At 40.3% G+C, this 61,592-nt stretch overlaps 4 protein-coding genes across 4 annotated transcripts; 2 read left to right on the plus strand and 2 right to left on the minus strand.

The window, feature by feature from the left end:
• The first annotated feature begins 2,142 nt into the window (after positions 1-2,142).
• LOC148907494 (SRSF protein kinase 3-like) lies at positions 2,143-9,270 on the plus strand. Its single transcript, XM_089035352.1, has 7 exons — positions 2,143-2,216; positions 2,296-2,405; positions 3,189-3,296; positions 4,664-4,733; positions 5,641-5,733; positions 6,739-6,772; positions 7,032-9,270. The coding sequence occupies exons 1-7, from the start codon at positions 2,186-2,188 to the stop codon at positions 7,186-7,188; spliced, it is 603 nt and encodes a 200-aa protein (XP_088891478.1). The 5' UTR covers positions 2,143-2,185; the 3' UTR covers positions 7,189-9,270.
• A 3,770-nt stretch (positions 9,271-13,040) lies between these two features.
• Positions 13,041-14,699, plus strand: LOC148907495 (uncharacterized). The gene is made up of 3 exons (XM_089035351.1): positions 13,041-13,221; positions 13,315-13,407; positions 13,564-14,699. The coding sequence occupies exons 1-3, from the start codon at positions 13,045-13,047 to the stop codon at positions 14,443-14,445; spliced, it is 1,152 nt and encodes a 383-aa protein (XP_088891477.1). The 5' UTR covers positions 13,041-13,044; the 3' UTR covers positions 14,446-14,699.
• An 18,791-nt stretch (positions 14,700-33,490) lies between these two features.
• Positions 33,491-34,445, minus strand: LOC148907496 (uncharacterized). The gene has a single exon (XM_089034771.1). It carries the CDS (start codon positions 34,193-34,195, stop codon positions 33,506-33,508), a length of 690 nt encoding a protein of 229 aa, XP_088890897.1. The 5' UTR covers positions 34,196-34,445; the 3' UTR covers positions 33,491-33,505.
• Positions 34,446-38,825: 4,380 nt separating this feature from the next.
• On the minus strand, positions 38,826-40,478 carry LOC148907497 (uncharacterized protein KIAA1958-like). The gene has a single exon (XM_089034814.1). The coding sequence runs from the start codon at positions 40,293-40,295 to the stop codon at positions 39,075-39,077; it is 1,221 nt and encodes a 406-aa protein (XP_088890940.1). The 5' UTR covers positions 40,296-40,478; the 3' UTR covers positions 38,826-39,074.
• Between the last annotated feature and the right edge of the window lie 21,114 nt (positions 40,479-61,592).

The raw sequence follows: 61,592 nt of genomic DNA on the forward strand, positions 1-61,592 counted from the left end.
TTTCCAGCATCATGTGAAACAAAAATATCTCTAAAAAGAAAAAGAAGAAAATGAAGAAAAAAATTAAAAATTTTAAAAAAGCAAATAGAAAAAAAAAAACAAAAAGTTTTACCGCAAGATTGAGATTGAACAGTGCTGCTACAGGAATGTGAAGAGGATTGTGAAGCAGACGGCCGAAGAAAGAAAAAAGGACCACAGAAAAAATGTCAGGATGACTGTTTGTCGAGGAATCGTCTAAGAACTTGTCAGCTAGAATGATGAAATCAGAGATGAATTCTGATAATGAAGCGCCAAGTGAACTAAATAAGAACTTGAGAAGAGTTCATTGAAGAGAACTGAGTAGTTAAAATGCTACAAGAACAGTGTGTGTGGTGTCTCCTGATGAAGATGGAAAAAACAACAACAACAACAACAAACAAACTTTTAACACAGGTGAGCAGATTTTTTTTATTGGTTTGATAGGACCCTTCTCAAAAAGAAGTATTAGCTATTAACTAGCTAACTAAAATAAACTAGCGTCGGTGTTTTAATGCAAACAAGTGCAATGATTAAAAGTAAATATACACGCGAAAGATGAAAAAACTTACTGATATTCGGACGCTAGCCTTCGTCGGAGAGTTGTGGTGTGTAAGAGAAAGTAAAAGTAAGTAGTAAAAGCGAAAGAGGTGGTAGAGAAGGCGTATTTATATGATTAGAATAGGCAATAAGAAACAATGGAGCAAGGTAGGAAAGGAAACAAAAAACAAACAATCAAAAGGAAAAAAGAAAGGGTTGTTGAAAGCAAAGCGTTCATTAACACGTTGGGACTAAGAGTTGCCTAATAGGTGAAATACGCCGCATTTCGTTGTCTTGAATGTGGAACGAGGCTGCCTAACTAAAAATACTTAACAATTTTATTGGTAATGAAATTTGTTGGCATTTCTTTGTAGTTCCATGATTAGTATTCAAGACACAACTGTTAAGAAGGGTGCATCAGGGCTGATATTGTGCAAGGAGTGCCACATCCATATATCGTGAACAAAGTCAAATACGTATTATTTATTACGATATTTTTGTACAAAAAAGTGGATATTACTGGAAGTTTGCAAATTACCTGTGTCGTGTTTGGTTCTTGCCAGTAAATCTTCGCTTTTTTTTAACAAACTAAATGTTGTAACATGATACTTTTAAGGCTTGCATGGACGAGTTAATTAGGGCGTGCACTCACCTCGGCATACTGTATTCTAGGATTCAGATTCCATTCTTAAGCTTGGCATAACGTGGGTGTAGTAGAGTAAATATGGTTGTCCCCGTGATTCAAGTGTTTATGGTATATATACTTTTATACTTTTATCTTATAAAATATTTCTATATTAAAGCACTAAGCGTTTTACCAATCATTTTAGGATAAAAGAAAATATGGTTAATATTAGGATACGCTAATGTGAAATATCTTTGCCTTATGTATTACTATGCAGAGAGACGAATAGTTTTTCTAATCATTGCATTTATGAACGGTTCGGCAGGTGTGGCTACAGAGCTATCTACAGCACTATTTTGTCCTAATACCCTGGCGCTGCAGGTTCGATTCTCTACTGTCTGCTTGCATATGTCAAGTTCAAGTGTTTATTCTCATCCCTTGCCACGAGGTTTTTCTTCTGGTTACTCTGTCTTTCCTCCCTCTGTAAAAATTCAACATGAGTGATGAGTCTTATGTAGTCAAATGTGTGGCGCAAACATCATGGAAGGCAGAGTGATGGTTGTAAAATATTGATTTTTTTATTGCACTGAATAATGTTGAGGTCCTCATTAACCGTTGTTTGAACCATATTAAGCCCCGTTTACGCTGGCGATTTTTGCTGCGATTTTTGTGGCTATTTTGCGGAAATATGAAATCTTTTGTCTCATCCTTCAAAAGAGACATTCGTCTAGGAAAATCTTGGTATCCTGAAAAAAACTTTACAAGTAAATTCTTTACCATTATTTATTATGGACAAAATCGCAGCAAAAATCGCCGCAAAAATCGCTAGTGTAAACGGGGCTTTAAGCTCTTTTTGTAAATAATAGATATGATACCACAGATCTTGGGCTCTTTCTCTTTTGCTTCCTTAAATAATGCGTTATTGTTATTCTTTTTCTCTTTTCTTCATATCTGCTAGAAATAGAAAAACCCTCAATTAATGGTGATGACAATAGTTCTGATCTGATGGAAGAAGAGCCTCCGTTAGACCAAAAAGGTAAGACACCATATTTACACAGTCCTCTAGTAAAGTGTACCATTTCCTATGAATAACAAAATGTCTGTCTTTCCTTCAGCATCCATTTCTCCGTATCACGAAAGTACCGAAGGGGACCAAGAGGAAGTTGATTTTGATGAAGATGATATTAGAGTTAAGATTGCTGATCTTGGGAATGCATGCTGGACGGTATGTATTAGATATTAACTATGATATTACCAAGAGAAAAAGAAACTAAGACAAGGAATCTCTGGTATTCATGCTTGTAACCTTCATAGGCACCGTTTGAGGCTATTTTCAGAATCACATTTGCCATTATTTGTTTTTCTGCACCCACATACTGCACGCTCTCTTTGTTGTTTGCTCATCACGTTTTCTTGAAAAACACAAGGAAACAGAAGCAAACAGGGAGCATGCAGTATGTGCAGCACGTGCGTGCAAAAAAAAAAAAAAAAAAAACTCGAGTGCTCATGATGGGGCGCGGGGATTCCTTCTCTTACTTCATTTTCTCTTGGTATAACATTGCGTTTATATACTATTTATACAATGTTTTTGAGTAGCATACTATGAAGCTGCATGAGCCTTCAGGCACGTGAGTATAAAAGAAAATATACGATAATTATGGCTGATTGGCTGGCTGGAGGATATGCCATTCTTTGCAGCCGAGTGCTGATTGGCTGGCTAGAGGGTATGCTATTCCTGTTGCTGAGTGTTCATTGGCTGGCAGAAAGTAAGCCATTGTGGCAGAGTGCTGATTGGTTGTCGGAGGGTATGCCATTCTTGTTGCAAAGTGCTGATTGGCTGGTAGGACGGCATACCATTTTCTTGCTGGGTGCTGATTGCTCCAATGTAGCTGGACATTGGATTTTTGTCAGCAGCTAGAATGAACTAATATCCAGATAACGTATTTCTTGCAGCAACATCTTTTCCCCACTTCCTGATCACATTACATCATTTTTCTTTCTTTTCTAGCATCATCATTTTACTGAGGAAATACAAACTCGCCAGTATCGCTGCCTGGAAGTATTAATTGGTGCTAAATATGGACCGCCATCTGATATATGGAGTACTGCATGTATGGTATGTATTACCTCGTCCAGGGAAGTCAGGTGGTTGTGGGCTACCTGTGGTTATGGGCTTGCTAATTCTATTTACTGTACGTTGGGAATCATGTTTTCCAATTTCAGACCACGTGTCATTCTCTTGAGAATAATATTCTTTGTTTGAGTTGTATCCATATATACCCCTTGCAGCACTTTGGAATGTGGCTCAATCTGGGGGACAAAGCAAAAGGTCCCAATTCTCAGGAGATTAGAATTCTTTTGTTTTTCCCCCAGTCGAACTGCTTTGATGTCACATTTAAGGGGTCTAAAGCCTGGTTCACACGAGCAACGCAAACGCAAACGCAAGCGCAAACGCAAACGCAAGAAAACTACGTGTGAACTACAGTAACACAAACGCGAACGCAAACGCAAGGAATGGAAAATTTTTCATTTTCTTGTGCTTGCGTTTGCGTTTGCGTTTTTAACGTGTGAACCGGAGAAAACGCCAACGCAAGCACAAACGCAAGACGTGGTTCACACGAGCAACGCAAACGCAAACGCAAACGCAAGGAAAATACGTGTGAACTATAAACAATCACTACTACGCATGCGTATCTTAATTTACTTGCATTTGCATTGTACGTGTGAACATTGCTTGCGTTTGCGCTTGCGTTTGCGTTGCTCGTGTGAACCAGGCTTAAACGTGTAGAGTTTTTTTGATGCGCAACTGTTAAACAAAAAAATAATATTCTAGGAAATGACACATGGTTTGAAAACATAATTACTAAGGTAAAGAGATCTATTCATGGACTTGCCGGCATATTTGAGCAGAGTTTGTAGTTGGTATTTACTTCTTTGCTTTGAAGATTTAGTTATTGTTACACTGTGCAATTTTCTCAGTAACGTGTCTCGCAATGCTTGAAAATGTAGCGTTGCAAATGGCCGAAGTAAGTAGTTACACTGCAACGCGATCTCAGCAACTTACTTTTTTGGCTCCTTGGAAGGAAATGAGAAATGTGCCCTTGTGTTCTTGTGTTCTTGTGTTCTTGAAAAATATGCCTTAAAATTGCGAGAAACGTTGTTGGAGGGGTGATGGGTGATCTTAACACTGTGCAGTGGCGTTAGCAGTTGCTGCAATCCAGTTCTACCTCGTGAAACGCTACGCGCAACAACAAAAAATGCGAGACAACCCCTGTTACACTGTCAAATTCTCCAGCAACTTGTCACACAACGGCATTGCAAAACAAATTGCTGAGAAAATTGCACAGTGTAACAGGGCCTTTTTCTCAAGGGTTTTCCTGAGTGTCGTCAGTCGTGAGCCTTTAGACAGAACATGCAATTATTTTCTAGCTACATTAACATGACGTAAAACATAGCCTTTGTTTTTGCATTTCCTTTACGCAGGCATTTGAATTGGCAACAGGAGACTTTTTATTTGAACCTCATTCAGGAGAGGACTATTCAAGAGATGAAGGTATGTATTTGTTTGCTTGTATTTTGTTTTACTTTAGCCAATGTTACACGGGACGATTCGCAACGACGATTTTTCACGATGCGCCGTTGCGCGAAAACCTGATGTCGTATAACATGCCATCTACAACGATTTTCAGATTCGGCAACGCGTTGCAAGTTTTTGATTCAGCTTCAAAAACTCGCAACACTGAATGGCGAATTTTATGTCAGTTGATTCGCGTAACAGCTTCAGCTTCATCAACGATTTTTCGCGCAACGCATACCCAAAATGCAGTTCAATACTCTCATTAAAGCGAGGCGATGTCGGCAAACAAGATGGCGGTTTTGAAATCGCCAATAATCGTCCCGTGTAACATGATGATTTTCGTTCGAACGTTGCGCAAAAAGTTGACTCGTGTAACATGTATTAAAAATCGACGAGTCGTATCGCGAAAAATCGTCGTTGCGAATCGTCCCGTGTAACATCAGCTTTTAAGGTTTTGGATTTTATATTGGCACATTAATAAGTCACATGTGCCAGTCACTAGCATGCTAGTATTTGCTCAAGAACATTGGTTTATACCGTAGTTCATCCATTCCGGTCATAAATGTCCTCGGGCTTTCTCTTTTGAATAGCCGTACGCTATAATTATTAGAGATGTCTTCATATGACTGTGAAAAGCTCACGACACGGCAAGGGAAACGCCAGATATATCATACTGCTCGAGGATTTACTCCCGATCCAATCAAATACCCAGAATATGGTTTAAACAAGACACGGTCACGCCAAGGTCACGGTACTGTCAGACCAATCACATTACGAGAGAACGATTAGCCAATTAAAATTATAGAAAACATTACGGTCACGGTAAGGCACGCTTACAGCACTGAGCTTTTTCAGATTATTTATTTCATTTCATTTATTTCAGATCATCTGGCACATATCATCGAACTTATTGGAAGAATGCCAAAACATATCGCTTTGTCTGGAAAATACTCCAAAGATTTCTTTAATAAGAAAGGTATGTACCGATCTGCCCCACATGGATAAAGAATCCTCATTAAATAACTTATATATTTACTACCACCACTCCCCGTACAGGGCTCTTCTGTGAAGTATACTCCACACACACTACCACTACATTCTATATTTACAACATACAACGCTCAACTCACATGTTGATTTTTACGGAGTTAGGAAACTGGAGAATCTGAAGAAAACCCTCGTAGCCTAGGAGAGAACAACACCCGATTAGCTCAGTTAATAAGAGCGTCGGTCGGTTGTGCGAGAGGTCGTGGTTCCTCGGCCGGACCAATACTCAGGGTCTTATAATAACTGAGGAGAAGGTGCTACCTTTGTAATAATAGTAATCTGCAAATGGTTAGACCTTCAAGTTTTCTCGGATAAGGACTTTAAACCGTAGGCCCTGTCTCCCAACCCTTCCTAACCTGCAGTAAAATGGGGGACATAAAAGAACCTGTTGAATTATTCGTGTAAGAGTAGGGGATTGTCTTCCGGTTCAACAGCCTATCCCTGTCTGGAGGCATAACACTAACGTACTATCAAATCACTCATGGTTGTAAGCTTCACGGATGCTACTAGTGCCTTAATCTGCAGTCCGTAAAGTCATCCACTGGTCACGATTGTGAAGCGCATTGAGACGTTGTATAAATGCGCTATACAAGAACCTCCGATATTACCTTCCATTAAATCAAACAAACTCAACTCACATATGATCCAGTCTGAGCCGGGGCTTGAACCCGGACCACAGTGGGGATAGACGAGCAGTAAACCACTACGCCACCCATGCCACCATCCTTGATTTAGTGATAGAATGTTTGAGACATGGATTACGTGGTCTACGCCAAATTCGTGTCTTGAGCACAGAAAATTGAAGTCTGTTTAGTGTATCGGTAAATCATTATATTTTTTTGAAAACTAGATTTTCGGATAGAGTAATGCATATTGCCTTAAACCTGCCCTAGTCATGGGTAATTAGTTCTTAATATTTTCTGTTTTCTTTCAGGTGAACTCAAACATATAACTAAGCTAAGACCTTGGTGAGTATTGGAGTGTTTGACACTCTTTCTGGAGAGCTGCTCTGCTCTGCTCTGCTCTGCTCTGCTCTGCTCTGCTCTGCTCTGCTCTGCTCTGCTCTGCTCTGCTCTGCTCTGCTCTGCTCTGCTCTGCTCTGCTCTGCTCTGCTCTGCTCTGCTCTGCTCTTCTTTCACATTCTCTGATGTTCCCCACCTTAATAAAAGGAATCCTCACTACATCCTTCTCTTCCCTCTATCAACCAACACAATGCTTACCTTTCAGGGGCTTGTATGAAGTCCTCACCGAGAAATATGAATGGCCACATAAAGAAGCCGAAGAATTAAAGTCTTTTCTTCAGCCCATGTTAGACTACAACACAGAAAGAAGAGCTACAGCTAAGCAATGTTTAGAACATCCATGGCTACGAGATGTTCAGTAAACATCGTGATAGAATCGCATAGTATTCAAGACTGCAAGCTTACAGCATGCTGTTGAATGACTTATCGCATCGGCCACTATTGCAGCTTGACGTTAAAGAGTCCAAAGTTTGAAAGACAACGTAGACGGGTAACAATAAATGATAGCGTTTGCAACATCATTTCATCAGCTACTTCAAAAAACTTTGAAGGGGTGAACGGCGATCGGTAACAAGCGATAGTGGATTGGCGATAGGAGATTCCAAGATCATTCCGAGATCCAAGAATAGCTGGAACTACTGATGTTCCTTTTTATTTTTCTTATAGATATAACACAGGTTATTGTAGAGATATTTAGTGTTGTTTGTAGTCGACGAAAACATTTTAAACACCTCAAATATTAGTGTCGAGATGTATGCCCTCCTTTCGGTCGTGCAATCGCCAAACACCGATCGCCATTCGCTGTTCGCGCCCTCAACCTTTTTGGAAATAGGTTTATGTAAAATGAGAGTGGCGATTCGTCAATGTGAGCAAAAAGACAGCATAGAGCTATATGCTTATATCTTGATGACGTTCACAGAGCTTGCAACAGAGCCTTCTCAAAATTAACTTGAGGCTAGCATGAAAATACGAATAAAGAAATCACACTTTTCTCGATGCTTTTTCCATGTTAGCCTCACATCTCACATTCAAGGTGATTTTGAAAAAGGTTCATAACCATGGTGACGGTAGTGCCACGTGTTATCCATTGATTGAATGCAAGATTACTTACGTCAATAGCTTTTCACGTGATAACTGTAACAGTAGAGCTTAGGCCCCGTCCACACGTATCCGGATATTTTTGAATCCGCTACTTTTTTGTTGCGGATTGGCCTTCCGTTCACACGTATCCGGCGAATACGGTATACGAATCGGTAACTTTTTGAATACGGTCTCCAGAGTGGAAATTTTTGAATACGGTGTGAATCCGGTGTCTTGTGGACGGTCGAATCCGTATATTTTTGAGTACGCTGACGCAAACAAACGAAAATGGCGACAATCTTTAGTGCGGGCTCTTGGTCATGTTTAAGTGCGCATGCTCTGTTAACCTAAGATTTTGAAATCCGGATACGTATTGGATACGTGTGGACGGTCTAAAACGATTCGAAAACGCTGTGTAGACGCAAAGTTTTTTAAATCCGCAACAAAAAAGGTGCGGATTCAAAAATATCCGGATACGTGGGACGAGGCCTTAGTCATATTGACTTAAATTGAAGGTGTTTTTTCTCATATTCATTTCCCAATCTTTGTGGATTGCTGTTGTTGCAAGGTTCGTATCGCTGAACTTCTAAATATCTTTTATGGAGCACTAAAAATCTCCTTGAAAACTCTTACAATGTTGCCATTTCCCGTTAGTCAAACCATAAAGTAAGCCACTGGCTACAAAAGCAAACTTTTCCAACATTTGCGCTGAAATTTCCGAGTTCTGGGGCGTAGCGAGCAAAATTGACTGCAAATCGTATTTTTTCCATTGTTTTCCAATCTTATATGGCTATGTACCTTTGAATTTGGCGGAAATTTTCGCGCCAAAACGCGTGTGCTCGCACCTCCAACTCTGGTACTCTCGCTACGCCAGAAAATGTTATGTTCAATTGGATCAATTTGGCATTGCATTGCATTTTGGGGCTGTTTTAGGTGACATATTCCCAAGATATGGCATGTATTCGTACCCTAAAAAAGCCCCAAAATGTAATGCCAACTCAAACCAGTTTTTTTCAACCTTGGAATAGCCCGGCAATGCCCTAGCATTCCATAATATTTTGTGGTGTGAGCTCTGTTCTTATCATTCCATTCCTTGTTCGGATGGACCCATTTCATTCCAAATTTTCTAGTGAAAACAGAACTGTAAATTTAAACATAAAGTAATCTCAATAACCCGATATTAATGCGAGACTTGATTGAAGCTCTGCAACAGGAAGTTACTCTGAAAACAGAGATAGGATTGTATAGAAGAATTAAGCTATTTATTATTAATCTAAAAGCGGAAATATTGTCATTATAGTCCAGCTGCTAACGTCAAAAAAAAGGTCGAATTGTTCACTTTGATGATAAAAGCATGAAACTTGGCATGATTGTTAACCTCCCTGGGACAAACATTTTTTGATATGGGGCCAAGCGAAATTCGCTTGGGACAGCAGGAATGGGCATGCCCGGAATTTCCGACATGGAAACGAGGCTACAACATAAAAACACTCTAAAATACGACAGTTTTGAGATACTTCCACCACTAAACATCGAATTTGTGTCAAGTGAGCAATTTCACTTGCTTTGAGTTGAATAATGACGATCACGTGATCGTTTAAAAAAAAATCGACTTTAGCTTGAGATCCCTGTGTCGAAAAATCAAAAAGTTCCTATTTTTGTGGCTTCTTGAGTAAGATATATAACTATAATATTTTCTGCTAATCATATAAATCGGTTTGATAAAGTATCAATTTGAAAAAGGCCTTTGTATCTTCATATTACGTATGATATGCAAATTGTATTCTTACTGCAGGTAAGAATATTATTTTGTTTCTCTTGGTTATATCCAATCAATTTTTTCTTTTTTTTTTTTTCTATATTTACCTTAGGAATTCATAACCTCTTCAACTCGTTCGTCATTTCTAAATAAAGTATGACATCGCGCTTAATTATTTGACTGAATCTATTTGAACTCGACTGAAATCTATTCGAGATAAAAGCCTGAACTTAGTCGAATGAATTACAATCAAATTAATCAAGATTAACTGCATGTCACCATAACTCTCAACTTGTATTAAGTAAAAGTTAAATAATGGAGTCAAATTAATCATTTTAGTTGAAATCTCCATGGATTGGAACAAGTGTGTCATTTGCCAGCGGAAAACAAAAGAAGGATTGCAATGTCCGGCAAATACAAAGCGCAAAGATGGGAGTGTTGGCTATACCTCATTTGCGAGTAACATTCTAGAGTTTAAAAGCATTAGTGGTGTTCCTAAATGGTCGAATCTAAGTTTACTTGACGAAGGACTAGGGATAGAAGAAACTCTTAGACAGAGAAATGCATCATGGCATAAGACGTGCCGAGACATTTTTAATAATACGAAACTTGAGCGAGCAAAGAAAAGAAAACTTTCTGGTCAGCCTGATGCTAATGAGGACGATACCCAGATTGAAAGTGACGGGAGCGTTTGCAGTCCACTCAAAACAAGAAGATCCAGAGCCACATTGTCTTCCAAAGCCCTCTACTACTACTGTTTTTACTGTGACAAGGGAGACAATCCCATAAATCTACATTCATTTTCAACATTTGATGTGAACAAAAAAGGTTGAGAGTTGTATAGATGCGGTGAATGACAACGAGTTAAAAGCAAAGTTAAATACGTGTGGAGATTTAATGGCAGCTGAGGCCAAATACCACACTAAGTGCTTGGTGAGATTATATAATCGAGCCCGGCAGACAGCAAAAGTACAACTGCAGAATGACGCAGAAAGGCCACCAATAGAATTAGAAGAGCTTGCATTTGCAGAACTTTTCGCCTATATCGACGAAAGTCTTGAATCACAAGACTTGCCTGTATTTAAATTATCTAATTTGGTGAAATACTTCTCGTTAAAGCTGTATGAGCTTGGAGTAAAGTGTGATAATAAAATTAACTCAACTCGACTTAAGGACAGGATCTTGGAAACATATTCTGACTTGACAGCTCACTACGAGGGAAGAGAAGTACTACTGGTACTGAGGCAACACATTGGAGGAGCTTTGAAGGAGGCAAAAAAAGGAAGTTCAGATGCATGGTACTTGGCCAAAGCAGCACAAATAGTACGAAGAGAAGTTCTTAAAACAGAAAACTCTTTCAATGACTCATTTTCATTAGGGTGCCAGAATGAAGCTATACTCCTGCATCTCTAAAAACCCTAGTCGGTATGATTATGAAAGGCTCTACAGCAAATGTAGATATGGCCGACAGTCAGGCCTGCTGGACAGTGTCTCAGCTCGTCGTATTTAATACCAAATCACGTCCTGTAATCGAGAAACTACTCATCATGTTCGATGGAGAGAGTGTCCACTGTCTATCTATACAGCTCTGAAAATTCACGGAATGACAAGGGATAAGAGTCTTATAGACACGTTTTATAATCTAGGAATTTGCATTTCATACGACAGGCTGCTATCTATATCTACTGACATTTCTAACAGTGTGCTAGAATTGTATGAAAGTGAAGGCATTGTTTGCCCACCCAAACTAAGAGAAGGTCTGTTCACAACGGCTGCGACAGATAATATTAACCACAATCCTAGTGCAACGACATCCCGCGATTCCTTTCATGGCACTGCCATTTCATTGACTCAGCATCCTTCTTCAGATAATCTTGGCAATGAAAGACCTACCCCTACCTTTGATCCAACAAAGAGAAATGATTCTAAAAGACTTGCTGAGTTACCGAAACTCTACAAAGATGTTTTGCCTGTGTGCCTAAACACCACTGAATATAATGTACCGGAAGTTCATCAGCTATCTCAACTTTCTCAATCTGTCGACGCAAATCCTGGCGAAAGAAACATTGAAGAAGAAGATTGGCTTGCCAACGCGAAGGAAATCCTATCGAAGGGCGAGTTGGGGGAAGAGGATTTCATATCCTGGGCAGCATACCGTGCCTCAAAGTCTTCACTTTCAAATCACGAGCCAGCAATCATCTCACTATTACCAATGTTTATGGAAAATGCACATTCCTTTGCGATGATTGTCCATTCTATGAGAGTCATCAAAGATGCTACACAATTTCTCAACCCTAACCAGATTCCAGTGCTTACTCTTGACCACCTCTGTTTGCTTTGGCCAAGCAAATCCAGTGGACCCTTGGTGGTACATATAGCGAGGACAATTTTGTCATCATGTTTGGCGCACTACACATCGAAATGGGAGTATTCAAGATGATTGGAAAATGGCTTGGTGGAAGTGGCTGGACTGAAGCTCTATGCAATGCAAATGTAGCAACCCAGGGAGTGGCGGAGTCCTTCGTAAAGGCTAGCCATTTAACGCGGACCCGGAGGGCGCACCAAGTAACAGCAGTAAGCCTTTATGTGCTCATGTATAATGCATACATCGACCACGCCAAAGATGTTGAAGAACCCAAGCCGTTTTTAGAATGGAAAGAGAGCATGCTAGAGTGCCCGCAGTTTTTATACTGGTCCACAGTTCTAGATCTAGAACTCCTCTCTTTGAAATTGGTCAGGTCAATAAGAGAAGGCAACTTTTCAATGTTCATCAAGCCTATGAAGGAGATAATACCATGGATGTTTGCTCTTGATCACCCGAACTATGCCAGATGGCTATCTGTGCATTATCGTGACATGTGCATTGCGTCCCTTGAAGAAATGGGAAATCCCTTTCTTGATGAAGGGAAAGACCTCTTTGCATTACACACAAGGGATATCATGGATTCAGCTGTTGTTGACGCAGTCAAGAGTGTTAAAAAGGTTGGAAAAGACAAATTCAATTTGTTCTTCCAAGAGCGGCTCGTCGAGAGAAAGAAGCCTATTACTGACCCTATACCAAGAAACAACTTACATATTTTCTCACCCATTGGCAAGAAAACCACATCAAAAGAAGGCGCTAAATTACAAGTGCTAAAAGAAGACTGCGCACTTTTTTCCAGGTTATACATCTCTTGTCAAAGCCGAGATGGAAATCTTGAAGAGTTCTTCAAGTTCGAAAATCAGCCTTGGCCGCCATCTCTCTCGCAAGTAGGGCAGCTAAGAACAGGACAAAAAGCAGAATTGATAAAGTGTTTGCCGAAACCGTCGCCTGAGGTTGCAGGACACCCAAGTGTAGATTCAATATGCAATTATTCTTGATGGTGCAGTTATTGTCCAAATGTTGCCACCCAAAACCGCAAGCACATTTGACGATTACTTCAATGCGGTATTTGCACCCTATATTCTCAGACAGCTAGAGTCAGTGAAGCGACTTGACATAGTATGGGATGTGTACCGAGATGACTCTCTGAAAAGATCTACTCGAGAGAAGAGAGGTTATGGTCAACGTAGAAAGGTATGTGCAGCAAAACTATAATCAGTGTACATTGCATATATTTAAGATAGAACATTCGATTAATTTGAGAACATTTTCCCCCCTGTAAAACAGGTGCTTCCATCGACAAGAATTCCTCGAGACTGGAAAGGGTTTCTTAGAGTCAATGAAAATAAAGACGAGTTTTTCAAACTCCTTGCTAACAAGGTACAGTGATAATTAATACAAATGCGATAGCAGTGTGCATGGTTGCAAACATTAAATTTTATTTGAAATTATTGATTTTTTGGTCACAACACAACTTAATTTCGAATGTCAACCTACGTTTAACACTAACATCCATTCCATTCATTTCGTTATCAGGTTGTTTCTCTTGACATTCCAGATGGCAAAGAGATCTATTCAACACACGCTGACAGGGTCTTATCTTCAGTAAACAGAATGGATATGAGTCTTCTTCAACCTTGTACCCACGAAGAAGCGGACACCCGTTTGATGATTCATACACTTGATGCTAATTGTTGTGGCCATCGAAAGATAAAGATTAGAAGTAACGACACAGATGTAGTTGTGCTCGCAATATCAGTTGTAAATTCTCTTCAGGAAGATGGATTATGGATCACCTTTGGTTCAGGAAAACATCTTTGCAACATTCCTGTGCATTCCATCGCATCTATATTAGGCCCAGGAAAAGCATCAGTATTGCCTATGTTTCACGCCATTACCGGGTGTGATACTGTCTCTTTTTTTGGTGGCCGCGGAAAGAAGACAGCATGGGACGTGTGGAACGTGTTTACAGACCTGACACCAGCTCTGCAAACTCTCAAAGAATCTCCTGAAGATAAAGGATCTATTGCCAAAGTTGAACGTTTTGTCGTTCTTTTGTACGACCGCACCAGTAACATCAAGACAGTTAATCAAGCAAGGCAAGAGTTATTTTCAAAGAAGGCAAGGAACCTCGACAATATCTCTCCCACACAAGCTGCACTGTTACAGCATATCAATAGAGCTATATTTCAAGGAATTCATATTTGGGGCCAGACACTTCTGAAGCAACCAGTTTTACCCAGTCCTTCAGAATGGGGATGGCAGAAAGATGGCAGTTCATGGGCTCCATATTGGACGACTCTTCCTCAAGCAAAGGAAAGTTGCTACGATCTTATTCGATGCGGATGCAAGACTGCTTGCAAAGGACGGTGTAAGTGTAAAAATGCTAATTTGGTTTGTACAGGCTTATGTGGTTGAGGAGGAAGCTGTACACAGAGAGATGAGTAACCAAGTGGACAGAAATTTCATGAGCAAACAATGAATGATATTTAATCCTGAAACATTTTAATTATTCATGCAGTATAAATTGTTTTATATATGACTTAACGTTTTTAGTATTTCCGTTTAATCAAAACAAAGATGATCTCAATTGGTCTAAAAAAGCCACAAAAATAGGAACTTTTTGATTTTTCGACACAGGGATCCCAAGCTAAAGTCGATTTTTTTTAAACGATCACGTGATCGTCATTATTCAACTCAAAGCAAGTGAAATTGCTCACTTGACACAAATTCGATGTTTAGTGGTGGAAGTATCTCAAAACTGTCGTATTTTAGAGTGTTTTTATGTTGTAGCCTCGTTTCCATGTCGGAAATTCCGGGCATGCCCATTCCTGCTGTCCCCAAGCGAATTTCGCTTGGCCCCATATCAAAAAATGTTTGTCCCAGGGAGGTTAACAATCATGCCAAGTTTCATGCTTTTATCATTAAAGTGAACAATTTTTGACGTTAACAGCCGGACTATTAAGAGGTGTTCGTCGCAGAAAATTCGTCGGAAAACGGAAAAAACAGTTTTATATTAAAATTTTGTCAAACTAGCTTTGGAATATCGGAAACAAATTAGTACACAGTTCAACCTAAAGTACATGCATCCATATTTTTTCTTTCTTTTTTTCTTTCTTTTTACTTTTTTGGTTAGATTTTGTAAACTATTTATCCGATATTTATGCCTGGCATTTTTCGTTTTTGTGCCCAACGAACTTCGATCCCCCCCCCTTTTTTTTTGTTTTCTTCGTGTCTTTTATCTTTACATTTCAATTGTCATTTCCAACCAATGAAGTCTTCGTGTCTGCACAATGAAATCCTGCTCTTCTAATGGTCTGCGGTATCAACAAATTGCCACAGGCTCAGTTCTGTTCATTCGAGCCTTTGAAGCAAAATAGATGTGTTCGTTACCGAATGTTATTTACTTACTTCAATCAAGTTAGTCACCAAAAACCTAGAACTTCATATTAAACAAGTTAAGCTTTCTAGATACAAACTACAGCTTGAAGAATCTCGGAATAGAATGTCACTGGTAAAAGATGTGCAAGTACATTGACAATTATCAAGCGGTTGAAACATGTAAAATGTATCTACCCATAATCCTTGCCGGCCTCAGCTTTGTAGCTTCATTTCAGGTGACTAACTTTGTTGAAATAAGTATATCCACTTTATATTCTTATATGACGTACACATTCACTGATCCAATTTGAATTGTGCATTCAAACTACTCTGCTTTCTCGATTGAATGTTCATCATGTGAATCCTTGCTTGGGAAATGGACCAATGGCATTACACTGGCTTTTAGTTCATTGACAATACACAAGTTTCGCATTCAATACATACCGCTGTTTTTGAAGAGCACAGACTCATTTAAACAGACTTTAGCCTCATTTATGAGTCAGCTGTTCATAGATTCCACTAAAAGTGTGGGATTTTAAAAACATTGATATTATTCAACTTGCACATATTCTTTACATTACAGTTTACTTTTGCAAATGGTTTTACTCTTAAACGAGCTAATTTTAACCTGTACACAGTGAGTCTCTAGCGATAAAACAGCGGTATTTACTGAATGAGAAAAGGGACGATACTGTCCATAATTTGCATGTACATTATCATGCTGTAGGTATAGAGTTTTTTATATAACCTTGCTTATTAAAAGCAACTTTATGAAACAATAAGAGTTCCGAAGTATTCTCTTGAACACTAAATTTCGCAGCGAAAGCACCTCGGTTTTGTTCCTCTCGCGTCCACGCTGTGGCGAGAAACGAAGGGAGATCTTGGCACGAGGGTACGAGATGGGGCATGCGTAGAGCAGGGTTTGAATTTCGTAGACTCCTTAAAAACTTTTTTTTTAAATCCTTTTTAAGAACAAAAAAAAAAAATGTGGGCAGCTAAAAAGTGAAGAAAAATTGTGAAAAAATCGAAGATTCCATGATCACTTCCAAAAAATGGCAACTGGATCTGTTTAAAAAAAGGGGGAGTATAGGAAATCGCACGATCTCGAGTACAATTCGGAATTTATAGCTACGAGTGATGTTTTGAAAGTTTTCAAAATTGGACGAGCCTTTAGGCAACAAAATGCCACTGGTTAAAACGTTAGGAATGCCTGAAGTCTTTTGATCAAGGGGAGCTATCATTGCGATAGCAGAAAAGACGTGAGAAAACTCTCAATACACCGTTTTCTCAAGGTTGCGTGCGCTTCCAAATTTAAGGAACTTGACGGGCCACGATAGAACACGAGTATTATCATACTTTTCTATGAAATTTTTCGATAAAATTCATAAAATCGGTTATTCTCTTTTTTTAACTATATTTTTGAAAAGCGTTTTAGGCTATATCTGGACATGTTGGTCATTTCGGGAAGCGATTCCAAGTATTTTTTTATATAGTAGGAGAATTGATTTAACTTAATACACCGTAGGGTTTGTGATGTTTAGAGACTGACATTTCGGAAGTTAGTCCTTCGTCGGAGTAAATGTGAAATATGGAGCCTTACAAACCTTATTATCTAAAATTCTCCTCATCAAAAGTATGCAAAAACAAGATAAATAGCTAATGGAGATTGAATACTTGGGATTTCTGCTGTATTTGAAGGGATTTCTACTTTTTTAACTTTTTTAACGTTTTAGGATAAGTATCTCGTAAGGTTAGTCATTGGGCGGAAGCAATTTTAGTTTCTTTTTTATATACAGGGCTTACAAAAGCCATAAGCCAGCCAGCCAGCCAGCCAGCCAGCCAGCCAGCCAGCCAGCCAATTAATCAATCAATTAACCAATCAATCTTTATTTTAAGAGGGATACACAAAAACATGATACAGTATTACGATTGTGTTGGTGCAGTAGATGAGAAGTAGATGCAAAGCAATCTCAAGTTGTATTATTAACTATTTGGATATCTTTATATCCGCACAGTCACCGTGCAATAATATAACAATGATAATGCAATATTTCCAGAGTCCATAGGTATTAGGACCTATAATTCTTACAATAACCAAAAAAAAGTAAAAAAACCATGTAAAAATAGAAATTATAAAAACACTGGAAAATTGTATATTGCGTCGCGATCTCTAGTGTCTCTTCGATACAATTTTAGATATAACGCGAATTCCGATTGGCTCTTGGCCATATAGAAGATGAAGTCCAGACAGTTGTGACATCAATGCTAACGATTGCCAAAATAGTTTACTATTGTTTACGAATTGTTCTCATGCTATGGAACGAATCTATGAAGTCTTAATGCCGATTTAGACGGTACGATTTTCGCCTACAACTATCGTATACAACACTCTCGCGTCTGTCGTAGGCGAGTTGTAGGCTTGATTTACAAGCTACGACTCGAATTGTAGGATGGCGCGAGCGTGTTGTATACGATAGTTGTAGGCGAAAATCGTACCGTCTAAACCGGCCTTTAGATATTCGAAATGGCTTATCAAATCTGCGGAGATATACTAAATGATTTAACAACAAATTCTAAAGCTCTGATACATCGATAAATATAGTCATTTTAAAAATGGATGGAATACCTTTTGTGACTAGTCTATTCAGCATTCTGCGACTTGTATTATGATAAGATGATCTGATTCACATGTCTACGCTATATTTTTACGCATACTGCAGGACACCCTGAACCAACTGCGCCGTTGCAAGGTCTTTCATGTGTGTTGCCATTTGAACATGTGATGTACTGGTTACAGTCAGTTGGGTGGGCATAATCTCCGTTAGCTTTGCCATCACAATATTTGCTTGAACCAAATGTGGTCGGTGGTTCAGTGGTGGTCGGTGGTTTAGTGGTGGTCGGTGGTTCAGGGGCGGTCGGGGGTTCAGTGGTGGTCGGTGGTTCAGTGGTGGTCGGTGGTTCAGTGGTGGTCGGTGGTTCAGTGGTGGTCGGTGGTTCAGTGGTGGTCGGTGGTTTTGTGGTGGTCGATGCTTCAGGGGTGCTCTGTGCTTTAGAAGTGAGCGCTTTTCCAGGGGTAATCTGCTGCATTCTATCGGCCGTCAGTATCATTTCCATGTAGATGCTGTTTGATATATTACCTATGTACTGCAATGGCTTTGACCAGCGGGTTTCATCACTCAGCTTACATTTCTTCCCAAGCAAATCGTAAGTAAGGCTTCGGCACCTCTTGTCTGTAATGCAGTTTACTAGGCAGGTTGGATAATCTTTGGCTTCCATCTGGTGGTAGGAAGCATTCTCTAGACTCCAACCCCATTGAGACCTCTTAATGAGCTGTCCACCAACAGAAGAGCTATCTGTAAACATCCACAAATAAACAAAGAAGAAACCAATACTTGCTTGTAGTATTTGCATCCAAAGTACTCGGCCTGAAACAGGAAAATGTTTGATATTTTATTTAGTTGTGTTGTGCTCGCTAGCCTTACTCAACACTAACATCGTTCTATTCGTTTCTCGTTGCTTTGCATTTTGTGACCAAAATATCTTCTAGTTTCATAGCGGAGCTCCTGCGCGGGCCGAAGGCCCGCGCGAGCGGAGCACCATACTTAAGAAAAAATGGTTAACCATCGAGTTGATTTTGCATGGCTTGGCTGACGCCACTGCCGTCCGTCCGTCCGTCCGTGTACACAACACAGGAATTACGCTTGATATCAAAGCAAAACTACTCACAAATGCGGCTCTTAAATGCACAGAAAAAATCGCTTTAGGACAAGTTATAGACCAAAAACAATTTAAAAAAAAAACTTTCATGTAGTCAAAAGTGAATCAAGAAGTGTTCTTCAAGAATTCAGGTGTGTGTTTTTTAGCAAAAAATCGTATATATATATATTTTTTTTTTGACAAGCATTTTTCTCGACGAATCGAGAAATCAAAGACTTTCTCTCAAAACTTTTTATATTTCTATCAATAAGCTTAATTTATTTTAATGCTAGAGGAAATATATCACGGAGAGCATATTACGACAACAAATATTCGTCCTTTATTTAACTTTGTAAATCTTTAACAATTCGGTTGTTTTTAACCAACTATCGTATGTTTATCGTTCAAGAAAAATGCAGCTTTGTTCGCCACCTATTGCGAGGTCCCATCGGCAAAACAAAGAAGACTTTCGTTCAATAATTTTATATCTTTCCACATATAATTTATTTAATTAATGAATGAAATATAAATTTACACCAAATATTCAACTGTTTATTAAGCTGTTCGAGCAAGTATGATTACAAAAAACGAAACAAAACAATGTAGTGCATTTTGATTCGATTTCACTGCATGGTTTTTATTATGGGAGAAATTATCTTCATCTCGAATAAAAAATGATTGAAGATTTTTCCCCGATCTTATTTTTACCTTTCAGTTTCATTCAAATTGTTCTCCCTGTCACTTCCGTACCGAGAGCTCCCCTTTAAGGCAGTGCCTAAAAATATTTTTTAGTTACTCAGAATAGGTTAGGCGTACGATGGCGTCATTTGTTTTGATCAAGAACATGAAATTCTTGGAAATTCAAGCAATAAACAAACAAACGTCAAAAGTGGCAAGATCCTAACGCTTTGGAAGATATCTGAGAATTTGGTTATTTGAGGACAAATCTCTTGATGGTTTTCAAGTTAAAGTTGTGAAATTTGACAGTTAAATGTACGTTAGTTGGTTGGCAAGATGTTGAACTAATGAAGCAACTGCTCTCAAATTGATAAATGTTATCAACAAATGTTCCTTTCTAGGTAACTATTAGGTTTTTCTATTCAACACAATGTAATACTAGTTTCCCAATAAAGCTGTTAAAAAAACAGTTATGACTTCTTTATATTTCTTAAGTCCAATCGTTTATGGCTCAAAATTTGATTTTTGGAAATGTAAACAGTACGCCCACCTATTGAAGAAACTGAGAGACAAAAACGACTAATCCTAATAGCAAAGTCCCTCTACCAACCTTTGGGTTTAAATGGAATTAATCAAGAACTTATTTACGGGGGGAAAAAACACGTAAATCTAAGGCGATGCTTGGTGTTGAGCATAGATCAGGAAATCACAGACTCTTAGAAATATTCGTAAATATAATACTTCCCATGGGAGTATCAAAAATTTTTGAACTAATTATTATTAATTCCTTGATACAAATATAAGAAATTATTATTTCTTAGTGTTGGATTTTGTTCTTAAATACACTTTAAAACTCGCTGAAACTCGTTTTTCTAAATAAAATACGGCATATTCTAAATCCCCATACATTCTCTTATAAATGTAGTGAGCTTGGGTTACGTGAGTATTCCACTGCAATTATCTCTAAACAAGTGAGAAGAACTCTTTTTTTATTTCATTAATTTTTTTACACAAAAAACAAATATAACAGGTTATTCTAGGAAAAATTCCTTAAACATTGTATATCTTTGAGTAAAGAAACGGAAAACATAGCCCCTTTTTGTTAAGCGACAAAAGAAAAAAAAATAATTTCATAAACATATTTTTTCAAGGAAGTTTAATCGGAAATTGACTTTTAACGAGAAAACCAATTGGATCACCTGTCGTCAGTGCGAATTAATTAAGCTCTAGGAGATCGATCAAATACGTAAAAAAATTAATTCCTCTTACCGAACTGTTTATGAAGCCAAAGAAAAAATATCAAAACCTATAATTCGTTCTTCCTCTCAGCATTTGTTTTTCACTGTATTCATTGTTTTTCCTTTATTTATATATTTTTCTTTTAAATTTAAAAAAAAAGTCATGGTGTTCCTTTATTTGAAGCGTTATTGATTCATTTTGTTATAGTAGCTCCCTGGCTCGCTTCCTTTCAGCCTTTTCTAATTCAATTAAGACTCAGGAATGAATTACCTCTTAGCTCTCTCGCTCTCTTTTTCTCATTTAGCGTTATCGATTTTTCTTTTTTTTTTTTTTTTTTTTTTTTTTTTTGCTTTGCTTTGTTTTGTTTTGTTTCTTCCCATTTTACCAATGTCCTTCCATTTCACTTCTTAACGTACCTCGGCTTTCTCGACTCTACCCGACAGGAAATTTTTAATTTACTGAACTCGTCTAACTATAATTACTGAGTTGCATCCAGCCCTTACTCGTATAACCGAATCCCATAACGTTTGTTGAAATCAAGAAATGAGCGTGTGAAAAATAGTTCATTTGTATTTTGAAGTATTTTTGTATAAAAAAAAGGGGGGAAATATCCCTATATACTACTGCAGACTTTACTGCATTTTCATAAACATTAGAACTTTTCGCTGCCGTCAATCAAACCTAATCAGTTGGTACCTTTCATATTTTTGACTGGCGGCAGCGAAAAACGAAATTTCACCGTGCAACTCAGCTCGGAGACACCGCCGAGTTCGCATGTTTATGAAAACTGCAGCGACCAGTTGCGAATTTTAGATCCCTAAACTAGCAGTCAAATCCCCCCAAAAAATTCCTCTAAAATATAACTTTGACAAAATCAAATAAGGAGTGTGGTGGTTAAGTGTTATTGGTTATCCTCCGCGCGTCAAAGTTTTTTTTTCTCCGGGTACTGGCTTTTCCTTCCTCCTCAAAAATCAACTTCTAAATTCTAGTTCGATATCTCGTAGCATTATCGTTAGATTGTACGTTTTTTAAGTAAGGGAAAAAAGCTATGCCTACCTGAGAGAGAATTCATTCCGTGACTTGATTTTTGACTTGTTTCGTTTGTTTGTGGTGTTAGATCATGAACTCAAGCAAGTTGGCAGATGTTATCTTCACAAAATTAGAAATAAGTGTGAACGTGTATAATAAGAGTAATTTGTCAGATCTGATTGGCTGAGGGCAAACGCACGAGAAGATGGGACGTCAAACTTAGTAATGAAGGCAGTGTTAAGTAATCCGTTACAGCCACCCCCCCCCCCCCCCCCCCTCCCACTCCAACCCGTACTTAGCTAAAATGTGTTTTGTATATTCCTCCCCCCCCCCCTCCCCTCTCCACGTCACCTCGTACCTGACCTGTCATGCTATATGTCATGTGATACCATAGCATTGACTGAAACCTTATATCATTCTATCAGACTGTATGATACACATTTGTAGCCCGAATTGATATACTCAAAATAAAGCCATATTTCGCAACCACCAAGGAACAGAAATCATTACATGGTGCCAGAAGTGAAAGGTAAAATATACATCGACATTCGGTAAGTGGTTAAATCAGATACCAAGACAGGAAACAAAAGAAAACAGCTAGCAGACCGCGTCAGTGATAGAACATCATGGCCGCAGGGTTCACGCCACCCGTTATGAACTGACAAACCAGCGATATCAACGACGAATTCGCCAGATTCAAGCAATACTGTAATCTAATTTTCAATGGCCCATTTGCAAAGAGGTCAGATAATGAAAAATCCTCGTACATCCTACTACGGATAGGCCGTCAAGGCGTAGATATCTATAATAGTTTCACTTGGGACAGCAAGGACGAGAAAACAAAGCCCGAGGACATTTGGTCAAAATTTGAAAAACATTTAGCGCCGAGAACAAATTTCAGGCTAGCTAGATACCAGCTACAGCAGATGAAGCAATCAAACGACGAGAATATTGATGATTTTATGACCAAATGTCGCAATCATGCCAACAAATGCAAATTTCGTGACCAGCTTGAAATAAACGAGCGCTTAATCGAGCAGCTTATCATAGGCACCAAATATCGAAAAGCACAAGAGCGTATACTAGAATATGGAGATGACCTTACATTAGATAAAGCCATAGATATAGCTAGAACATATGAAGCTACATTAGCGCATGTGGCCCAGCTCCAGAGCGATGATGACAAACATGTTCAAGCTGTCAGGAAATACGAGAATCGGCACAGGAAATGCGGAAATTGCGGAGGCGAACACGCTCCAAAGAAATGCCCCGCATATGGTTCGACTTGCAATTTCTGTTCAAGATTGAACCACTGGGCTAAAGTATGCCGTCAGAAAGGCAACCCTAGTGAATCAGAAAACCCAAGCGCTAGAAAAGAACAACCATACAAACAACGCAATAACAATAGGGAAGCACGCCAAGGCAGACGCGCTGTGCATGAAATACAAACAGATGACGATTTCAATGAAGATTTCAATACCCTACATTTCCAATCGATAATAATTGGAACCATACGGCCGGCGGAACGCAGGGACGAAGCATTCGCTACTATCAGCATACAACTTCCACATTTCCCGAAAAACCGAGCGCAACTGAAAGCAAAACTCGACACCGGTGCGCAAGCAAACATCTTGCCATTAAAATTATATCAAAGCATGTTCCCGCAGAACGTCGGGACGGACGGTGAACCAAACCAAAATGCATTGAAGCCATCCAAAACCATACTCACAGCATATGGTGGAGCGAAAATAAAGCAACTAGGTACTTGCGAAATACAGTGCAGCTATGAAGGCATGACTACGACCGCGCTCTTTTATGTCACTGACGCGCCAGGCCAAGCAATCCTTGGGTTACCAACAGCACTAGACCTCAAATTAATCTCTTTGAACTGTTCTGTCGAAACACAGAATGAAGGTACACAACCACGAAAAGAAACTGCAAGACCCACAAACAACACGAACAAAATAAGCAGCAAGGAACAACTGCTCGCGCAATACCCCGAATGTTTTGACGGAGTAGGTAAATTTCAAGGAGAATATCACATCACGCTGGACCCAAATGTACCCCCTGTCATTCACTCACCGAGACGCGTGCCAATAAGCCTCAAAGATGACATTAAACGGGAACTAGATGAGATGGTCGCCCAAGGTATCATCACCAAAGTACGAGAAGGGGAGCCGACGGCATGGGTCAATAGTTTAGTATACGGAAGGAAACCCACTGGCAGACTTAGAATATGTCTTGACCCTAAAGATTTAAATGCTGCCATACAACGAGACCATCACGTAACACCCACCTTTGAGGAAATCTTGCCCAAGCTGAGCGGATCAAAATATTTCTCCATTCTAGACGCAAAGTGTGGATATTGGAATGTTGTACTCGACACACCATCAAGTTACCTGACTACCTTCAATTCCCCATTTGGCCGATACAGGTTTAAACGAATGCCATTTGGACTGAGAATGTCGCAAGACGTTTTCCAAGCCAAGATTGACCAGACATTTGAGGGTGGCGATGGTGTTATTGGCATCGTGGATGACATCGTGGTTTACGGAAAAACGGAGGAAGAACATGACATCCATTTAAAGGCGATGGTTGAGAAATGCAAAGAAACAGGCCTAAAACTCAACCCAGACAAATGCCATATCAAACAGAACAAAATAAAGTCCTACGGCATCATCTGCAGTGAAAACGGTATCCAGCCCGATCCCGCCAAAATATCAGTGCTGAGGCAGATGAAAGAACCGGTTGATCGCCGCGAACTACAAACGTTCCTTGGGCTAGCCACCTACATGTCCCCATTCATCGCAAACCTAAGTATCCTGACCGCACCCCTGAGAGGATTGTTGAAGGAAGACACACCCTTCCAATGGAATGCCGACTACCAGGCCGCCTTCGAGAAGATCAAGAACTCGATAAGTGAAGAAATCACCCTCACCTATTTTGACGAAACAAAAGATGTAACGCTCCAGGTAGACGCCTCAACAAAAGGCCTTGGTGCAGCCCTCATGCAAGAGGGCAAGCCCATAGCATTCGCCAGCAAAGCGCTAACCGACGTCGAAACACGCTATGCGAATATAGAGAGAGAGCTCCTCGCAGTAGTCTATGGTTGTGAGCGTTTCCACACATACCTGTTTGGCCGTCCATTTACCGTGCAATCCGATCATAAGCCGCTGGAAAGCATACACCTCAAACACCTCACATCAGCCCCACCACGATTACAGCGAATGTTGCTGAGATTACAACCATACGATATCAAGATCAGATACGTACCAGGAAAAGACATGCTGTTGGCTGATGCACTATCACGACTCTCCCCAGAAGAGAAATACCCGATAGAGAACGAGAGAATACAAGTGCACGAGATCTATCCACATTTCAGCACCGAAATGATCGAGCGGATAAGAGCTAACACGGACTTAGATCAAGAGCTGACCTGCCTAAAGAAAATGGTATACGAAGGTTGGCCAACGATGATTAAGCAAGTATCAAACATGCTGAAGCCATACTGGTCCTTTAGAGATGAAATCACAATTGACGACGGCATCCTAACCAAAGGACAACGGATCATAGTTCCCTCTACCATGCAAAAAGAAATCCTGGACAAACTACACGCTAGCCATCAAGGAGCAGAAAAAACCAAACTCCGAGCAAGATCAGCCGTATACTGGAAGAACATGAACAACGACATCGACGACATCACCCAATCTTGCGTAACGTGCCAGGAGTTTCTACCAAGTAATCCGAAACAGCCACTGCTGCAAACCGAAATACCACCAAGACCATGGCACACGATCGCTGCTGACCTATTCTACATCCACGAGTCTGAATATCTACTTGTAGCTGACTACTACTCGAAATATCCATTCATAAGGAAAATTCCCAGAGGGCAGAGTAGCAGTAAGCAGGTTATTGAGTTGATGAAGCAGATCTTCAGTGAACAAGGAGTACCAAAGATTGTAAGATCAGACAACGGGCCCCACTACAGCAGCGCTAGTTTTCATGAATTTGCCAAAGAATACGGATTTGAACATATCACCAGTTCTCCTCACTACCCCCAGAGTAACGGTTTCATAGAAAACCAAGTCAAGACGGTTAAGGCAGTCCTGCACAAGACCGCAAGAACCAAAGAAGACCCCTACATGGCTCTACTCTGTCTCCGGTCCACTCCAATCGACAGTAAGTTGCCATCACCATCTGAACTACTCCTTGGCAGGAAACTCCAAGACAATCTACCGCGCTCGATAACTAGGAACCAGAACAACGATGAGATCATAGAGAGATTAAAGAAACGACAAGAGCTGCAAAAGCACTACTATGACCGGAACACCAAGACAATCCCGGATCTTCTGCCAGGGCAGAACATCAATATTCAAGACCCCTCTACAAAGAAATGGGGACCGGCCACAGTCAAGGAAAAGTTGGACCAACCAAGATCATATACAGTCACTACTCCAAAGGGTGGAGAGCTACGTCGGAACAGAACACACATCAGAGAAGCACTGCCATCCCCCATAGGACACCAAAGCCCGCCTGCAGAATCTCCTGGAACAGAAGTGTGTAATCCAGCACCACATAATGGAATGATTACAACACGCAGTGGCAGGGTCGTGAAACCACCAGAACGATATGTATAATTTTCAAAAGAACTGTTCAAGAATAGCACATAATCGCAACATCAGTTGTATGCATGGACAGCTGATATATAGTCATTGTTACTATTGTTTTCGTTGCATGTACATCTATATATATATATATGTTGTTTTTTTACGGAAAGGAGGATGTCATGCTATATGTCATATGATACCATAGCATTGACTGAAACCCTATATCATTCTATCAGACTGTATGATACACATTTGTAGCCCGAATTGATATACTCAAAATAAAGCCATATTTCGCAACCACCAAGGAACAGAAATCATTACATGACCCCCCTCATTCAATTCCATCCTGAAAATAAACTATGCAACTTCTCTCAAAAAAAAAAAGTTTCTAAAGGAAGTTTATTTAATATGACGAGGAGGTGGGCATCTTTAGAGATTACATTTATTATTGGCCGTTCGGGAATTGAGAAAGGGATTGGGGCCGAGTGAAAATATTAATCCAAGTAAGAAATAAATCCCCATTACAAAAAAGCTCATGCTATTGACATCACTGAGTACTATTATCGAGTATGAGCATGATTGGATGAATTGTATACTGAATAGCAAGCCAAAAATAAGAGAAAACGTATGGGCTTTGAGACGTAACAGCGTCCCCAAAAAGCATACATTGTCTCTCATTTTTACGATTTGTTTAAAGCCTGCTAATAAGTCAGTATTTGCCCAAACATTCTCAAACTCGACAAACGTAATAACTTTAGTGTGAACTTTCATGTGATGGGGTTTATTCCTTAACAGGCAGCTAAGCAATCACGTGCTGATTAATTCATTGAGAGCAATGAATGAACATTTTGATTCCCATGGGTGAAATATACTGGTGAGCAAACAAACTTTCTACAACCTGTTTCGAGAGATCGTAATAAAACTGCATTTCGTAACACACTGGTTACACATCATTTCATTCAGTTCTTTACAAGTATCTAAAAAGAATCACCAACTTAATATAAAAACAAAAATTTTGCAGTCCAGTACAGACACGTGACCGTTAACTGCAAAGGGCCTATTAGATTAATATTTCTTCACTCGGCCCCAGTCTCTACCTCAATTTTGGAAAGGCTGATTGTAACGTACTATATGTTGGCACCTAGCCTTAGAAACTGGTCCCAAAGTTTTCTTCATTAAATGTCTAAAAAAATGAAATGTATAGTTTTATTTCATTTTCTTTTGAAAGCACCCATTTATGATACTTCGTGTCCCAACCCAATCAAAACTTTGAAGGGATTGATATGGAGTTTCAAAACACCAATTCCCTTGAAAATTGGCATGAACAATGCTTAATATCGTCTTTATTAAACCTCCTATTTTGGGACTGATTCTTGATGTTCTTCGAGTCTTTTTAAAATTCAAAATGTACATGGCACTAGAGCTATCTTTCTAATTTTCAACTTCTAAAACCATAGTCTTTCTCCAAAGTATCCGTAGAATAACTCGTAAAATATCTTTTGCAATAACTAGAATTTGTATTAAATGCTAAATCAAAGCAGAAAGTCGTCTTAATAAGAATATTTTGACCCTTTTATCCATCATCTAACCGTCTTGCAAGGTCTGCACCATTTTGAAAATCGAGCTGGAACGTGACGTCATGAATTGAAACGACAGCGATTTGCCTAGAGACGACCCATCTCTCCTGGGATGGGATTGAACGGCTTTGGTTTCCTTATTTTTTATTGGTTTTCTACTATTTGAATTAGTTCAAACAAATTATAGTGAATATGTAGCCAGATTTCTCCATACGCAGGCAGCAGTTCAAATCATATTATTGTAAAGACCGCTGACAGTGTCACCTTCTGGGCATGCGTATAGCGAGGAAAGCAGCGATCCAAGTGTCCAGTAACCGTGTAAACACCACATGCGGGAAACTCCCCAAGCACGAACTTTCGTACGGCCATTTCTGCTTGGTTTTTATATAGTACAGAGCTTACAAAAGCCATCAGCCAGCCAGCCAGTCAATTAATCAATCAATCTTTATTTTAATGGGGCTAATTAAACCAAAAAACATTGGTTAAGTTTATGCAACTGACACAACCAGTTTTAAAATGGTTGAAATATAATTGGTTGTTATGAGCGATTTACTTTGGGTTACAACAACCATAATATTATTGGTTATTATAAACAATCTTACAATACTGCGGATTTTAACAACCAAAAGTATATGGGTCATTATAATCAATATTTTTAAGGCCAAATTAATGCAACTGAAACAACCATTTTTTAACTCTTGAATACGCGAAGCGTAGAAACGAGTTATTGTGAGGGGTCTAAAATATGCAAATGTGTCACTCGCTCACTCGTTAAGATGTTAGCAGATCGATAATTAAACGTTTAACGATCGTCTTACGTCATCTGCTTGCGAACGTCACACGACACTAACAAGCATGCACATAGTTTTTATTCAGTATAGACTACATTGACTATTTTTATAAAGAAATGAACTGCTGACATTTCATGTGGGATATTTCTAGCACTGTGCACCCACTGTGCATGCGCACACTCGCACATAGTTTTATCTTCTGATTATTTATAACAAAAGAATCAAGGAAAGATGCAAGTTGAAGTAAAATAATACTATTAACGCCTAAGCTTAAATTCCAATGAGTCAAACCTTTTCTTGCTGATGTGTTAAAGTAAACAGAAACGCTTATGTACGACCGTCAACATATTTAGATTTTTTTCAGAAGACTCGTAGCTAGAACCGGATGCACCAGAATGAACCTGTTAATGACGACCATATTGATATTGGCCATTTTTATCAACCAATAACAGTTTGGTTGAAATAACCATTCCATTTTTTATAACCATTTTTTTGGTTGTTTCAATCAGGCAGTTTTTACAGTGCGGTATTATGATTGTGAGATTAGATGAGAAGTAGATATGAGAAGTAATCTCAATTTGTATCATTGAGGGCTATTTGGATATCTTCATATCCGCACAGTCACCGTGCAATAATATAACAATGATAATACAATATTTCCAGAGTCCAAATGCATTATGACCAATAATTCTTGCAATAACAAGAAAAAAGAGGAAAAAAACATGTAAAATAAAGATATACACGAATTCCGATTGGCTCTTGGTCATGTTTATATGAGGTGAAGTCCAGGCAGTTGTGACAAATTGTCTGGCTATACTTTTAGCATCCTGCAGGACACACTGGATTAATTGAGCCGCTGCAAGGTCTTTCATATGTATAGCCATTTGAACATGTGATGTACTGCTTACAGTCAGTTGGGTGGACATAATCTCCATTAGCTTTGCCTTTACAGTATTTCTTTGTATCAAATGTGGTCGGTGGTTCAGTGGTGGTCGGTGGTTTAGTGGTGGTCGGTGGTTCAGGGGCGGTCGGTGGTTCAGTGATGGTCGGTTGTTCAGAAGTGGTCGGTGGTTCAGTGGTGGTCGGTGGTTCAGAAGTGGTCGCTGGTTCAGTGGTGGTCGCTGGTTCAGTGGTGGTCGCTGGTTCAGTGTTGGTCGGTGGTTCAGGGGCGGTCGGTGGTTCAGGGGTGGTCGGTGGTTCAGAAGTGGTCGGTGGTTCAGAGGTAGTCAGTGGTGTGGTCGGTGGTTCAGAGGTGTTCGGTATTCCAGGAGTAATCTGCTGCATTCTATCGGCCGTCAGTATCATTTCCATGTAGATGCTGTTTGATATATTACCTATGTACTGCAATGGCTTTGACCAGCGGGTTTCATCACTCAGCTTACATTTCTTCCCAAGCAAATCGTAAGTAAGGCTTCGGCACCTCTTGTCTGTAATGCAGTTTACTAGGCAGGTTGGATAATCTTTGGCTTCCATCTGGTGGTAGGAAGCATTCTCTAGACTCCAACCCCATTGAGACCTCTTAATGAGCTGTCCACCAACAGAAGAGCTATCTGTAAACATCCACAAATAAACAAAGAAGAAACCAATACTTGCTTGTAGTATTTGCATCCAAAGTACTCGGCCTGAAACAGGAAAATGTTTGATATTTTATCTAGTTGTGTTGTGCTCGCTATCCTTACTCAACACTAACATCGTTCTATTCGTTTCTCGTTGCTTTGCATTTTGTGACCAAAATATCTTCTTGTTTCATAGCGCGCTCCCGCGCAGTCCAAAGGCCCGCGCGAGCGGAGCACAATACTTAAGAAAAAATGGTAAACCATCGAGTTGATTTTGCATGGCTTGGCTGACGTCACTTCCGTCCGTCCGTCCGTGTACACAACACAGGAATTACGCTTGATATCAAAGCAAAACTACTCACAATTGCGGCTATCAAATGCAAAGAAAAAATTATAGACCAAAAACAATTAAAAAAAAAAACTTTCAAAGGTGAATCAAGAAGTGTTCTTCAAGAATTCAGGGGTGTGTTTTTTTAGCAAAAAATCGTTTTGTTTTGTTTTTTTTGACAAGCATTTTTCTCGACGAATCGAGAAATTAAAGACTTTCTCTCAAAACTTTTTATATTTCTATAGATAAGCTTAATTTATTTTAATGCTGGGGAAATATATCACGGAGAGCATATTACGACAACAAATATTCGTCCTTTATTTAACTTTGTAAATCTTTAACAAAATCTTTAAAAAAATGTTTTTAACCAACTATCGTATTGTTTATCGTTCAAGAAAAATGCAGCTTTGTTCGCCACCTATCGCGAGGTCCCATCGGCAAAACAAAGAAGACTTCAATTCAATAATTTTATATCTTTCCACATATAATTTATTTAATTAATGAATGAAATATAAATTTACACCAAATATTCAACTGTTTCATGACGAGCTACACGGCTTAGTTACCGGCGTGAAGCAGCACTTTCAAAGTGCTCGTCTCAAATTTCATTTCTATTCATTGCATAGGGAATACTTGCGTAATGCATGTCATCGTACGGATTAACACAGCATGAGCACATAGCATGCCACTATCAATGGACGGCACATTACATCACTGAAACAATATTTACGTCGTTATAAGATATCATGTGACTCTACTGTGGCGCTTTATTTGAAAGGGTCACTGAGAACGTTTCGATGAACTATTGCCCAAGATCAAAGGATTTCAGGTTTTTCTTACACATTATCAATGCCTATCTAACCCTTTTGCTGTTATTTTATGTATGTGATGTGCGTTTATTGTCTTTGTATTAGATCTGTAGGCAGCATTTATGCTTAGGTACTTGTATACCTGTATAATTTGCATGCTTACTTAGATCACTGTCCGTGTTATGTATTAGATCTGTAGGCACATTTGTACTTAGGTACTCGTATACCTGTATAATTTGTATGCTTACTTAGATCACTGTGTTTTATGATAGATGTGACTCTGTTTCTGTTTTGTACATGATACGTCTCTTCTTAGCTTGTGTTGCTGGTGTTGTTCTTTTGGGAGCGGGTTAAAGGTATATATTTTCATAAATGTTTATTTCAATCAAATTGTTTCATTGGCATTTTTAATGCTACAGGTAATAAGTGATTATATGACAAGTATATTGTTTTGGGTGTCTTATTGTGACTTTCATAGCCGAGCGACCTATTTGTGCGAATGACTTGGTTTATAACTCTAAATAGATCGAGTGTAGGCATATTTACAGATGCTTGATGTTTTTGCCTGGCATTCGTCATCTTGACATCACGAAAATCGGATTAACTATTATCTGTAGCAACCAAGACTACATGCTGTTTACCGTAAAATGGGCTCTCCAGCTCGTCATGTTAAGCTCTTCGAGCAAGTATGATAACAAAAAACGAAACAAAACAATGTAGTGCATTTCGATTCGATTTCACTGCATGGTTTTTATTATGAGAGAAATTATCTTCATCTCGAATAAAAAATGATTGAAGATTTTTCCCCGATCTTATTTTTACCTTTCAGTTTCATTCAAATTGTTCTCCTAGTCGCTTCCGTATCGAGAGCTCCCCTTTAAGGCAGTGCCTAAAAATATATTTTAGTTACTCAGAATGGGTTAGGCGTGCGATGACGTCATTTGTTTTGATCAAGAACGTGAAATTCTTTGAAATTCAAGCAATATACAAACAAACGTCAAAAGTGTCAAGATCCTATCGCTTGGAAGATATCTGAGAATTTAGTTATTTGAGGACAAATCTCTTGATGGTTTTCAAGTTAAAGTTGTGAAATTTGACAGTTAAATGTACGTTGGTTGTTTGGCAAGATGTTGAACTAATGAAGCAACTGCTCTCAAATTGATAAATGTTATCAACAAATGTTCCTTTCTAGGTAACTATTAGTTTTTTCTATTCAACACAATGTAATACTAGTTTCCCAATAAAGCTGTTAAAAAAAACAGTTATGACTTCTTTGTATTTCTTAAGTCCAATCGTTTATGGCTCAAAATTTGATTTTTGGAAATGTAAACAGTACGCCCACCAATTGAAGAAACTGAGAGACAAAAACGACTAATCCTAATAGCAAAGTCCCTCTACCAACCTTTGGGTTTAAATGGAATTAATCAAGAACTTATTTACGGGGGGGAAAAATACGTAAATCTAAGGCGATGCTTGGTGTTGAGCATAGATCAGGAAATCACAGACTCTTAGAAATATTCGTAAATATAATACTTCCCATAGGAGTATCAAAAAATTTTAAAACTAATTATTATTAATTCCTTAATATTCTCTTGATACAAATATAAGAAAAAAATATTTCTTGGTGTTTAATTTAATTTAATTTAATAATACTTTATTCAAAAATGTAGATTACATATTTTGAAAAGGAAGACATTGAGGTTAGCCCTATATAAGTCCCCTAATTTAAAATAAATAAATAATTTTAAGAACTAATAATATATATATATATATGTACAATACTAACTTCAAAAAATGTTCATGTGTTTCTTAAGTCTTGTTTTAAATTTATTTACGTTGGGTTCATCTGTATGATTTACTACGTTATTAGGAAGATCATTCCAAGATTTGATTATTCGCACAAAAAAAGAATATTTGTAACAATTTATTCTAGCAGATTTGGTCTGTATTTTAAATTGGTGATTAGCTCTCGTTTTCGTACTTTTACAAAGTTCAAAATAGTCACTGAAATCTAGACCGTTCATCTTGTGTACAATCTTATAGCACTCAACTAGAGAGAGGAATTCCCTTCTAAGTTGCAAAGAGTTCCATTTGAGTATCTTACATCTGTCTTCATATGCCATCTCTTGTCGTTTTTGACCTAGTGCGATGCGTGACGCTCTTCGTTGTATAGATTCAATTGCATGGATATCCTTTACTAGGTGTGGTGCCCAAACTGGGCATGCATATTCCAGAATGGGACGGACCAGTGATTTATAGAGTATGGAAAAGATTTCCTTATTTCTACTACCCGTGGTACGTTTAACTAAACCAAGGACTTTATTTGCTTTATGTACAATTGCTTCTACATGTTTGGACCAACTTAGATCGCTCGACATTATAACTCCAAGGTCTTTGTAGTCATGTACGTTCTTTAATGCTGTGTCGGATATGTGATATTGTGTTCTATTCTTATCACCCTTATGAGTTATCCTCATGGCTTCACACTTTTTAGGGTTAAACTTGACCTGCCAATCCGCCGCCCAGTCTTCTAAAGAAGCAAGGTCCGACTGTAGAGCTGTTACATCCCCAACGTCGGTTAGTCGTCGATAGATCTTAGTATCATCAGCAAACAATTTGATGCTTGATGTGGCTACATTTGGAATGTCATTTACATATAACAGAAACAAGATCGGCCCCAGAATTGAACCTTGCGGGACACCCGATGTTACTGGAGACCAATCAGAAAAGGATTTTGTTCTTTTAAATACACTTAATTAAAACTCGCTGAAACTCGTTTTTCTAAATAAAATACGGCATATTCTAAATCCCCATACATTCTCTTATAAATGTAGTGAGCTTGGGTTACGTGAGTATTCCACTGCAATTATCTCTAAACAAGTGAGAAGAACTCTTTTTTTATTTCATTTATTTTTTTACACAAATAGCATATATAACAGAGTTATTCTAGGAAAAATTCCTTAAACATTGTATATCTTTGAGTAAAGAAACGGAAAACATAGCCCCTTTTTGTTAAGCGACAAAAGAAAAAAACAGTTAATTTATAAACATATTTTTTCAAGGAATTTTAATCGAAAATTGACTTTTAACGAGAAAACCATGTGATCACCTGTCGTCAGTGCGAATTAAGCTCCAGGAGATCGATCAAATACGTCAAAAAGATAATTCCTATTACTTGAACTGTTTATGAAGCCAAAGAAAAAATATCAAAACCTAAAATTCGTTCCTCTTCTCAGCGTTTGTTTTTCACTGTATCCATTGTTTTTCCTTTATTTATATATTTTTCTTTTAAATTTAAAAAAAAAAGTCATGGTGTTCCTTTATTTGAAGCGTTATTGATTCATTTTGTTATAGTAGCTCCCTGGCTCGCTTCGATTCAGCCTTTTCTAATTCAATTAAGACTCAGGAATGAATTACCTCTTAGCTCTCTAGCTCTCTTTTTCTCATTTAGCGTTATCGATTTTTTTTTTTTTTTTTTTTGCTTTGTTTTGTTTCTTCCCATTTTACCAATGTCCTTCCATTTCACTTCTTAACGTACCTCGGCTTTCTCGACTCTACCCGACAGGAAACTTAACTATAATTACTGAGTTGCATCCAGCCCTTACTCGTATAACCGAATCCCATAACGTTTGTTGAAATCAAGAAATGAGCGTGTGAAAAATAGTTCATTTGTATTTTGAAGTATTTTTGTATAAAAAAAAAGGGGGGGAAATATCCCTATATACTACTGCAGACTTTACTGCATTTTCATAAACATTAGAACTTTTCGCTGCCCTCAATCAAACCTAATCAGTTGGTACCTTTCATATTTTTGACTGGCGGCAGCGGAAAACGAAATTTCACCGTGCAACTCAGCTCGGAGACACCGCCGAGTTCGCATGTTTTTGAAAACTGCAGCGACCAGTTGCGAATTTTAGATCCCTAAACTAGCAGTCAAATCCCCCCAAAAAATTCCTCTAAAATATAACTTTGACAAAATCAAATAAGGAGTGTGGTGGTTAAGTGTTATTGGTTATCCTCCGCGCGTCAAAGTTTTTTTTCTCCGGGTACTGGCTTTTCCTTCCTCCTCAAAAATCAACTTCTAAATTCTAATTCGATATCTCGGTAGCATTATCGTTAGATTGTACGTTTTTTAAGTAAGAGAAAAAAGCTATGCCTACCTGAGAGAGAATTCATTTCGTGACTGGATTTTTGACTTGTTTCGTTTGTTTGTGGCGTTAGATCATGAACTGAAGCAAGTTGGCAGATGTTGTCTTCACAAAATTAGAAATAAGTGTGAACGTATATAATAAGAGTAATTTGTCAGATCTGATTGGCTGAGGGCAAACGCACGAGAAGATAGGACGTCAAACTTAGTAATGAAGGCAGTGTTAAGTAATCCGTTACAGCCACTCCCCCCCCCCCCCCCCCCCCCACAAACCCCGTACTTAGCTAAAATGTGTTTTGTATATCCCCCACCCCTCCCCCTCTCCACGTCACCTAGTACCCACCCCCTCATTCAATCCCATCCTGAAAATAAACTATGCAACTTCTCTCAAAAAAAAGTTTCTAAAGGAAGTTTATTTAATATGACGAGGAGGTGGGCATCTTTAGAGATTACATTTATTATTGGCCGTTCGGGAATTGAGAAAGGGATTGGGGCCGAGTGAAAATATTAATCCAAGTAAGAAATAAATCCCCATTACAAAAACGCTCATGCTATTAATATCACTGAGTACTATTATCGAGTTTTAGCATGTTTGGATGAATTATATACTGAATAGCAAGCCAAAAATAAGAGAAAATGTATGGGGTTTGAGAACAGCGTCCCAAAAAAACATACATTGTCTCTCATTTTTACGATTTGTTTAAAGCCTGCTAATAAGTCAGTATTTGCCCAAACATTCTCAAACTCGATAAACGTAATAACCTTAGAGTGATCTTTCATGTGATGGGGTTTATTCTTTAATTATCAAACTCATGAATAATTCATGAGGAAAACACAACAGAAATCACGACCATGAAGAGTGTTGTAAAGCTGATACAAAACTGTGTTCATTTGCATAAACTTTAAGTTGGATTTTCTTGGCCAAATTCACTTTAATTTTGAAAATTTTAGCGAAACACAAATAAACTAACCTAGACGTTTGATAAGTCATATACAGTATTCATGTCCGTGTTGTATCAGATATACAATCACTCGGCTACGCCTCGTGGTTGTATATCTGATACAACACGGACATGAATACTGTATATATTACTTAGATTAATATTTCTACACTCGGCCCCAATTTCTACCTCAGTTTTGGAAAGGCTGATTGGGGCATTAACGAAACGTACTGTATGTTGGCACCTAGCCTTAGAAACTGGTCCCAAAGTGTTCTTCATTAAACCCTTATTATTTTGTCAACTTTCGATCGAAGAGGCTATTGCCAGGAAGTGATAAGATTTAAGTGATAAGATTTTTGTTCAAAACACTTAAGCTCTTATTTCTGATAAGATTTCAAAAGAACGCTTATCCATTATTAATGCAGTGTAGAAAGGAATTATTATGCTAAGCGTGCCTTATTTACTTCTGTTCATGAATGTCGACCATATGTTTTTCGACTCCCTTGTGCTTAAAAAAAAAAACGTTTTCAAGTTAAGTAAGTTGAAGCAAAGTAATTATAGTTAGCTTACTATGCTCAGCGGTCTTCCGCCACACGAGTATATAAACAGTGAGAAAACACGTTCTGTACCCAGTTGCGACATATGTTCCTCTTCGGTAGCTTGATTTTAACTTGGCCAAGCAATCAAGAAGTACAAGTTCCCGTACTCCCCGATGTCCCAGTGAATCCAATAGTTGACCAGCAAAACCAGGAAAACGCAAGTCAAGACTCCCTACACCAGTACCAGGAGAACTTGCGGTAATTTTCCTGTTTTACTTAATTTGTCGGGTTTTTTTGATACTTGCCGAGTTTCGTCAATGTTCGAGGCAGGATTAGCTGTTTTATCAAGTTTTAGCTCCACTGTCCTTACGTTGGCAGTAAATTTCCCTTGGTTTGTACATTTTGTAGTTCTAATAGTAATGTTTGCTAGTCAGTTGTTGGTCATAAGCTAGTTATGCTATATTTTGGTTGTAACTGTGCACTTCCGTCACTTCTGGCTATTCGTTTAAAATATTTGCCAGTTTTGTTTTGGTCATGAACTATTTGGCTCAGCGTTATTCATGGCTTTTTTGTCAACGTTTGCTTTTTGGTTTTGTTTTATTGTGCACTCCGTCACTTCTGGCTGTTCGTCCGAAACTTTTGCCAGTTGTGTTTGGTCATGAACTATTTGGCTCAGCGTTGTTCATGGCTTTTTGTCAATGCTTGCTTTTTGGTTTTGTTTTATTGTGCACTCCGTGGTTTTACTTCGTTCATACTTTTGTCTCACGCCCTCTTTCGGTTCCTTGGCCATCTTTCTGCTGTTCTGGCTTCGTTAAAATCATTTCTGGGCAATGTTTTAGTTGTCAGATATGTTTGGGTGGGCTTAGCGTTATTCATGACTTTTGAGTTTGTATTTTACGCATGCAGTGTTTAGTTGCTATGCGTTGTGATTATTTCACGTGCACTTTGTTATGCTGGCTTCGTTAAATAACCTATTCAGAGCCAGTTATTGTTTGTCATGAGATGTTTTGTGTTTTACGCATGCTATGTTGGTGTGATTTCACGTGCCCATACTGAATTTAATTAAAATGAATTATTGTCATAAAGAGCAATCTTCGCAGCCTTAATATGAACTCATTGTTATTAGATAATTAGTAAAAATCGTATGCCCATATGATAATAAGCAATTATTGGCTGAGGTTGAGCATGATATCGTAAATTATCAAGACCGAGTCTGTGTTATCTGCCGAAGCCGAAGGCTGAGGCAGATAACACAGCCGAGGTTTTGATAATTTACGATATCATGCGATAACCGAATTCAATAATTGCTTTATTATACATTTTGTATACTGGAAAAACATTAACATAAACATTAAATTATAGAGACATGAAATATGAACGCCATGATGTCGCGTGAAAAACGCAAAATTTTTATTTGAAAATATTTCAATAATTCTTCACAAAATATATGAAAATAAGTTAATAAAGATTTCTTAAATAATTGTTTTTGTACATAATACTGAAGATAAATACAAATTCTGAATAAAAACGTTATGTAAACTGAGAAATTTATAAGTTATGTAAGCCTAAAGGATACGACAACAACAACAAAAATGTCGCCGGAGTGAATGAAACCTATAATAATTCAGATGCCAAAGTGAATGGCCTTAAAAATCTTATTAAAGTATCAGAAGTAAACAAGAAATGACATTCTCGTAAAAAGGAAGCTAAGGAAAAAACAACTTTAGCTCTAGCTATTGAAAGTGACGTTACAATTCACAAAATTATAGTTTTTTGAAATTTCTGAGTGGGAGTTGCTAACACTAAATTCTCCCATCAAAAATTCTTCTTGTGAAAGAGTAAATGTAGGCGATAAGTTAAGAGTTTCGCTACTTACAGCTATGCTAGTATCTACACTCGTAGAGTCAGTTCCAAGTGATGCAGCAGTGATGGTTTCTGACATTCTTCTTTTTGTGTTTATGTCTGTTTGACAGTAGCTCCTCAGGCTGCTCTCGCTTTTATGACCACTTACCGACATGATGTGGCGTGCTTCAAAACCAGCCCTATCCAGGATGGTTAGAGATGTAGCTCTAATAGAGTGATTGGTATACAGCTTTGAAAGTTTTGCTTCTTGAGAGATAACCTTCATTTTCTCTCCAAGCATCCGTTCACCAACTACCATGTTGTCATAACAAATCTCGTCAACACCAATTCTTGCGTTTTTCTTCGGTCTTTGGAACAAAAACTGGTTCTTTGGATTTAAGTGTTTAATATAAAGTTCTAACGAGGCAACAGGACAGTTCGGTCCGGGTTTTTCATACATAATTCCTCCTTCTAAACCGTCGTCGTCCTCTCTCCTGTTTTTTGTCAGCTCGTCGCCAGCTTTATACACATATCGAGATCCTTTGTCGTCTAAGCTGAATGAGAAGTCTGAAATTTTTAACTCTCTGAGGTTTTGACGACCACGGCGGCAGAAAAACAGCATTATCTCAAAAAATACTTTGTTTTGCAGTGTTCTTGGGTCTTGTAAGCCTAAAACTCCACACTCATAGAGTTTTTTAAGATCATTTTCGAGGATTGGAGGTTTGTGTTGAATTTTGCCGAGTCCTTGTTTTTTAAGATCAACACACTGTGCTAGAAAAACTTTATTTGCCTCACCAAATTCTGGATCGTTTATGATGTCAGTTCCTTGGGTATTTTTGAAGTGTCTATTGAGTCCAAACCTTAAGCTGTGGAGAGAGCTTTTGGAATATAAATCGCCGTTGCTTTTTCTTGCTTCTGCGTAAAATGACTTCAACATTTCGGCTAACGATTTGTTCTCCTTTGGTTCTTGAAGTTTTTTCTCCTTTAGGTATTCGCTGAAGACTTTTACGCTCCCTTTTGTCGACCTTTTCGTATTTTTTGAATCTTTTTCTTCTAAGAGATTATTTATTTCTTCTTCGGAAAGCGAAGCAAAGCGTGAGGATGCCATCTCGATGGATAGATCTCAATGCCCTTGGCAAAGCTACCACAGCGTGACCTTGAATGAACTTGACATGATAAATGTATTATCTGTAGGAAAACCTACAGATAATACATTTATCATGTCGAGTTCACACGATATCAGGGATTGGCTGAGGGCTCTCGACCAATCAGAATTGAGGTACTTAGTAAAATGTATAATAATATCTGCTATTCAAATGTCTAATAAAATGAAATGTATAGTTTTATTTCATTTTCTTTTGAAAGCACCCATTTATGGTACTTCGTCTCTCAAACCCAATCAAAACTTTGAAGGGATTAATATCGAGTTTCAAAAGACAAATTCCCTTGAAATTTGGCATGAACAATGCTTGATATCGTCTTTATTAAACCTTCTATTTTGGGACTGATTCTTGATGTTCTTCGTGTCTTTTTAAAATTCAAAATGTACATGGCACTAGAGCTATCTTTCTAATTTTCAACTTCTAAAACCATAGTCTTTCTCCAAAGTATCCGAAGAATAACTCGTAAAATATCTTTTGCAATAACTAGAATTTTTATTAAATGCTAAATCAAAACAGAAAGTCGTCTTAATAAGAATATTTTGACCCTTTTATCCATCATCTAACCGTCTTGCAAAGTCTGCACCATTTTGAAAATCGAGCTGGAACGTGACGTCATGAATTGAAACGACAGCGATTTGCCTAGAGACGACCCATCTCTCCTGGGATGGGATTGAACGGCTTTGGTTTCCTTATTATTTATTGGTTTTCTACTATTTGAATTAGTTCAAACAAATTATAGTGAATATGTAGCCAGATTTCTCCATGCGCAGGCAGCAGTTCAAATCATATTATTGTAAAGACCGCTGACAGTGTTACCTTCTGGGCATGCGTATAGCGAGGAAAGCAGCGATCCAAGTGTCCAGTAAACGTGTAAACACCACATGCGGGAAACTCCCTCAGCACCAACTTTGGTACGCCGTTTCTGCTTGGTTTTTATATACAGGGCATACAAAAGCCATCAGCCAGCCAGCCAGCCAGCCAGCCAGCCAGCCAGCCAGACAGCCAGACAGCCAGCCAATTAGTATATGTAATAGGACTCCATGCTGTCTAATTAAGAAATAATTGGACGAGGAAAATTCCGAGGACTGACAAAATTGGATGAGGCCGTAGGCCGAGTCCAATTTGGCAGTCAGAGGAATTTTTCAAGTCTAATTATTTCTTGATTGGACAGCATGAAATCCCATTACCTATTAATTATATAGCTGCCTAATTAATCCCATATCAACAAGACCTGTCCAATTAAGAAAATAATTGGACAGTTACCTATATGGGATTAATGAGAAGCTGTATAATTAATCAATTAATCTTTATTTTAAGGGGGCTACACAAAAACATGTTACACACTTTAAAAACTGCCTGCTGATATTTCATGTGGGATATTTCTAGCACTGTGTACCCACTGTGCATGCGCACACTCGCACATAGTTTTATGTTCGGATTGTTTATATCAAAAGAATCAAGGAAAGATGCAAGTTGAAGTAAAATAATACTATTAACGCCTAAACTAAAATTCCAATGAGTCAAACCTTTTCTTGCTGATGTGTTAAAGTAAACAGAAACGCTTATGTACAATCGTCAACATATTTAGATTTTTTTCAGAAGATTCGTATTTAGAGCCGGTGCACCAGAATGAATCTGTTAATGACGACCATATTGATACTGACTATTTTTATCAACCAATAACAATTTGGTTGAAATAACCATTCAATTTTTTATAACCATTGTTTTTGGTTGTTTCAACCAGGCAATTTTTTTACAGTGCGGTATTAAGATTGTGAGATTATATGAGAAGTAATCTCAAGTCGCACAGTCACCGTGCAATACTATAACAATGATAATACAATATTTCCAGAGTCCAAAGGCATTATGACCAATAATTCTTACAATAACAAGAAAAAAGAGAAAAAAACATGTAAAATAAAGATATACACGAATTCCGATTGGCTCTTGGTCATGTTTATATGAGGTGAAGTCCAGACAGTTGTGACACATGTCAACGCTATACTTTTAGCATCCTGCAGGACACACTGGACCAACTACGCCGTTGCAAGGTCTTTCATGTGTGTTGCCATTTGAACATGTGATGTACTGCTTACAGTCAGTTGGGTGGACATAATCTCCATTAGCTTTGCCTTTACAGTATTTCTTTGAATCAAATGTGGTCGGTGGTTCAGTGGTGGTCGGTGGTTCAGGGGTGGTCGGTGGTTCAGTGGTAGTCGGTGGTTCAGTGGTGGTCGGTGGTTCAGTGGTGGTTGGTGGTTTAGTGGTGGTCGGTGGTTCAGTGGTGGTCTTTGGTTCAGTGATGGTCGGTGGTTCAGTGGTGGTCGGTAGCTCAGTGGTGGTCGCTGGTTCAGTGGTGGTCGCTGGTTCAGGGGTGGTCTGTGCTTTAGAGGTGTTCGGTATTCCAGGGGTAATCTGCTGCATTTTATCGGCCGTCAGAATCATTTCCATGTAGATGCTGTTTGATATATTACCTATGTACTGTAATGGCTTTGACCAGCGGGTTTCACCACTCAGCTTACATTTCTTCCCAAGCAAATCGTAAGTAAGGCTTCGGCACCTCTTGTCTGTAATGCAGTTTACTAGGCAGGTTGGATAATCTTTGGCTTCCATCTGGTGGTAGGAAGCATTCTCTAGACTCCAACCCCATTGAGACCTCTTAATGAGCTGTCCACCAACAGAAGAGCTATCTGTAAACATCCACAAATAAACAAAGAAGAAACCAATACTTGCTTGTAGTATTTGCATCCAAAGTACTCGGCCTGAAACAGGAAAATGTTTGATATTAATATTCTATTTAGTTGTGTTGTGCTCGCTACCCTTACTTAACACTAACATCGTTCTATTCGTTTCTCGTTGCTTTGCATTTTGTGACCAAAATATCTTCTAGTTTCATAGCGGAACTCCTGCGTGGGCCGAAGGCCCGCGCGAGCGGAGCACCATACTTAAGAAAAAAATGGTAAACCATCGAGTTGATTTTGCATGGCTTGGCTGACGTCACTTCCGTTCGTCCGTCCGTCCGTGTACACAACACAGGAATTACGCTTGATATCAAAGCAAAACTACTCACAAATGCGGCTCTCAAATGCACAGAAAAAATCGCTTTAGGACAAGTTATAGACCAAAAACAATTTAAAAAAAAACTTTCATGTAGTCAAAGGTGAATCAAGAAGTGTTCTTCAAGAATTCAGGTGTGTGTTTTTTAGCAAAAAATCGTGGTTTTTTTTGACAAGCATTTTTCTCGACGAATCGAGAAATCAAAGACTTTCTCTCAAAACTTTTTATAATTCTATAGATAAGCTTAATTTAATTTAATGCTGGAGGAAATAAATCGCGGAGAGCATATTACGACAACAAATATTCGTCCTCATTTAACTTTGTAAATCTTTAACAATTCGGTTGTTTTTAACCAAAAATCGTATGTTTATCGTTCAAGAAAAATGCAGTTTTGTTCGCCCCCTATCGCGAGGTGCCATCGGCAAAACAAAGAAGACTTTCATTCAATAATTTTATATCTTTCCACATATAATTTATTTAATTAATGAATGAAATATAAATTTACACCAAATATTCAACTGTTTATTAAGCTGTTCGAGCAAGTATGATTACAAAAAACGAAACAAAACAATGTAGTGCATTTTGATTCGATTTTACTGCATGGTTTTTATTATGGGAGAAATTATCTTCATCTCGAATAAAAAAATAATTGAAGATTTTTCCCCGATCTTATTTTTACCTTTCAGTTTCATTCAAATTGTTCTCCCTGTCACTTCCGTATCGAGATCTCCGCTTTTAGGTAGTGCCTAAATATATATATTAGTTACTCAAAATAGGTTGGGCGTACGATGACGTCGATTGTCTTGATCAAGAACATGAAATTCTTGGAAATTCAAGCAATAAACAAACAAACGTCAAAAGTGGCAAGATCCTATCGCTTGGAAGATATCTGAGAATTTGGTTATTTGATGACAAATCTCTTGATGGTTTTCAAGTTTGACAGTTAAATGTATGTTAGTTGGTTGGCAAGATGTTGAAGTAATGAAGCAACTGCTCTCATATTGAGAAATGTTTTATAAAATAATTGGGATACTACGCGCGCTATGATTGGTCGAAAACCATGTTTGATGAGAGTATCAAAACACGCTGTCGTCATTTTAATCTATCGCGCGCGCTCATTGGTTAGTTTGAATAAGACGGCACGTAGAGAGAATTTACTTATACTTTGCTTTTTTCGATCTTTTCGCGTGTTTGTTATTTTATAAAACAAATTTGTTGATCTGTTAAATCAGCAAATGTTCCTTTCTGGGTAACTATTAGTTTTTTCTATGCAACACAATGTAATACTAGTTTCCCAATAAAGCTGTTAAAAAAACAGTTATGACTTCTTTATATTTCTTAAGTCCAATCGTTTATGGCTCAAAATTTGATTTTTGGAAATGTAAACAGTACGCCCACCTATTGAAGAAACTGAGAGACAAAAACGACTAATCCTAATAGCAAAGTCCCTCTACCAACCTTTGGGTTTAAATGGAATTAATCAAGAACTTATTTACGGGAAAAACGAAAAAAAAAAAAAAAAAAAACACACGTAAATCTAAGGCGATGCTTGGTGTTGAGCATAAATCAGGACATTACAGATTCCTAGAAATATTCGTAAAAATATAATACTTCCCATAGGAGTATCAAAAATTGTTAAAACTAATTATTATTAATTCTTTAATATTCTCTTGATGCAAATATAACAAATAATTATTTCTAAGTGTAGTGTTGGATTTTTTTCTTAAATACACTTTAGATGAACTCGCTGAAACTCGTTTTTGTGAATATAATATAGCATATTCTAAATCCCCATACATTCTCTTATAAATGTAGTGAGCCTGGGTTACGTGAGGTATTCCACTGCAATTATCTCTAAACAAGTGGGAAAACACTTTTTTTTATCCTCTTTCTTTTACACAAATAGCAAATATAACACAGTTATTCTAGGAAAAATTCCTTATATCTTTGAGTAAAGAAACGGAAAACATAATCCCTTTTTGTTAAGCGACGAAAGAAAAAAACAATTATTTTATAAGCATATTTTTTCAAGGAAGTTTAATCGAAAATTGAATTTTAACGAGAAAACCATGTGATCACCTGTCGTCAGTGCGAATTAAGCTCTAGGAGATCGATCAAATACGTCAAAAAAATTAATTCCTCTTACTGAACTGTTTATGAAGTCAGGAAAAAAATATCAAAACCTAAAATTCGTTCCTCTTCTCAGCGTTTGTTTTTAACTTTATTCATTGTTTTTCCTTTATTTATATATTTTTCTTTTAAATTTTTAAAAACAGTCATGGTGTTCCTTTATTTAAAGCGTTATTGATTCATTTTGTTATAGTAGCTCCCTGGCTCGCTTCCTTTCAGCCTTTTCTAATTCAATTAAGACTCAGGAATGAATTACCTCTTAGCTCTCTCGCTCTCTTTTTCTCATTTAGCGTTATCGATTTTTTTTTTTTTTTTTTTTTTTTTTTTTGCTTTGCTTTGTTTTGTTTCTTCCCATTTTACCAATGTCCTTCCATTTCACTTCTTAACGTACCTCGGCTTTCTCGACTCTACCCGACAGGAAACTTTTAATTTACTGAACTCGTCTAACTATAATTACTGAGTTGCATCCAGCCCTTACTCGTATAACCGAATCCCATAACGTTTGTTGAAATCAAGAAGTGCGAAAAATAGTTCATTTGTTTGTTAAAGTATTTTTGTATAAAGAAGGGGGAGCAGCAGTAAGGGGGACTCGCGGTGATGCTAGGAACCTATCGTGTTTTCACGGGAATTACAGGCGTCATCACCTATAGCGAGCTATTTTACGGCACGGGAATAACCCGTAGAAATACGCGAGTTACACTAACAGCTTTTGTGGTATCAGCAGTAAGGGGGACTCGCGGTCAATGTCGAAGATTTACGGGTTTTACAGGCGGTTTAAGGAACGGGTCGGCAGCGGGAATAACCCGTGTCCCATTGTACGTTGCTGCTATGTTGGGAATCAAAGGTAGCCGAAACGATGGGCAAGGTCGCAAATGAGGGTTAAGATATTCCTTAGATATAGATGGACACCATCACAAGCATTCGTAACAAAACTGTGCGCCGACTGCGAACTCAGGTGTTGGATCGCCTGGATGCGGACTTTGCCTTCACAACGTTTATGGAGGGAGATACAGATGAGACGACGAGCGAGGAAAGAGCAGAAAGGATAATTGACTTGATGCCCGAAGGTAATTACCGTCTGGAGTTGACGTTTATAAAGTATTTAGACGGTGAGTGGATAATAGAAAAGGGGCGTAATCCAATACGGGCGTCGGGTAAGCAAAGCTTGTTCGTGCTGAATAAAGACACCAGACCGGGAGCGTTAGTAGGTGTGGACATGCTGTTCTACGAGGTTGCTTACCCGGTTACCGTAGTTATATACGGCGCGTACGAGATCAAGAAGCCGGACGTTAAGAAGCTTAAACCAATGCGTCATCCTGGTAACTGCGTAGGAAAGCTGGTTAGAGAGTTCTTTGAGGATTCCTCTCGTGGTGGTAAGTTAACTTTAAAGAGAAGAGAAGCCATCAGGAAATGGGAAAACGCCACTTACAAGACTGGAGGAACGATAGACAACATCAAGAAGTTAGAGGTTGCTTTAGAAAGGCGCATACACGTGAAAGACATCACCGACGGCTTCATCTACTCCGGGACGCACAAGTATGGGGGCCGGGGTGCGCCTATCGTAATTTACCAGCATAACGCACATGCGTGGAGGGAGTTAAGGTTCCCAAAGAAGAAGGAGACGCGCGTTTACAAGGAGTCGCCGCTTGCAGAACTAATGCACGAGAATTCCATTTGGTTAATGGACGCGGAGGGAAGTCAATTCATGACCCAAGACGGCACCTTGTATCGTCCTGAAGTGGAACAGCTGCGCATTCGAAGTGCCTGCGAAACCCTTGGGGAAGACTTCTCAGATGAAGTCCTTAGCTCCCGCAGCTTAGACTTCTTAGCGGCCAAAAAGAGAAATGGATGGAAACCTACCCCAAAAGAGTTCAAAGATATAGCTAAAGCTTGTGTAGAACACGGTCACGGTGGTCTTTGGAATATGGAGTACGATGAAGACGAATACGTGTCGCTGGATATGAAACATTGTTACCCCGCAAGCTTCAAAGGCCTAGGAGATTGTAAGGAATATTACGACCGTTACGGACATCCAGATTCACAGTTCTTTCGTGTTGCGTTGGATGGTCACTACGACGCCCCAGCAACGGGGTTTGTACGGTTGACCACCTGGAAATTAGCAGCGGGTCTGCACCCCATAATCTATGCGTGGTATGGGAAGCACCTGCAGGAGAAAGAATGGATACCGGTGCCCCTATTGAAGTTCTTTGAAGAGCGCAAACTTTTAAAATACACAGCGCATGAAGCCATACTCTGCCATAGCGCCTTCACGCAATGGTTACCGGAGCATAACCCCACAGCGCGTGTGGTCATAGGTAAATTCACGCAGGGCGCAAAAGAAGGTGAAAAACATATGCAGCGGCGCCTGATAACGGACGAAGGCGAGCTAAGCTTCCTCATCAAGCGCGCGCATGACAAAGGAACGATGGTGTCTGTAGAGAAATGGGATTACCTCGTAGAAGATCAGCTGCACAAATGGAATGCTTTGTGTTATTACCAGGACCATCGACCGCAGTATTACCATCTGCGTGCCAGCATGCTCGCATATGCGCACATTAACCTTCTCGCAATGCTCTTGCGGTTTGACAAAGAAGACATCCCGCGCGTAGCTACGGATTCCTTGTACGTGAAACTGCACGTCTTAGAGAAGATGAAGGAATTCTACACTGCCGATGAACTCGCAGAAAGTGGCCAATGCCGCGTTAAAGATGAGGAGATAAGAGCTTCGAGGGCACGTGTAGAATATCACGGAGAACACACCCGCGGTTCCATTACGCCGACGGAAGAGCCACTGCCCTCAGTTGTGGACCCTATTTCCTACCAACGCTTCTCTTACCTCTATGGTACCGGCGGCAGCGGTAAAACTACGCGTGTGTTAGAACTCTTTCCTAAGATAAAGGTGCTAACGCCAACGCATCGTTTGGAAAGAGAACTCTGCGAAATGGGCCATGACGCTCAAACGTACCACAGCTTCTTTCGTTGGAATGGCCAAAAGTGGGTACCAGAAGCCATCCACGACATACCTCCGGTGATACTTTGGGATGAGATTTGCACCGTTCCTTTAGAAATCCTCAAAAAATTCGTAGAGTTCCTTCGCGGGAAATGTCAAGTAATATTCGCCGGAGATCCCTGCCAGCCTCCTCCAATAGCCGGAGAGATGCCCCACGAATGGCTGAAAGATTTCGTAGACCATGCGGAGGAAATTAACACCGACTACCGCAGCAAGGATCAAGTAAGAAACCTGAAAGCGGAATTAAGGGGCCTTAGTGATGCCGAGCAATGCAAAACGCTGCGCAAACGCGTACGAGCGAAGAAATACGAGGACTTCCTTTACACATGGCATTCAAAGGATCTGGTGCTGAGCAGCAAACGCGCAGCACAGTCTCGCATACAAAAGGATTTGCTAAATATACACCGAGAGCGCTTCCCTACGCATCCCGTACCTGTTTGCTACAAACCCCACGACACCCGCATGCAAAAAAGAGACGTCTGGGTACCTGGTACCGACATCCAACTGCAGAACGCAGTAACGCACGATAAAGCCTGGGTACCCATAGAAAAGGTGGAAAAAATAACCTCCCATCCAGACTGGCGCTTGGGCTATTGCATGACAGTCCACAGCGCGCAAGGGCTTACCATAAAAGAAACCTTATGGATCATAGACCAGCGGCTGTGTTGGAGCAACCTTATCTACACCGCCGTAAGCCGCGTAGAATATGCCAAACAGTTGAAAAGAGCCTGGGGGCCGCAACTGCGTTACGACCGCACCCCAGAAGACGTAGCCAAAGAGAACATTGCTAAGAAACTCCTTCGCTACAAGCGGCACGACGAAGAAAAAAATATGACGTTCGACCTATGCGTGGACGACGTCTATAAGAAAGGGGCAAGGTGTGCCAAGTGTAACATACCTCTACTATGGAGGTTTGACCCAAATGACGATCAGCAGTTCTCCGTGGATCGCATAAATAATAAACGCGGCCATTGCAGAGGCAACGTAAGACTGACATGCCTAGAGTGTAATCGGGCGCGTGGAGCAGCACTACTCTGAGTCTTTGGGGACTATGAGCAGCTCTTCCTTGACAAATCCACGACTTGGGCCATCTAGGTAATACAACACGGGTTGCCCTTCCTTGGTGACGGACTTCGAAATCTCATACGTTTCCAAAGACCAGTTAGGATCCGTGGCTCTCTTACTGCCACCTTCGAGTTCCCCCGGCTGATAGAGGTATCGGACCACTATGTCACGGGGGAACTTTTTTTCCTTCAGTCCGACCGCCCTTGAACTTCTGACGTAGGACTTGTGTTCCACGTGTTTCTTCTTCATAGCATCCTTGGGTTTCATTCCCGTAGCCCTGGCCGCCTCGTTATTTAAAGCCGCGACGACCTGGGGGAGCCTCTGAGTCCATTCCCTGTTGCGTTTGGAGGGATCTTCCAGCTCTTTCCAATACTGGTACCCAAAGAGACGCTCAGCCAGGGTCTTATTGAATCTTTCGACGATGCTCTGACCCCTGTGGTACTCAGCTTCGGCTCTCCTAATCTTAGTGTCGTGGTCTTTCAGGGTCTTAGTAACCACGCCCATAAACTCTGTCCCCGCATCCACTTGCAGCAGCTTAGGCCATTTCAAGACGCGCTTATAAATCCTACCTAGGGCTTCTGCGACTTCCCCAGAATCCTTGCTGGTTATGGGTTCGGCGTCCTTGTATCTGCTTGCGATATCAACTACGGTCAAAGCGTATCTATAGGTCTTTCTTCGCACCTTGTCGTGCGGTAAGAAAAGCAAATCCGCCTGATGAACCTCGTTGGGGGCATTTACGGTGAAGCTGGGCCTGGGAATGTACTTAGGCACGGGAAGATAAACCTGCCAAAGGGTTTGTTTTTTTAACCAGTTCTTAGCCGTTTCTTCTGATACCCTGGCCGCGGTCGCGAGTTTCTTGATAGCTGACGCTCCTTTCCAATAGCCTTCAGGCCCATAGTAAATCCTTTTAAGTTTGTCCTCAGTTCGACCCATTATATGAATTCCAAAACAAGATTGATCTTACGTCCGTTGAAATCCACCGTCTTTCCGTCCACTTTAATGGTAATGTTTATGCTTTCTACCAAATTAGACAAGTCATAGCTCAAAGAAATGGGAGTGTATTCTACTGAGTCAAATGGATTACCTTTGGGCAGAAACTTGGACATAAGAGAAGACTTTTCTCCATTGTTGTAACTATGGACCAAGTCGCAATAGACTTCGTAAGAGGATGCGACTTTCCATTTCACAGGTATGGCCGTGTCGGTAATTGTTTTGCCTGAGGCACATAATAAAGATCCCAATGGGTCAAACTTTCCAAAAGTTACTGAATAGTTTGGCATATTATGTTTGAGGGTCATTTCGTGCGTCAATCCCGTGGTGAGAGTATAACCGCGCTTGGCGAGCTCCTTGGCAAGGGTGATTGGCGTGTAATGTCCATCGGGTAGCATTTCACCTTGATATTTGCCAGGCGCCTTAAGTACAGTGACCAAGGCATTGACTAAATTATACCAAGAATTGTACAAAGAGCAACTAACCAGCCGGACCTTATGGGCTTTGATGGGAGGATTCAAGTAAGTGGTAAAGTTATTTTTGTCGCTTTCCAAAAAGACGATCATATATTACAGGGACAAGTCCCCTTCTAGTGATCTGAGCGTAGCTCAGAGCAGATACGCCAAAGCTACGCCTCCCGCCAGCCCTGCGACTCCTACGAAGACCAACTCATTGTCTTTTTGTTTCTTAGAAGGCTGGTAGTAATTCTTAAACTGGGGCTTTCTCAACCCCGTCGATGCCGCGGGGTGTGCTTGCGCATAGAGCTTAAAGGCGTAGTCTGTATTTTCGAAGTTCTTATCCGCCTGCATCTTGTCTTGGTAATTCTTATCCAACCAATCCCTGTAAGCTTGTCTTCTTTCATTCCAAGCCGCCACGTCTCGCTGATATTTCTCCAGCGCTAAGTCGTGTCTCTTCCTTTCGGCGGCTAAATCTCCGCTGCGATCACCTCTAACTAATCTATCCAAATACTGACCACCATAATTAGCTCCAGTGAATGCTAAAGCTGCAATAACTCCACCTGCGACCACGCTAGCCATTATATATTAGAAAATCACAGAGATTTTCACGAGTTACGTCGTTGGCAGGTACTTTTCCTTCCGTAGGTAATCCTTTACCATGATAGCCCCGCCTACGGCAGCGGTCATTTTAGCAAAATTAGCGAAGCTCTTGCTTGGGTCTTCAGTAAAGTCTTCTTTGAGCACTTTCTTACCTACCCAACCAATACCCGCAACGATGGAAGTAATAATAGCTGCTTCTTCAACAGTTTTCAATAACGCGGTTGACATTATATTACAGAGCGAGAAGGAAAATCTAGGTCGCCACGGCACGTGGTGATAAATCTACTCCATTTCAGGGATCTTACTTTTTCTAACCTCCACAGGTGCGTGCACGGGCGCGTGATATGTTGGTGGTTCTACTTTTGGCTTCGTAGCCCGCCATTGTAAGTAAAGGCTGCCTGCTGCTATAGCAACTCCTAACGCGCCAATGACGTACCCAGGATTAATGAAGGATTCCTCTTCTTTTTCCTCCACCTTTTCTTCTTTTTTGGCTTTGTTCTTTTTATTCATCTCCGCGAGCTTCTTACCGGCAGCGACTCTGCCCGGAGATTTAGCCTTGGTAATCTTTTGCTCCTCTTGGGGCTGCTCTACCTTCGACTCTGGTTCACTCATTTATATCTAAGGACTCGAAGGACTTGATAAGTACTTGACTAAGTACTTAAGGACGACTTGGAAATAACCTGGGCGCAACCTGACCAAGTACTTAAGGACGACTTGACTAAGTACTTGAGGCGACTTGATCAGGTACCTCAGCAAGTGCTGCCTGGAAGACCTTTTCGACTTCTCTGTCCTTTTTGAAGTCCTTCCAAGACATCGTAAGTTCCTTCAAGTCGACGTGCTGAGCTACGTGCAAAGCCGCAGAGGCGACTGCCATTAACTTACCGCACTTCAAAGACAACCACCCGCAGGTTATCTTACGTTCTTGGGCGATAACGTAGTCCTCGCTTATGTCCTTCCGCAGTTGCTCCACGTCGTCTATGGGCAGCGCAAGTCCAAGCAATTTAGTGGCAAGTCGGATAGCGGAGTCTGCTACGGCGTCCGTGGTTTTACTTGCAAGGGCGGCCTCGTATCTCTTATGGAACTTCTTGACTTCTTCTTCTGGCAACTTATTAACCTGCTCATGGGTAAGTTCCTTGCCTATCATTTCTTTACACTTCCCAGAAGACACAAGGATGTTAAGTTGTTCCTTGAGGTTACTTTCATCTAGCTGTGTGGGGACTTCATCTAAGAGCTGCTCAATGTCCATATATCTTTATGGAATACGGAAACCTCAAAGAGAAGATCATCTTGGAATGTTGGTGCGTCTTTAAATGCCGCATGTATTCGTGTAACTGTTCCTTGGATATCTCACCGCCGTAGTCGCTTAAGATGGTTTCCAGGTCTGACTTGCTCGGAGTATAAAATACGACAAGTGAACCTATGTTTTCCCTGAAGGGTTTAGAGACACTGGTAAGCTGCTGGGAAAGCAACCAAACGCTGATATTGTCGTGTCTGCCGCTAAAGGCAAGCTTCACTAATTCGGAGGTGCGTCTTTTTACGTCGTCCCCGCAGGCGATGTCATCCAATATGAGTAAAGTCTGCGTATCTTTAGGGAATTGTTTGTGCCAAAACTTCAAATGGCTGGATAACTCATTAGGGTCTAAGATATCTACGAAGAAGTCGTCATCTTTCACTCCTATGCCCGTCCAGGTGCGGTTATTCACGTAGGTGGGGCAAAGCAGCACTATGTAGTCAAAGCGGTATCTAAAGGGTCCTAATAGCTGCTCTACCACGAACTGCGTTTTACCGCAGCCGGTGGGTCCTACGATCAGAGCGTTACAAGGAATATGGTTCGGATCCATGATATATACGATGGAGCCAGTGGAAGCAGTGCAAAGAATTGTCGCCGACGCAAAAGATAAAAGAGACACCATAGAAATGCAAAGGGAGGAGATAGACCGGTTAAAAGAGCGCGTGCAGGAGTTGTACGATGAAATGTGCGGTCTGAAGCGTGCAGAACGGTTTGGCGCGCTGGTGACGATGGCGACGTGGGCTAAGGAGTCCGTTAAGGACTTCATGCGATATCCCCTGTAGAATGTTGACGTTTAGGTTAAATCTTTGTTAAGGATGCCTGGAAACTATTTCAAAGAGTGTCTCAGAATGTTGACGTTTAGGTTAAATCTTTGTTAAGGATGCCTGGAAACTATTTAAAAAGTGTCTTAGAATGTTTACGATAAGGTTAAATCTTTGTTAAGTCGCCCATAAGCTATTCCAAAAAATGCCTCAGAATGTTGACGTTTAGGTTAAATCTTTGTTAAGGATGCCTGGAAACTATTTCAAAGAGTGTCTCAGAATGTTGACGTTTAGGTTAAATCTTTGTTAAGGATGTTAAATGGAGGCTAAGATATTGTTAAGTATATATGGACTGCTTGTTGTGTAAGAAGGTGTTCAGCACCAAACAAAGACTTCAATACCACGTTCGTCGCGGCGTTTGTACAAAGAAACCCCTTAGCCGCGCGTGTAAGGATTGCGGTAAGGAATTCAGCACCGTTCAAAAGATGCAACAACATCAGGATAAACGCATTTGTGGGCTTTGTAAGGACTGTAATAAGGAATTCCACAACCCCTTCGAAATGCAGCAGCATCTGAAAAGGGGCGTCTGTAATCGAACCAGACAGTGTAGTTTCTGTAATAAGATACTTAGTAGTCGTCAACGTTTACAGACGCACCGGAGAACGCATGAAGTGAATTATCGATTTCTCTTTGGGGCGTATGACTTGGAAGGCGTGGATTGCTACCAATGTGCGGATTTGATGTGTCGCTGCCCGCATAAAGAGGATTACTTAAGGAATCGCATAGATTACCATAAGAAGATAGTCCGTACTTTCCCCTCTTTTGAACGCGCCGAAGGCGTTCCGTGGACTAAAAGGGAGTATTGGAGGCAGGAGTGCGATCGTTGTGGTTGTGTTAGAAAAGAGGAACATATCTTCAACTGCCTTAACAAAGATTTAACCTAAACGTCAACATTCTGAGACACTCTTTGAAGTAGTTTCCGGGGTGTCTTAACAAAGATTTAACCTTATTGTTAACATTCTGAGACACTCTTTGAAATAGTTTCCACACATACTTAACAAAGATTTAACCTTATTGTTAACATTCTGAGACACTTTTGAAATAGCATTTCTTGGGGCCTTTAATAGTAAGGTAGGGTTTGCGCAAAGAGTCTCAAATCCCATCCTTATTTTTATTTATTATTATTAAGGATAATGAATAATAATAAATAAAAATAAAGACCCCTTTAAAGGGGCCTTGCAGAGTCCCCTAAGTATATGGTAGCCTACTTCACGGCATTCTTTGGGGCGCCCTAATCACCCTTTCAATATATGGACTGTATTACGTGCGAACTACCTGCAGACTGCATTACGCCACCGATACCCAAACCGCGTAAAAAATACACCTGCCTTCATTGCGACAGGGTATTCTCCGAAGGATCCTTTGTGGGGCATTGGTGCTCCGCGGATCCTAAAGCGCAGCGGACTTTAGCAGACGCGCTTAACTACAAAGAGGAGATGGAGTGACTCTTCTTTCAATGTCAAACTTCCATCGGCCATTTACCTTACCATAGCTGCGTAAGTGGGTGAATTCCTCGCCCTGAATTACGTACCGCACGCAATCCGGCGCCCAAAGGGAATATTCCTTACCTTCTAAGTCTTTGAGGACTAACCGTAAACGGTCGATGTCTTCGAAGACGACGTAATTTTTTATTTCGTATGCTTTACCGTGGACAAGATCACGCCAGTGAGTCAAGCTGAGCTTCATTATACCTATGGAATATCTTTAGGTGCGTTTTCAAAGTGGCGTAGGACTTAAACCGCTTTACACAGCCCTTACAGGGAATACGAATACCATCCGCGTAATCCATCAGGGCACGGCAGATAATGTCGTAATCGTTGCTAACCATCGTTAGGTAACCATTTACGTCAAGCTGTGAGATTTTCTTAGATTGCTTCGCGGATAAGACGCCGTTTCCTTTTGGGGTTTTCAACTCAATACACAACCCGCGGTATTTCTTATGCGCATTTAGGATTAAAAGGTCGGGTTGACCGGCTTGGTAGCCTTTTCGCCAGCAGGTTATTCGCTTGCTGTCTGAATCTTGAAGTTCGCCAAGACCCGGCGCTATGATGAAATCGGGGTAAAACCTACGTGTGTAGTCGACGACCTTCGCGTGTAGGTCGGCTTCATTTTCGATCTTAAATACTAACTTGTTTGGGCCGCCAAGCCGCCTTTCTATTGCATATTTACCCGTTTTCCTTAGCGCGGGTAGGACTTCCTCAAAGACCCAATCACGAAACTCCACAGCTTTGGGTAGTTTGGAGCTAAATATCAGTTCATACAAGCCAGGTTCGGATATAAACACGGCATTTGGTTGCGTAGTAAAGGAGCGGTGATTCGCAGCCCCTTGTAGATCAACCCATTTTTTCTGGTATTTCTCAGATACGTGTGCTCTAATTGCATCTCTAGGGCGCTCATAGCCCAACGCCAAAGCCACCTCCTTTGCTTTGAAGTACAAAGTTTCGCCTTGCACTATGCATTGCAGTTTGGTGTCGTTGTTTTCAAATACGCGAAGCATTGTATATTTAAGAAATATTTTAACATTAATATGCAACGCTCTTTAGCTGATTCATTTCTACGCTCAGTTGCGCGTCAGACACGACGAAGACGTAGCAGTTTATTTTGTCGCCGTCGCCCGCAGCGGCATTCTTGGTGCGCTTGATCTCCAATGTTATGCCGTCCTGCGTATTTACTAGACGTAAACCCTGACCATGTAGGTCTTCGTCGTTAATGGTGCGCATGTCAATCCACAGCGCATACTTATCCTTAAAGAATTCCTCGGGGCTAATTTGGTCGCCAAACTTGCGCATTGCCTCCCTGTAAACGTCTGCAGGCTTTATTCCCTGGGAGTAAACCTTGTTTGGGACTCCGTTGATATTCACGCCGACGTTAGTAATGTTGGGGTTGTGAAAGTCTTCGGAGTTGCGCTTACCAGCCTCATAGGGTTTGGCAAACACCAGCATTAACCCCGTGAGACTTCTTCGGGGGAGGTTAATGCTTTGGTTGATAACCTCATCCGTCTTATCCAAGAAGCTAAACGTCTTATACATCACTACGTGGTCGTAAAGGAATGCCTTGCCAGAGCTGTACTCCATGCCAGCGCTACGGGCCAGCTCTTCGCTGTACACCGTTTCGTACTGTAGCTCTAAGTTGGTAATAGAGTATGGGGTTGTTGTGGTAAGTGCAGTGCTTAGCCCACCAATGATGTTATTAGCATCTGCTAAAGTTACTTCAAACTGCAGTTCGGCAAGCTGTCTTGGGTAATAGACACCGTGATTCGTGATTACTTCAAAGTCTAATGGTATGACATACTTGCTACCATAGGCGGTCTTTATTCGCTTTGCGTCTGCCACTGCGGTTTCTCCGCTGCCGTCAGTAGGTTGCGTTTTCGTAGGTGTGCGGACCTTACGCAGGATAACACTACCAATTCCTTGTTCTATCCTTTGCGCGCGGTCAAATGCTGTTAACCATAGATCCTTATAGGTGGTATACAGATCGTACCTATTTAAGTCCAGCAAGGATTCCCCGGCGAACTTGATTCTCATCTTAGAAACGATGTTGCGACCCACGTTGTTAACGATAATCCTTTCATCTGTGGGGCTTGACTGTACCGCTAGGTCGAACCTTAAAGCCAAGGTACCAGGAACTAAGACTAGGTTATCCGTTAGGCGGGGCACGCCTACGTACAAGGTTTCTCCTGGCTTTGCGCTAGAAGGTGTGAATGTAACCCGGTGAAAGGTGCGTTCTGCTTTCAGTCCGCCAACCTGCTTAGGTAATACGTTTGGGTTTAACTTTGAGCTTATCATATATAATGGAAGTAGAAGGAACGGATTTTGACCCCCTTACCGAAGAAGGCCAAGTCGACATTAACGATGAAGAATACGATACGTTAATCCCAAATGACGACGTGTCCCGCGAGTATATTTGGGATAGGCTTCGAAATAGGTTCGGAAGTAGGGCCCGCGAGGCCTGGCGTTCCTTAAAGGACAAGTGGCAATCGAGGAACCCAGGGAGATCTATTCCGGAGTACTTGGAATTGCAAAACTTGGATTCCACGGACCTAAGAACTGAAATGCTAAGGGGGCGTTTAGACGACGTAAGGGAGAAATTTCCAAATGTGGACTTGGCCCGCCTTAATTTCCAAACCGGAGATAAGGGGCAAATTCAAATCCAGTATCAAGGAAGGGATAAGTGGTATAATCTCTACCAAAGGAGAGACTCCGGCAGGCTCACCAGTAATCTCCCAAAAGAAATCAAAGACGCATTAGGAAGACCTAATTTGGTGGAAAGACTAAGAGAAAACGATGAAAACACCAGCGAAGCCTTTGAAAAGTTCAAGACCCTAATGCAGCGGCAACAAAAAGGCCCCGAGGCGATAAGGGAAGTTGAAGAACTAAAGGAGACAATGGAGGAAAGGGAGGCAGATTACATGAGACAAAACCGACTACTCCTTGATGCTCAAAAAAGAGAACTTGACGACAAAAACCAAAGAATGATAGAACTTAGAGAACAAACAGACAAAGCCCTGCGCGATAGGAACCAAGCCCAAAAGGCCTTCGAGCTCGCCCTGCAAGACCTGGATGTGAGCAAGGGGGAAGTTAAGGACTTACAAACCGCCATAGAGGGTTCTTTGGTGGAGCGGCGGCAGTTAGTTGCTGAAATCAACATTAAAGAAGAGCAAATCCAGCAAAGAACTCAGGCCATCGAAGACCTGGAAAAAAACATATCCGAAAAGCAGGAAGTAATTAACGACCAGGCGCGCCCCGAAGAAGAAAGGGAGGCAGCCCAAAGGGAAGTAGAAACCCTTCAGGAGAGAGTTGCGGAATTACAGGCACAAAAGGAAAACCTGGAAAGGGAGTTGGGGCTTACCACCAAGGAAAAGGTAAAAAGAGCTCTGGTGAAGTATGGCGTTCCACTGGCATTTGCGGTCGCTATTTCGAGCGTAGTAGGGGTAATCCTTAACGCGCTTAAGGCTACGGGCGCGGGCGTGAAGAAATTAGGCAGTGGGCTGACGGACTTGGGAAAAAAGATGGCAGCCGGTCTTCCTGGGCTGCTGGGTTCGGTTGTTTCCTTGGCACTTAGGGCCGGCGGAGAACTGTTGAAGTTCGTGGGCAACAACATTTGGATCTTGGTCGTCGCTATTGGAGTGGTACTCCTGAAGAAGATGAAGGGTTAATCTTATCCTTGTGTATTACTGGTGGCTTATCGTCGTCGGGTGCCCGAGGCGTCCTCGACTGGGGATAAGTAAAGATAGTATTCGCACCGCCTTGATAATGCGGAACTAGCGGCAGCACGCTCATGGTGCTAATGGGCTTATGATTCCAAGTGGCATCCGTCGGGGAATTTCTTGACGGGGCGGCATTTATCCGAAGGTAGGCAACGTCGTTGGGGAGAACTTGTAACTTCGCATATTGGCAATTGGCTATCATATGAAAAGTTACCGGCGTTAAGTCTTCTCCGCTTCTTGGCGGGGGCTCCGACGAGAAATGGGCTGGGTTCCTATTATTATCTTTTTTTCTGTAGGGTAGTAATGGATGGTCATTCTCATCAACGATCCTAAACCCGACATTACACGAATACCCCGTCGAAATGCTAATGGTACACATGATCAATCCCAGGCCCCCAACCTTTACCCACAGCCCGGTGTCAAGCCAATGCTGTTCTAAGTAGTCCTTCTCCTCCAAATAATGAAGAAACCAATCTTCCTTCGCGTGTGGGTTCATATATTTCAGGGAATAAATTCCCTTCTATAGACTCATTACCGCAAGAGTGCTAATGGTCTTGTGATTGTAGATAGTATCCCTTTGATTTTCTATACTATTTATGCAAACGCCCCCGGTGTCATCTACTCTCATTTGCAGCTTTACCTTCCCATGGCAATCGGCGACCATGTGGAAAGTCCAAACCGATAAATTCTCGGTGCTCAGGGGGTTTGGCTCTACGGAAAAATGCGTAGGCTCCCTGTTGTTCGTCTTCGTACACATAGGCTGCAGTACGCCATTCTCATCCAGGAACCTAAAGCCTACGTTGGCGTGACTGCTCGTGCCAATGCAAATACTACAAAGGATTAACTTCTTTCCTGAGTAATTCAAATTCACGGACATGCCCGTGACATCAACCCAAGATGCCTGGGTGTATTTTTTCTCACCTGTGTAAGTCGTATAAACACAATCTACTCCAGCTACGTAGGGGTTGTTCATCGCCATATATAATAACTTAGACCAATGCTTGCGGCGGCTAAGCCGGCTTTTAGTAAGTTATGGTCATATTCCTCAGGTATCGCAGGCAAAACCTTCTTTTGGGGCTTCTTCTTTGGTTCGGGTTTTTCTGCGTGTTCCTTTTTTGGCTTCTCTACGAAGTGTGGAATGCCCTTGGTCATGTCAGAGTTCACGTCATTCACCCCAAACTTCATATCCTTAGTAGCTCGTTGAAGTTTGTTGTTGTAACCCACAACGGAATTGGCGTTGATGACCAAATTACTAGGCATCAACCAACAACCAGGCGACAAAGCGTAATCCAGCCGCACTTTAGATTGCTGCACCGCTAATTGATATCTTTGAACTGACTTGGATATGTCATTTTCTATTATTGCGGACTCAAACAGGGTTAGGAATTCTTGTTGCGTTTCCTGTGAAGCACCTTGGGCACCAACAATGGGGCTGCGGGTATTTACCTGCGCTCCCAGGATGCAGTAGACGAATGCTTCTATGCTGCGGTTAATCCTAGCAAGGTTCTTCAAACCAATGCCCTTTGCGGCAAAGAATGGCGCCCAACAATCGTCTTTATTTTGTATGCAATAAAGTAGGTTATTCTTAGACGATGAACCTCCATCGTCGGCAAACTTGAAATACGGTATGTTTCTCTTCGATACCTCCGTAAGCTTACCATCCCAAATGTAGTAACCTACTCCCATATCATCCCTACCGGTGTCCTTATAACGAAAGCTTTGATCCTTAAGCTTAAACTCGTTCTTCAAGCGCTCAAGTGCCGTCTTATCATACGCATTACTCAATTCATTAAACGCCGTTTCTCCTGGTAGTGGCACACCCAACTCCTTCAATATCCTACGCATCGTAAACGCTACGTGAAATCTCAAGAACGAAATGTCAAACATGTCGACCGCTATCCCACACCCCTTGGTTGCAGCCCAAACAGCAAAGTTCAATTGCATTGGCCAATGCCCCATTTCTCCTACTGATAACCATTTATCGACCATCTTTTTGGAAGTAAACTTTACCTTAGTGAATCTAAAGATGTCACTAACTTTCGTCTTAAACATTCCAGAACCTACGTCAATTTCCAAGTTAGTCACCATTTCAGCAAATTTGCTTGATCCGCCTTTATTGTCGTAAAATGGGTAATCCTCCGTTGTTGACAACAAATTCGCAGGAAAGTTAGGCTTTGCAGGTGGCAAAATCTTAGGCTTAGGACTCAAGTCCGCATTGCTGTACATTCTGGAGCCTTGGTAGTAAATCCCATCGGGTCTTCTTTCGAACTTACTAGGGTCTGCATGCGGAAACATCTTCCTAAAGGCCCTCCAATTCCAGTAATCTCGATTATCGTGATGTGGCTGCTCCTCAATATCATTCCCAAAAGCGTCGTACATTAGTATATATAATGGATGTTATACCATCAGCACCTAAGTTGTACCCAGATGTTCCCTATACTACACCTAACGAACTAAACGCCGAAAACTTTCGTCTGAATAAAGCGAACTTAATCTTGGCTTACTTGGAAGGGCAGGCAAAACACTATGAAAAAGTTAGAAAAAAGTACGTTAGAGCCCGGAGTACGCTACATAAGATTGCGATAACTTCAGGATCCATATCTGTTGTGTTAAC

Source organism: Actinia tenebrosa, unplaced genomic scaffold (genome assembly GCF_029948245.1).
Source record: "Actinia tenebrosa isolate PJP-AT-01 unplaced genomic scaffold, QUT_ActTen_1.0 PGA_scaffold3__52_contigs__length_22856419, whole genome shotgun sequence".
Lineage (NCBI taxonomy): Eukaryota > Metazoa > Cnidaria > Anthozoa > Actiniaria > Actiniidae > Actinia > Actinia tenebrosa.

What these genes read in the sequence shown, in the direction of transcription:
- LOC148907494 (XM_089035352.1), top strand. Translation starts at nt 2,186, where the DNA reads ATGGAAGAAGAGCCTCCGTTAGACCAAAAAG. An exon ending in GCCTCCGTTAGACCAAAAAG is followed by an intron (nt 2,217 to 2,295) that starts GTAAGACACCAT and finishes TCTTTCCTTCAG; the next exon opens with CATCCATTTCTCCGTATCAC. An exon ending in TTGGGAATGCATGCTGGACG is followed by an intron (nt 2,406 to 3,188) that starts GTATGTATTAGA and finishes TTTCTTTTCTAG; the next exon opens with CATCATCATTTTACTGAGGA.
- LOC148907495 (XM_089035351.1), top strand. Translation starts at nt 13,045, where the DNA reads ATGTTGCCACCCAAAACCGCAAGCACATTTGACGATTACTTCAATGCG. An exon ending in GTTATGGTCAACGTAGAAAG is followed by an intron (nt 13,222 to 13,314) that starts GTATGTGCAGCA and finishes CCTGTAAAACAG; the next exon opens with GTGCTTCCATCGACAAGAAT. An exon ending in TCAAACTCCTTGCTAACAAG is followed by an intron (nt 13,408 to 13,563) that starts GTACAGTGATAA and finishes TTTCGTTATCAG; the next exon opens with GTTGTTTCTCTTGACATTCC.
- LOC148907496 (XM_089034771.1), bottom strand. Translation starts at nt 34,195, where the DNA reads ATGAGGATAACTCATAAGGGTGATAAGAATAGAACACAATATCACATA.
- LOC148907497 (XM_089034814.1), bottom strand. Translation starts at nt 40,295, where the DNA reads ATGGCATCCTCACGCTTTGCTTCGCTTTCCGAAGAAGAAATAAATAAT.